Raw genomic sequence first — 51,417 nt, forward strand, 5'->3', positions numbered from 1 at the left:
ATCTACATTTCTGGCTTTGCACCAATAATATACTGTTCTATAATTAAAGCTCTATAATATACCTGGAAATCTGGAATGAAAGTTTCTCCAATAGTTTTTTTTTTTTTTTTTTTTTTTTTTGCTCAGGATTGCTTTGGCTACCCCGAGTCTTTACTGGTTCCATATGACTAGTTTTGTTGTTTTTTGTTTTCTATTTTTTTGGTGAAGACTGTTGTGAGTGTTTTGGTTGGGGTTACATTGTCTCTGTAAACTTGCTTTTGGTAAGACGGAAATCTTCACAATATTAATTTTACCAATTCATGAACAGTGGGAGATCTTTCCATCACTGTCATTTCTAGGAGACAATCTCACAGCAGACTTCCTGGTTCTCTGGCTCTTACGCTAACTTAGCCCACTCTCCTCTGAAGTTCCTTGAGTCCTAGGTGCAGAAGTTATGCTATAGATGTATCTGCTGGAGCTGTGATCCCTGTGGCCAGGTGATCTCTGCATTTTGATTGGTTGTGGTTTACTGTAATGATCTCTGATTGCTACAAGTTTCCTTGATGTGGGGTGAGAACCACACTTACCTGTGGGCATAAGGATAAGTTTTACAATGTGGTTAGGAATTATTCTGTTCTAGTAAAGTGACAGTAGTAACTTCTTCTCTATGATCCATGATCTCACTAGACCCAGGGAGTTGCTAGTAGTAGATATGACGTCCCTCTTGTTGCAAAATATTGTTAAGGGTCATGCAATTTGACAACTTTTAGAAAAAAAAATTAAAACAACGCACCTCCAAACCTTGGACTGCAGTTTTAAATTTACTATTCTGATGTCACACAGTGAAAATAATAGAATGTTGGGTATTCCAAAGTCTCCTGTCTCCAGGTCACATTGTGTTTACTCCATATAGATCACTGAGTTAAGCCAATAAAAATTGTTCAAGTATGTGACACTGCATGCCAAACAAAGGAAGATGCTCTATGAATTTTCTTCTTTTCCTTCCACAAAACTGATGACAACATAGTTGTGATGGTTTGTATATGCTTGGCCCAGGGATGACACTATTAGGAGGTGTGGCCTTGTTGGAGTAGGTGTGTCACTGTAGGCATGGTCTTAAGTCACCCTAGGGTCTTACCTCACCCTAGCTGCCTGGAAGCCAGTATCTGCTAGCAGCCTTCAGATAAAGATGTAGAATTCTCAGCTCTTCCTGCACCATGCCTGCCTGGATGCTGCCATGCTCTTTGATGATAATGGACTGAACCTCTGAACCTGTAAGTCAGCCCCAACTCAATGTTGTCTTTATAAGAGTTGCCTTGGTCATGGTGTCTGTTCACAGCAGTAAAACCCTAACTAAGACAATAACCTTGTTTGTTGAAAGTAGCATATATCATAATCATTTTGTGTGTGTCTATATTATGGCTCAACCTAACCTCGGTTCCCAAGAAAACATATTATCCAAAAGTAAACAAGAAACACAGTTTAAGCTCGAGATCTAGAAAGCTGATTTATATATCACAATCAGGGCATCGAAGGCAGCGATATAAGTATTGAAGATGTGACACAAAAGGAATACTTTCCCCCATGACCACTTGAGAGCAGACCAGCCTTGTCCTTCCAAGGCAAGGAAAGCCCTTGGATTCTCCAACCTGAGACTTTAGAATACCCTAGCTAAGTCATTCTTCTCCCACAGTGTGTTGAAATGCACCTCCCTGAGCGGGCTCAGCAGAGTAGCGTCTGCTTTGCTTGTTCACAGAGGAAAAAGTGAGCTAGTCATAAACTTGAAAGCATACACAGAGACTGAAATACATGGAGTCCAGCATTAGGAAGCAAATTAAGAACTTGGGGTATTAATTTTATTTTCTTTATACATTTTAAAACATGAGCTAGGGATATAGCACAGAGCTTGCCTAGTGTGAATGATCCCCAGTACCACATAAAGCCAGGCATGGTGCTTCCTGTAACCCTGACCCTCAGGAGGTAAAAGTTAGAAGGATCAGAAGTTCAAGGTCATCTTCAGTTGCCTAACTTTGAGGCCAGCTAGTCAAAAGCAAAACTAATTATTCCCCTTTTAAAGATGTGTGTGTGTGTGTGTGTGTGTGTGTGTGTGTGTGTGTGTGTGTGTTTGCAGACCCCAGAAGAGAGTGTCTGAACCTCTAGAACTGAAGTCACAGGCAGTTGTGAGCTGCCTAACATGGGGACTGGGAACTGGAGTCAGGTCCTCTAGAAGAGCAGCCAGCATGCTAACTGCTGAGCCATCTCACTCCCCCCAACTGTGACTAAGGTTCTAGCACATAGTTATAAATATCTCCCTTATTCTCAGGGTAGCAGCATGAGTGGACAGTACGGAGTACATCACTTCTGTCTCGTTGCTGTGATGCCAAGATGCCGAGACAATCAGTAAGTAACTCAGTGAGAACTACGCAGGTACTTGTATTGCAGGTACTTGTATCAGGATCTAAATCACCACCCAGATCTCAAGACATCATGTACAGGAAAGACCTTTTGTCTTGGGTTCTTTCTTTCCTCTGTCCTTTGTTTCCTTTCCTTCCCTTCCCCCTTAGCTCCCCTCTTTCATCTGCTCCTTCCCAATGATGCAATATTTTGCCCATATTTGCAAGTAAAATGATCTGGCATTAACTCAGCATTCAGCTAAGAAACACGATACTGTCAATACCTCTAAAGCCCAGAGACTGTATTTTATGGCCAACCTGTAACCACTCTCCTTGGACTTAATAGTCACCGGTCTTTCTTTCTTGTCACCGACACATCTGTATGAATAGATAGTGCTTTAGAGCTGGAGTTCATGTTAGTGGAACCTCTGCATTCTTTTTTTTAATTAAAAATTATTTATCTGGCAATTATCCACGTGGATGCGCAGATAGGTAGCCCGTCCCCTGAATCAGAGCACTCCGTCTCAGGACCTGCCATGCTTTCTTCACGTTTCTTACTGATGAGTATCTGCATTGTCTTCAGTTTTTGTGCTGCTAAAGCTGTATATGACTCCACCTGCACATAAGCAAAGAGTTTCTCCAAGATGTTCACATCACATGGCGTGAAATGGCTAACTCACAGAATGTATATACCTACAGCTTTACTAACACAAATTCGAGTCCAGATCTCCTTTCATATCTTGGTTTCTAAGCAGTCTGATTAGCAAAGGAATAAGCATTCTTTGAAGAAACATTTGATTATAGGGCCAGAAAAAAGAACACATATTGTGATGCCAAAAAAAAAAAAAGATCCAAGAAGGAAAAAACAAACAAAAGCACATGCCAATTTGGAGGAGCATGGCAAATGAAAAATGAGAATGTCAAAACATTCGGTCATAAACCATAAAATATAATAAATACCCAAACCTAGAAAAACCAGCAATGAAATATTGAATTATAATCAATAAAATAGAGTAATTTTCTATGGGTTATCTGATAAAAAAAAATTGATTAAAAAAAGTAATGGGCGTGGCCCGGGATGAAGCCAGTGAAGTGTTTGCTGTGATGCTGGATGACAAGGGAGGAGGAGAAACAAAGCTCACATTGTGTTAATGTAATTGTGACTATGTTTGCCAATTATGAAGAGAAAAACACTGCTTTCAAAGGAAAGAAACTGGGCAAAACCACTGCATCCTACTGACTAGAGAGGAGTACAATGACATCAGCATCACAAGCTGTGCTGTGACAGAGCGACAGAGCATGGACAAAATACCACTCCATAGCACTCGCAGCGAACATGCCTAGCTCCACTGACAAAAACATCAGACTTAAACCTGAGAGACAGCTGTCTGACAAATAGTGTACACAGTTCATGTATATCAAGATTGTGTGTGTGTGTGTGTGTGTGTGTGTGTGTGGGGTGACAAGAGGAACCAGTACAGACTGTAGGGGACCAAGAACAACAAACCAACGAAATGCCAATGAGATGCCTGATAAGGTCATGGAACACAAAGGAGCCTCAGTGGGAAGTCAGCAGGAAAACTTAGGTAAGGTCTCAGTGGGTGCTGAGTTCCTGGCTCTGGTATGGTTCTGTAAGATGTTAAGTTAGGAGAAGTTAGATGAGGAACACATGTAAGTTCTCTCATATTATGGCTATTTTCTGAGCAAATAAATTAAGTTCAAACCCCCCCATTGTTGTTGTTTTGTTTTTTTTTTCCTACTCCAAAGCTATAAAATGACTTCAAAGTCATGAGGGTAGTGATCAGAACACCAGCTTTACTCCTGATAGGACTGTCGGATTACGTAGCTCAAGGATGAGCACCGATAAGCAGCAGCTGCTTCTGCTTCTCCTCCTCCTCCTCCTCTTCTTCCTCCTCCTCCTCCTCCTCCTTCCCTTCCTCCTCTTCTCTGTCTTCTCCATATTATTTTTCTTATCCTTCTTTCTCCTTCTCCTTTTTCTTCTTTTCTTTCCTTTGTGGGATTGTTTGTTTGTTTGTTTGCGTTTGTTTTTTGAGACAAGATTTCTCTATATAGCCTTGGCTATCCTGGAACTAGCTCTGTAAACCAGGCTGGCCTTGAACTCACAGAGATCTGTCTGCCTCTGCCTCCTGACCAGCTTCCAAATACCACCCGGATCTTAGTGCACACAGCAGAGGAGGTGCACACCTGCAGGGGAGGAGCAGTACTGATAACACCCTTCATGAACACTCATTTCCAAAGGAGAGGCTAGACCGGATACACTTCGGCTTGCTCTTACTTTCCTAGGCATAGAGACAGAATGTGTTTAATTAAGTTACACTAATAGACTTCTTTCTATACAAAAGGAACCAGCAAGCACTGACCCTTACTTATAAAATCATTTGAGCCGGAGGAGTTTTCTCTCTTTATATTATTATGTTTTTAGGGACGATTTTATGCTATGGACTTGATTCCTTTATTGACGATAGAACTATTTATATCTCCTTCTTGAGTCAGTTTCAGTAAATCACTGTCAATTTGGCTCTCATTTAAGAAGAAAAAAAGGAAGAGAAAGAAGAAAAAGATGAACAGCAGGAACTGGTGAATGTTTGAGGCTCCAAGAGAAAGGGCACAGAAGGAGATACAGAAAGGAAGCCCAGATGGCGGCGACTTTTAATTCTAAAATAAATGCTGGCGAGGAGATACAAAGATTGATGCAAAGAAAAGGAGGTGGGGGAGAATTGCAGGTCAAGAAATACAACAAAAAGAAGTCTTGCCAGGAAAGAGAGTAGCCATCATTCTAAAAGCCTTTAACCAGTATCTGAAGGATCCTTGAGGGGTTCAATGAAGCCTGAGACCCCTGAGATTTAACACAGAACTGCAGACATGTCTGTTGTCTGGCAAAAATATGGCTGCCGCTAAATAATAAAATTCTGGAAAAGGCATCCTACAAGGAAGCAAACAATGCATAAGAAAGGACGCGTATCATTTAAATCGTTACATTGTACAGTGACTGCTGTAGCTGGGTGGAGAGTACATGGCTCTGAGGAGACTAGAAGACAGGCAGGGATGAAACAAAGAGAGTATAATCCCAGCACATAGGAGTCTGAGGCAGGAAGATTGCCATGAGGTCCAGGCAGCCTGGCCTACACTGAGACCTCGTAATCAAAGGAAAGGGAAAAGTAGGCAGACAAAAGAGAAAGAATAAAATGATAAAGGGGAGGATGACAAAGACTTCTGATTGTCCTGTACATGTTTGTGTTGCAGGTGTGGTGTATGTATGTGTTTGTTCATTTGTGAGCATGCTGATGGAGGCCAGAAATCTGGTGTTTCACTTGGTTTCTCTCTCTCATCATCCTCATCACCACCATCACCATCACCACCATCACCACCACCATCATCACCACCACCATCACCAGGTCTCTCACCATACCTGGAGCTCATTGGCTCAGCAAGGCTCTCTACTGTTGGATTCCAGAGATCTGTCTCACATAGTTCCCTAGCCCCGAGCTTACAGACACACATCACCACCCTTGGCCTTTGCATGGGTGTTGGAAATCCAAATTCTGGTTCTCAGCATGTACAGGAAGCACTTTACTGAGCTAGCCACCTTCCAAGGCCTTATATTTTATTTTAATGACAAAATCCCCAACCAATGCACACTGATGATATAAAAGGGACTTACTGTGTACCTAGATCCTCTGTTTGGCTTTGCCCATCATTTTAGGAGAAAATACTGATGGGTGTATCTTAAGCACCAGAAGGACTGACCAGGGTAGCTTTACATTTCAAAAATTGAAACCATGAATGAATACCCACTGCACTGGGGGGTAGGAATGTTATTTCTATTAATGGTAGAAAAGGTGTCCCTAAAATCAAGCTCTTCAATCTCAGGTCATGAGACAATGACATCACTTCTACCCAATGCCTACAACATGTCTTGCCAATGAAAATGGCCAGTTACTGTGTTTGTTATGAATGCAAGGAAGACCGAATCTAGTCTCCACCATACCTTACTGTCAAAAAAAGGTAACCTAACTCACAGACTTTCTAATTGAAAAGTTATGAAGCATAACAGAATATTAGGATGTGATAAATTTGAGTTTTGCATAATATTCTCTAGTCTTAGAAATATTACATAACTTTAAGATAATCAAAATGATAATTACGGATTACTCCAGCAAGTGGGTGAAGATACACATTTCAGTGGTTGGGGAGACAGCCCCATAGGTAAAGCAGCCGCCACAGCATAAGCTTGGGGATCTGAATTCAGTTCCCAGCAACCACACAGAGCTGGGTGTGGTGACAGACATCTGTAACCCTAGTACTCAGGCCTGGAACCAGGCGGCACCTGAGAGCAGGCCAATTCACCAGGGTAGCAGAAATAGTGAGCTCCGGGTTCTGTGAGAGACCCTGGCTGAAAAGATAAATTAAAAGATGGAGAAGTAATCGAGGAAGACATCTAGATGTCAACCTCTGCCTTATGCATGCATGCCTACACAGCAAGTGCAATCCCCACTATCACACACACACACACACACACACGCGCGCACACACACATGCACACATGCCCAAGTGTGTGACATCTTCCCAATAGAGGAAAAAAAAAACGGTATGTGCAAAGTACAGAGATATGATTATGTATCTAGGTAAGAAAAAGGGTGCTTGGCAGGGAAGGGAAGATAGCGGGATAACAGTTGCATTCTAAGGCAAGGACACCAGAAGTGACAGCTGCATTTGCTGCATTTTATGACACAGCAAATAGAACTCTGGTGGGCAGTGGATACAATTACTCTTCGGGCATCCCCAGGAGAGAGAGGGAATTAGCAAACATTTGATACCTATTATGTAGCAAATTCTGTAGATTTTTCTATTTTAACTTACCAACACACCAACGCTAGATATTATTCCTGCTTCACAAAAGAATCCTGAAGATTAGAGAGGTTAACCTAACTTGTTCTCAATCAGGCAAAGGCAAATATTTGTCCACATCTGCCTGTTCCTCCAAAGCCAGAGGTCACTAAAAGTTTTTGAAGATGTAAATTAGCCGTTTTCAGTACACAGTGGTAAAGTTTAACACAACATGAAGCCATCACAATAAGCCAACTTAGGAAGACTTCTGTTACCTATACTGTTCCTTAATGCCTGCGTGTGTGTTTTATCTCTGCATCTCTGCCTTTTGCTAGTTTTATATAAATGGAATGATAACATATATTGCCTCAAAGGCTCTTTATGGCACACAAGTAGTTTGAGGCCAGCCTGGTCTACAAAGTGAGTTCCAGGACAGCCGCCGGGGCTATACAGAGAAACCCTGTCTCGAAAAAACCAACACCCCCCTCAGTCCCCCCCCAAAGGAAATGCAAGCAGCAGTAAACATGATGTCCTATTTGTTTTTAAGAGGACTCAGAAACTCCGTATCTTATTTTATAAGCAACCAAAGGAACGAGTGTCTCTACTCATTTAATGTGCACATCTTAAACAGAAAACATGGTTCTCAAGAGCACGACAAGAGCATTTCTAGTCCCGCCAGGTCTGTTAAACCTTTAAAAACAGAAAGATGACAGATAACAAATTAAATGAAAGATTTCCCTTTGGTTAACTGATTGTAAGTTATAAGGAGGATTCGTAGAATGTCGGGGGCACTTCCTTGTGCATTAGCTGAGAGTGATTTACGTAGAGACGAGTAGGTAGTGACTTAATTTCTTCAAAACTTCAGAGACACTTGGTGCAGTTGACTAGTGATTTGCTGTGCTGACTGAATTCAGTAGGGTCCTCTACATTTCTGAAGGAGAAAGGTGAATTTAGAACGCATGCACATGGGAAGCATTTGCTGCAGTAGTTTGTTAGAATGCTCTATTCTTGCTGTGCTTAATACAATGAGTTTGGGGTAGAAAGCACAGGGCCTTTCCTACAAGCCCTGAACAGATTTCTCCATAGGAAAAAAATCCTCCAGATATTGCTACACTGGCCTTTGTATACTTGCTCAGTGTTCCAACACTCTTTTTAAGCAAACAAGTTAGGCCAGTGGCACCGTGGTTCCTTGCTTCAGCTGTCAGAGTGAACGTGGATCCCAACAGCCTGAGGTTTAGAACACTACCACCTTTCCTAGGGCCTTCTGGCTTTGGAGAGCTTTCCTTTGTTCCCACTTCAGAAGCAGCACGGGTCTCAAAGTAACTTTCTCCTTGCATTTACATGCTGTGGTTGCCAACACGTGTATCTTGTATCTGACACTTTACAGAGTGGGAGAATGGTAGGCATGCTCACCCAGAATAAAGAGATCAAACCTGGGATGTCAGTTTTGCTTGAGGTGACAAGCCTGGTGTTATGTACTCTTACTTTCTCTCCCTTAGCAACTTACTAACAAAACCTACTTCCCAGATTGATTTTGTAAGGACCTGGTGAGGGTGCAGCTGGAAGCTTGTGTTTTGACTGCCTCATGCTGGAATCACTGATCTGTAGGTAAAACAGGTTCTCCTCAGAATACAGTGACAGCACCTGGGGGTGGGGGTGGGGGTGGGGGTGGGGGTGGGGGTGGGGGTGGGGGTGGGGGTGGGGGTGGGGGTGGGGGTGGGGGTGGGGGCGTAAAACAGAAATAGCTCTCTGATCCAGTAGAGAAACTGTTTTAGAATAGTGCGACCTGGTACTGCAAATAACCTCCCAAATGCTTACACCCAAAGAAACAATATTTTATGTTAAAGTTATTTTTTTAATTAAAAAATTTTAAAACTTATTTCATGCATCTAAGTGTTCTGCCTGCATGCATGTCTGTGTCTGGTGCCCATGGAGGCCAAAAAAGCACATCAGATCCCCTGGAGTTAGAATTATGAAAAGCCTCTGTTTGGCTTTGCCCATCATTTCAGGAGAAAATACTGATGGGTGTATCTTAAGCACCAGAGGGACTGACCACAGTAGCTTTACATTTCAAAAACTGAAACCATGAAAAGCCGTGAGTTCCTATGTGGGGGCCGGGAATTGATCCCGGGTCCCTTTTGAGAACATGTGTTCTTAAATGCTCAGCCATCTCTCCAGCCCCTAAAAGAACTCGTTTAAGTTCAAGATGACTTTATCATAGACATTTGTTGCCCCTTGTGATTTTTTTTAAATGATATTCTACATGTGTCTTTAAAATGTTTATCTCACTGGGAAAATTTCAAGCCTCCAAGGCTTACATTTTCTTACCTGACTGACATCTACTGGCACGGCCCTTATTTTGACTCCATAATCACGTGCCTTCCTCTCCGAACATAGCCCCAAAACCTTATCTTCCAGGACCAGGCATTTACTGTCCTGGAAGGCCTCCAAGTGACACACTGCACTTATTTTTCTTAGAAGAAGGTGAGAAAATCAACCTTGTTGATTTGGCAATATATGTAAGAAATTGTACTGGGTCATTTACACTGGGACACTTTTAAAAAAACATTGATTTCTATTTTATGAATGTTTGCCTGCATGTTTGTGTACTGGGTAGCTGGTGCCTTCAGAGGTTCAAAGGGTGTCAGATTCCCCCTGGAACTGGAACTACAGCTGGTTGTGAGCTGCCTCGTGGTGCAGGGAACTCTACCAGAGTCTTCTTCGAGAGCCTTAACCACCGAGCCATCTCTCCAGTCCCCACATTGAGAATTTTTAAAGCTAGAATTTATTGAGTTTTTGCCATGCAGAGAAGATATTCTTTAAATAACATAATTTTGTGAGGTGGTTACAATTAATATGCCTCATTATATAATGAAATGAGAGATGTTAGACAGGCTGTCTCAGACAATAGAATAACAGTCCTAACGGGAAACCAGGCAGACTGGTTCTAGTGGAGTGCACACCAGGCAGAGTACACACACTACACGGCTGTACACCTTTGAATCTGCCGTCACTGCTCTTCTCTAGTGATCACTACCCGTTCCGGGTAACATACCTGCATTTGCCACTCATCCGGAGACAGGACTCTCTTATTCTAGGCTCTAAGCTTTTCTACGCAAATGGTCCCTTCGCTCACACATGCTTCTCTTTTTCTCAGCTGCAAAAGGAGGGAGCTGAAGGGGCAGAACTGGAGGTCAGGATGTATACAAAGCAAACCACCACCTCGATGAGAAACACACACACACACACACATGTTTCCATTCATACATGTGAGCTAAAGAAGTGACTGTCCTAGAAGTACGAGAGAAACTGGTCACCAAAGGCTTGTGAGGAGACGTAGGGGGTGGAAGGATTAAGAAACTGCTACCAAAATAGTTAAGACAGGATTAGTTCTCGTGTTTTACAGCATGGTAAGGTGACTGTACATGTTATACATTTAATAATGGAGCAGACTGAAGGAGTCCAAAAGACCCTAGTACAAAGAAATGACGTTTAGAAGGGCAGAAACGTTAATTACCGTTCTATCATGATACACTATATATATATATATATATATATATGTGTGTGTGTGTGTGTATATATATATATACATACATACATATACACATATATACATATATATCAAATTATTACCTGCTCATTATACATATACAATTAAGTAAATGGGAAAAGGTAAATATTAAAAAATAAATACAAAAGCTGGGTGTAATGCTTGCCAGTAATCCTGTAACTTTGGAGGCTAAGACAGAAGGATTTTGAGTTCAAGATCAGTTTGGGTTATATAGCAAATATTGACTCAAATAAAAAAAAACAAATAGAAATAAACAGAATTATTTCCTTTTTTCAGTTTTCTTTGCAGGTAACATTATGAGCACACATATACCACTTAGATGCAAATACATGGGCAATGGGTAACCACAGGAGAAAGGAAGGTCTATATGTGGAACAATGGGAAGTCACTCCTCTAAGCTGGTGGAAGGCAAGGAGGATAACTTGTGCCATATTCACAAAGGTTTCCTACTAGTACCAGCCTGGTTCCCTGGAAGAGTTAAAGGAAGTTCAGGGGGACTTCCCAGGAGGCTGCTGAGAAACTGGAGGCAGCATGTGATGGCAGACTAGGCTTGGGTACCGACTGTATATAGGAATGTACACACTCTTTAGTTTCAGGAAAGAGGAATCCTCACTCAGGTCAGTGGTGAAGGACAGACGTGGGCTTATTGCACTAGGTTAACTTGACTTTGAAAATGAAAGGAACTGGGGGAGACTACCAGCAGCAAACAGCCAGCTCATGATGCTGTGCCCTGATACTAAGATAAACAGACAGTCCTGTACATGGGATATGGACTAACTCTGTAATTTACTGGAGAAAGACAATGGTTCTGCTAAACTAGGTAAAGGTAGAACCATCTAAGTCAGTGGTAATGTTTTTATGCTTTGTGGACCAACTCAGCCCTGTTTGGAAAAGGCCATGGCCTCTGTACACATCGATGTGAAATTATTTTCACCAGTTAAGTATGCTACCATTAGATGTATTTTATTCAGGTTATTAATGGAACAATTCTCAAGGAACAACATGGGCAGATACTGACTTTTCAATATATGCAGACAATAAAGACAAAGACAATAAGGTTAAAATAATTTATTGTTTCATTTATTTGACTGAAAATGGGACTACATCAAAATTTGAAGTAATGAACCCAAAGAAACTTGTTTTCATAATACCTATATTATACCAGAATGGAATTCCTCATTTAAAAAATTTTAAATATTCATTCTTGTTATCTTTCCCTTTTTCTTTTCTTTTTGAGACAGGTGTCACTATATAGTCCTAGCATTCCTGGAAATCCTTATGAAGACCAGGCTGGCCTTGAACTCACAGAAATCTGCCTGCCTCTGCCTCCTGAGTGCTGGGATTAAAGGCATGGATCACCGTGTCTGGGTTTCTTATTGTTTTTTTAGTTATGTGTACAGATGTGTACATACAAGTGCAGGTGGCATGGAGTCCAGGAGAGGGCGCTTGACCTCCTGGAGCTGGAGCTATAGACATTGTGAGACATCAAATGTGGGTGCTAGGAACTGAACTCAGATCCTCTGCTAGGGGTACCATAGTATCATAACTGCTGGGTCATCTCTTCAGCCTTAGAATTAAATTCCTCATAGCTGGAATACATTGCTTGTGGGAGGTGGAGGCAGTTGGAAGAAGAGACGCTTTCCCCAGAACTATAAATTAGCAGCCTTGGGTTTTTGTCTCAACCCCCTATTGTTTGTGCAAGGAACCAGGTAGGGTTCTTTCTAAGGCCCAGTGAAGTAAGGCAGCAGCCTAATGTTTTTGAAGGTCATCTTTGCCTCAAATGGGTTTATGATAATCTTTGTGAGCACAAGTTCACTCTTTCAACCTTCTCAAGGCAAACAGCTCACAGACAGATCGGAACATGGGGTCCAGGATATGATATTGCTATCTAGATAAACATAAGAACAATCTTGCCATGCAACAGTGACTCCTGCCTTTGCTAACTTCGGTGAATACCTGTGTCGTAAAGACCAGGCTTGCTCCCAACACTCGCTTTCAAGTCCTACCTAAGAGCATCGCAGGTAAAGATGGTTTTGTTTGTTTGTTTGTTTGTTTGTTTTTCCGAGACAGGGTTTCTCTGTATAGTCCTGGCTGTCCTGGAACTCACTTTGTAGACCAGGCTGGCCTCGAACTCAGAAATCTGCCTGCCTCTGCCTCCCGAGTGCTGGGATTAAAGGCGTGCGCCACCACGCCCGGCTGATGTTTTTTTTTTAAATAACAATATACACACTAATGATCCTGGTGAATAATTCTAAAAGACAAGTATTGTTAAAGTTGTATATGCCAAGCTAGTTTTATTGAGTATTCCTAACAAGGTCAAACAAAGTAAATCAAGTGAGCAGGCACCCTCAGGTTCAGAGTACCCCCAAATGTCAAATGCTGTATGACTGTTAGGACTGGTTTTGAATGGCTGCCGTTACCCTTCCTGAGGAGAAAGCTTTGATACTACAGGGCAGCAGAAATGTTTTCTGGTCCATCTGCCCTCATGAAGAAAAGGAAGAACAGGTTGGCAGGTGTGTAAGATTAGGCAGATTCCTTCTCCAGCTGTTCTGACCTGAACTCTAGTGAAACCTTGTGCAACTTACTACGATCACTAGAGGTGGCCAATCACCTACTGGGAGTTGCCAGGCTTGGTATGTGTTCTCCTAAAAATGAATGTCTGTCGACATCACACTTTTTGGCCACGGTGGTGGTGGTGGTGGTGTGTGATGTGGTGTGTGGTGTGTGGTGGTGGTGGTGTGTGGTGTGGTGGTGGTGTGTGGTGGTGGTGTGTGGTGTGTGGTGTGTGGTGTGTGGTGTGTGGTGTGTGGTGGTGGTGTGTGATGTGTGGTGTGTGGTGGGGGTGTTTCCCTGAACCTGTAATATGGTTCTGGAGATTCCCAACTATGCAACCTCTTTGCTTCCATGACATTCCCTCCCTTCCCCTTAGTAACTTACACTTTTAGGATCAAGGTCTGCCTTCACCCTACACCTGCTTCCTTTCAGGGACTCCACTGGCTAAGACAAGTAGCCACACCTGAGCCATCCAGGAGGTAGAGTTCAACTCTGCTAAGCCACCATCACTACAGCCGACAGAACTCACTGTCCCTGAGAGATGCTCTCTGAGAAAGGGGCAGCTGCAACTATCATGAGCTAAAATGGATAAATGGGACATACAGCTTGCTACAAGCAGGCCATCGTGACACCAGTTCATGGTGCGTCAAGATTTTCATCGTAAATAACTGATCTGAGCACCCATTAGCTGGTTACAAACTTACTGGACTTGTTTATAGGATTAACTAGGTGAGTTCAGAAGACACTAAGTGGAACAGCTTTCAGAAATCAAGAAGGGGGATTTTCCCGTCTGCTCAGGCACACATAACATTTCTTATCTTTCTCATTCACGTTTTGACACACGTTTCAGACCTTGTGTGGTAGTTCAAGCCTGCTTAGTAGCTTCCAGCTCTGGTACCAGACCCGAGTGACAAGCTGGCATTTTCATAGGTTTAATTTCAGAAACTGGTTTCCCAAGTGGACCATTTTCTCCTTTTCTAACCTCATTCGCCAGATCTTGTACTTTTAGGATATCCTATTATTCGTTTCTCTTCTCTTCATAATGTTAGGAGAAAGTAAGAATGAGCGACTATCTGTAAATAGGACACTTTAAAGGTTTTCATTTTAATCTCTGTTTTCGACGCACAGGCGTGCCAAACAAGCTTCCGTGAGGATCTACGGGGTTCAGCCTAGGTAGGACCTGAAAATTTTCGTTAACTAGAAGAAATATCCCTTCGTCTGCCGGCCCGCTTTTCACAGCAGGTGTGTTTCAATTTCGAGAACTTCAAACAGTTCTCTGGACTGCAAAACTAGCAGCCCCCAAATATTGCCCTGGCGACGCTCAGGGGTTTGGGTCTCTACGGCTAAAGCCCGCCTGCCTATGTCCGAAACTACCATCTTATTGGTCTTTCCGTGCGTCTGTTTCCTCATTAAACCAATCATAGCTTCCCTTCTTACCCCAGGGAGTTGAGAAACCGGAAAGAACCTCCGGCTGGTCGCTGGCCAGAGGGCGGGGCCGTGAATGAGTGACAACTCTGTCTTCCAATACCCAGCGCCATCGGTTCTGACCATTTTGGCTTCTAGGCTACAAAAGAGCGTTGATGCCGGCTGTAGCAATGAATCCTCACTGGCGTTTGCAGCACGGTGTTACTGAGGACTGGCTGCTACTGGTGGTTTCCTTGCAGGTGAGTGGCTTCGTTGTAATTGTTACAGTTGTGAGGATTTCTTTTCTTTCATGAGTGGCTTGCTGTTCTATTGTGAGAAGGCCGGTTGCTATCCTGCCCGGCTTTAGTATCTGGTGGGAACCTGATAACCTGATGCCCGTTTTAAGCTAGATCCTCGCGGGTACCCTAGGTCTCAGCTGCCCCTTGCTCAGAGAGCATCTCTCAGGGACAGTGAGTTCTGTCGGCTGGAGTGATGGTGTGTGAACCCAGAGCTGTAGTGATGGTGGCTTAGCAAAGTTGAACTCTACCGCCTGGATGGCTCAGGTGTGGCTACTTGTCTTAGCCAGTGGATTCCCTGGAAGGAAGCAGGTGTAGGGCGAAGGCAGACCTTGATCCTAAAAGTGTAAGTTAAGGGGGAAAATATCATGGAAGGCAAAGAGGTTGTTGCATATTCAGGAATCTCAGGAACCATATTCCGGGTTCAGGGGAACACTACCCCCTCCCCAGCACAGACGCGTGCACGCGCACGCGCGACCACCACTATCATGGCCAAAAAGTGTCATTTCTTTTTGTGCTAAGGGGTAGGAGCAAGTATTTCACTACAGTAAGTCAAAAGAAATGCAAAATTGTAATGAAGTTTATTAGACTTTGCAGGATGGAACCCTCTCCCCCCCCCCCCCCCAAATTAGGAAGGGTTTAAAGCCTGTGAATGGGGGAAATGGTTCTAGAATATTAACTAACAGAATTCCGACGCCTTCGGGAGGAAATAAAAAGTAAATGGTTACATTTCAGCAGCAGGTACAAAAGTTTCTATAATAAAAGAAGTCGTGTTAGTTCGTCTGTAAAACTTAATTTTCACATTATTTAAAAAGAGTTGTTTATTTTATGTATATAAGTACATTGTAGCTGTATTCAGGCACACCAGAAGAGGGCATCTGATCACTTTACAGATGGTTGTGAGCCACAGTGTGGTTGCTGGGGATTGAACTCAGGACCGTCAGTGTTTCTAACCTCTGAGCCATCTCTCCAGCCCAATTTTCACATTTTTTTCAAGACTGTTTTATGTGTATGAATTTTTTGCCTGAATGTATGTATGTGTACTCTGTGTACGCCTAGTGTCCATGCCCCCCCCCCCCGGAACTGGAGCAGATGTCTATGAGCCCCCCTGCAGGTGCTAGGAAGGGAGCCCAGTTCCTCTGTAAGAGTAGCCAGCGCTCCTAACCACTGAGCCATCTCTCCAGCCCAGTTTCCACATCGTTTAAAAAGGCAGAAGTTACATTTCCAAGGTCCATACCTTTATTAAAGGCTACGTAAAATTAAAGATAATTAGACAATTTTTCACTATCATGTCTACAAGGAAAATCTCACTGTATTGACCTCTGTATGAAGTCTATAGCAAAAGTGTCTGGCTTCAAGGACATATTCTTTTGTGCCCATATTTAAACTGAACCAAACTAACCAGATCGTTGTAAAAAAATATTTTTTTAAAGGAGAGTATAGAAATCTAATATAGCCCCCCAAAATTGTCATCTTTAATCTCATTACTCAGAGGCAACTGTTAGTGTTTGGCTATTTTGTGTTCTCTTCCTCTTCACCTTTTATGGTTTGTGAGATTAATAGGGTTGTTTCACTTTATGAAGTGGTTGGTACATCTAACTTCATAATCCATGCATCTAACTCTGCATGCCTAGAGAACAGAGGACAACATGCTTGCACTGGTGGCTTCTCGGTTGTTCTTGGAATTGAAGCCAAGCGTGAGGCGATGTTTGGAGAAAGAGAGCGAAGGGATTGACATCTGGGCGTGGTGCCATGCTCCTGTAATCCCAGGATTTAGGAGATTGAGGCTAGAGGATTGCTGCAAGACCGTGGCCAGCCTGGGCCACATGGCAAGAGCCTGGATCCAAAGATATCAATAGCAAAACCCTTCCATTTAGAAAGACATGGCAATAAACTACTTTATAGAATGTGAATGTAACATCGACCTCTTTACTAATGCGTTTGGACTGCACACTCTAATAGTACTTGGTGTACTTCTAGGACTGCATAATTCATTCCGCCTTCCCCTTCTCGCACATTTGATTGCTGTTTGCTCTCTTCTGCTTAAGTCTCCTGTTTAACCTTTCCCTTCATGTTACTTTATTCCTCGATTTCATGTCTAGCCATACCATCAGCTCAGTAGAATTACTTTGACAGGCCTGTGGTCTGTACCAGTCTGCATGAGTGAACTAAAGCCCAGTCCTTCTGCCTCTCTGTTTGCTAGAGTACCTCACCACAATTCATTTTATATTTCCTAAGGGAGTAATGCTTTTGTTATAACTTAGTGTTCAAAGAGTTGAATGTATTCATTATCCAACCGTGAGTCAGCTGCTAAACAGTGCTCCAGCGCAGGCTTTTGTGAGCTTTTGGGATTTGATGGGCACAGTTTGTATTGACAAGCCTACCACCCTAGGGCAGTAACTGGGGAGAGGAAAGGAAGACTCTTGAGTGGGCGTTGCCGACACTGCTGATTGTAAGCAGGCTGTAGCAAGTACCTCGGCTCAGGCAAAGTCAAATCTCACCACTACACACGTGTAACTCTTTCATGTAAAGAGGGCTCTACCTGCTGTAATTTGCTGCCTTTGTAACCCTGTGTGTGTGTGTGTGTGTGTGTGTGTGTGTGTGTGNGNGNGAGAGAGAGAGAGAGAGAGAGAGAGAGAGAGAGAGAGAGAGAGAGATATGTAAGGGTAAAGGATGATGGTTTTAGTGAGAGATGCCTGTGAGTGGCAGAGTCTGCTGCAGAGGTGTTCTTAGCACTTCACACACAAGTGGGAAAGTTACCACATCCACTTTTAGGGAAGTAATAGTGGGATCTCAAGTGCTGCCAGGACTCAGTTTATGTTTAAACAGCCTGAGTCTGGGGAAGGTGTGTCTTGTTAAGATACTTGAAACCCTAAGGAATTAAATGCTGGGTTTCATTTGCCTCTTCCCTTTGTAATTGATGAGAGGCATCAGTAGTCTTTCTCCTTGTCCTCAAATACAGCCAGCTCATCTCATCTTCCGTAAGGCTAGCTGCCTCGTGCAGTGGGAAGTAATGGTTACTGAGAACTGTACAGTGAGGGTCTGTACCAAGGAAAATCTCAGAGTACTCTGAGGTGGGTTTTAAATGTTTAATCCTGAAGAGTAAGTTCTGGATTGGAGAGATTCTGGCCCCAAGTCCCTTATTTGATATTACTTGAAATATTATGGTTATTTTGAAAATGGGAGGAAGTAGAAGTTTGGGCTTCTCTTTACCCTGTGACTTCTCTGTCTCTTCCCGAGTCGTGATACTGTCTCTTCCCGATACGAGAGTCTTTACTTAACTTTCCAAACGCTGAGGGAGGGAGGGAGGGAGGAAGCAAAGTCCCATCGCTGTTAATTTGTAAACAGATGGAGGAAATAACATGCAAATGTGGGCCATGCTGCGGACCCATGGGCACTCGGTTGGTTTTATGTGCCTGTCACTCAACCTGTCAGCTCTTTCTGTTTCTGCTTTGTCAAAAGAATCGAAGTTTGAAGCACAGCTTCATGGTGGCATTTATAGGGAAAAAAAAAATCTTTGGTGTCATAATCTAGATGGAATTTCAACATATAGAATATATGGAATATAGAGATGAAATTTCAAGATATAATGAAAGGTCTTCGTTGTAACAGGCGAAAGGGCTTTGAATCACCTGATTTTTTTTTTTTTTTTTCCTGTACTGCTAAGACAACTGGTTAGGTCCTGCTCCTGAGCAAATCTACATTCATGTTTAGTGTACTGCAACTGATTTACAAAGAGGGTATGTCAAACGAGAGCGCACGTTTGTGGGAGGCTAACAAGTGAATCATTTCCCCATAGTTCTCCCCCACCCTCCCCAACCCCCACTCAAACCTGTTCCTAAATACTGAATTAAGCACAGACTGGGTACTCTGACTTCAGTGTGCTCAATGCTGACTTATGTGAGGAATAAAACAACTGTGAGTGGGATTCCATTCCCCAGGGCACTTTGCTGTTCTGGCCAAGGGTACAAACTGGTGGTTTTGCTTGTTTGTTTTGTTTTGTTTTGTTTTGTTTCATTTCCTTGAGACAAGGTCTCACTTCTAAGCTGGCTATTTTATAATGTTGGGAGCACATCCATGTATGGGGTCTAGCTAGGCAGGGATTTGCACACCAGAGCCTTCTGGATATATATATATATATTCCACAAGATATAAATGGATGTTTTTTTTTATTTTAAATTGTTGAAATTAGCCTACTGATAACAATATATCATGTGAAAATGATATGAGATTCTAATTTTGATGCCACCATCAAATTATATCACATTTACTCATGTGTTGCGTACAGATACTTGCAGCTACAGAGACAAAATTAGACGACTGTACATATTATGACAGAGATCATATAGTCTGCAAAGCTAAAAAAAATTGACTGCTTGGATTTTTACAGGGAATATTGCCAGCATCTTAAACTACAGTTTCTTTCTCACTTATTTTTTTTCCTTTCCAGCAGCTGTCTTCTTGGCCCAGGTTGTCATTGTATGTCACTAGGGTTTCCTGCAAACCCCCCCACAGCTAATATTTAGACTTCTCTGTGAGCATGAATGCTTCCTGGCCCTCAAATGTGTGCCATTAAACCTCTAATGATGTCTCAGTGTTTACACAAGAGTCGGCATTCTTTGGCACAAGGTCCTCCTTGAGCCTCTATTCAGTTTTATCTTTCTAGCCTTGTCTCCACCTACTTCCTGATTATACCCTATGACAGAGTGACCATGTAATTTTCCAAATGGGACACTTAGGTGTGAAAGGGGCCTTAGTCATAATTATGTTGGGGAAGGAAAAAAGCATAAAGCAATAGTGTTTTAGGCAAATCAGAGGGAATAGGCAGCTACTTCTAGTTCTCGCCATTTTGAATGGGCCTCCTGTTCTCTCTGCACCTGTCCCTGATTGTTACCTTAGGCCAGAAGTCCATTTCTCTTCTAATCAACCTAAATTTAAATATCTTTCCAAATCCACCCTCTGTAATGCTGTGTCCATGAAGGGAGAGATGCTTTCTCTTTCCTCTTCCTCTTTTTTTTTTTTAAGAATAAAGAACCTCTGCCAGTGTGACTTACTTTCCCTTGTTACTGACACAGTAGCAAGTGCACACAGCCAGCCTTCCTCACTGCCGCTCTGAAGGCACAGTCCACGCTGGAGCCTGTTTTCCTCACAGGCTGACCATTGTGCCCTGCCCAAGTGGCATTGCTGCACGTTTGGAAAAGTGAATCAATCGACTGTGCTGGGAAGGCTGGTGAGGGTTTGGCTTGCAGAATGTGAATCATTCCCTTTAATGTGTTGAAAGGAGTGAGAAAAAACAAATGAGGTTTCGAGGGAGGTTTGAGGCCAGAGCCTGGGGTTCCAGTGTGGCAGTGCAGCAGAGTGGTTCAGGGCATGGGTGTTCAGTTGGGGACAACTGAGACTGAATTGTACTTCTGCCACTTACAACCTGTGCTAATTTAAGCAAGTTGCTCCTTTCAGTTCTGCATCTGTAAAGTGGGCACAATGGGAGGTACCCCATGCACTCTGAATAAACTGCTGTGGTTAAGACCACCACCACCACCACCACCACAGATAGCTGGGGTGGGATCCAAGACCAGAGTGTAAAAGAAGGAAAGCTGGAGGAAATGCAGGACTGAACTCCTAGTGGATCCTCCCCTGAGGAAATGGTTGGCTTGAGAAGAGTCTGAGCAGCAGACTGGGGTGCCCTGAGAGAAGATGGTCTCCACATAGGCGTGAGTAATCATGGTCTATTGAGAAATCACTTCAGTAGAGTAGGCAAGGCACACGTTTGTAGATACCTTCATAGTCAGAGGATGAAGAAAACAATGTTTAGGACTAGGGGATGGCACAGTCCTGTGCAAATGTGAAAACCTGAGCTTGGATTCCCAGCATATCCATCCATCCATCTGTCTGTCCATCCATCCATCCAAGCTAGGCTTGGTGGTGCATGCCTATTATCCTAGCACTGGAGAGGCTGAGGCAGGGGGATCCCTGAGGCTTCCTGGACAGCTAGTCTTGTTCAATCTGTAAGATCCAGGTTTAATATGGAGTCACGTCTCATGATGAGGATGATGATGTAAAAAGCAATAGAGGAAAACACTTGGAAAACACCTCTGACCTGTGTACACACACACATATGTACACACATAAAGCATGCACACATGTGTTGTAGGATATTTGATTACACTGTGAACTTTGAGATTGTGTTATTTACTAGAAAGAAAGAAACAAACAAACCCAAAACCCAACTGTTTCTAGTTGTGGTGTGGCTCAGGCCTTAGCACACACCTTTAATCCCTCTGGGTGGAATACAGACAAGCCCTTAGTACACACGTTTAATCCCAAACCATAAAGGTAAGGTGTGCTTGTAGAAGGAAACACTCTAGTTTGGAAGTGAGTTCTAACTGAGTGGCAGACAAAGTGATGGATTAGAGGAAGATTTGACAGAATGAGTCAGAGCTAGGATCTGCCCAACTTCCACAAGAGAGAGGAAGTGGAAGCTGCTTAAGAGAGCAGTGCAGAGAGAGAGGGAGAGGGGAAGGAGGCAGGTTGAAGAGAGAACAAGCTAGACACATTAAGACAGAACGAGCCAGAGAATGAGAAGGAGCCAGAAGATCAGAACAGATGGCTAGAATTAGTTTGAGGCCAAGCAGAGGCTGAGAGAGAAAAGCCATATTGAATCAATCAGCTTGGAGCAGAGCTTAAGCCAGAACAGCTGAGTTGAATCAGCCTGCCAGAGTTCAGAAGTAGAAAGGGCAAGCTTATTCAGCAAGACTCAGAGGCTGAAAACATTCTAGGCCTAGATAAGACTGTACGAAGTCTAGAAGCTTCCAGGACAAGGACTCAGTTAGCAGACTGAGGCAGTAAGCCTCAAAGAGAACAATTGCTGCAGGAAAATAAAAATTACATCACACCTATGTCATACACACAGCTACCCATAGATTACAATAAGGAAATGTCTGGAAAGAAGGGAAAACAGTGGAGAGAAAGGAAAGGCGAGACGAGACGAGCTAGAGTCGGGGAGAACTATGTTGATTTAGAAAACTTTTCTTCAGGCAGACCATACTCTTAAAAGAAGCTGCAGCTGGAGAGATGGCTAAGCAATTAAGAGCTCTGGCTGCTCTTCCAGAGGACCTGGGATCAGTTCCCAGCATCCACATGGCAGCCCACAGCTGTGTCTAACTCCAGACCTGGGGATCTGACGCCCTCTTCTGGTCTCTGTGGGCACCAAGGCATACTGCATGTGGTGCAGAGGCAGACATTCAGGCAGAACACGTTAAATAAACTCATTAAATAAACAATGAAAGGAAGAAACTCTAGGAAATAATAATCCAATTAACCTATGCAGACTTTTTTGATCGTAAACTACTGATTGAAAAATCAGTGCCTAACTTTGGTGTCAGTAACTTGCTGAGAGATTAAAAACAGCAGCCACAAGAACCAGCTGCAGGCTGGTGGCTTTTCCCAAACAAAATGAAGTGAAAATGAAGCCTGAGGTTTTAAGGGAATGGATTCGAATTTGGGAGGGAAGGAACATGGTCTTAGTTACAAAAGTAGCTTTTCCATAGGCTGCAATGCCTGCTTGGCCTGACGAGGCTCATCTGCAGCAGTGACAAGCTAAGCTTCCCTCCGTATTCCTGCGTTTCAGTACACTTTCTGAAATGGCTGTGTAGACACATATACACACACACCGCCTTGTGCTGAGGAAGAAAGGACACAGGTTATAGAAAAGCTCCATCTCTTCCTAAGAGTTGCCTCCAATACTCACACAGCCCTCAGAAGTCAGCACTCTTGCCCTGCCTGTCGTCCAGTGGTCTCTCCTACACACATCAGTTTGAGTTTGCAGCCCCAGCTTTGAACTTGTCAAACTGACCAGCGTCTCATATCTGTTGCTAAACATTTGACAGGCCAGCTTCAACAGATGCTAAGAGGGGTCTTAAAGCTAACAAACTCAACAGTGCCTTTGCACATGTTCGCCAGCTGGTTAGATAGGAAATGAATTGTACCAAATAAGAGAATAGGAAGTTTCTTTTATCTGAGATGGATGCTCTAGTTTAGTACTGTGTCCTGTGTTCACCTCCTGTATGTCTGAAGGAAAAAGTGTATTTGCATAGGTTTGGGGCTGTAGTACTGTTCAGTGTATTTTCAGTAAAAAGAAAATCAGAATTTTTTTTTTTCAAAAACATGGAAGCAAGTTGTAGCAGATTAAGACACTGGGAAGCTTGGTGGTAGGTGTCTGAGTATTGGATCTTGGTGGTAGGTGTCTGAGTACTAGATCTTGGTGGTAGGTATCTGAGTACTGGATCTTGGTGGTAGGTGTCTGAGTACTGAGGCTTGGTGGTAGGTGTCTGAGTACTGGATCTTGGTGGTAGGTGTCTGAGTACTGGATCTTGGTGGTAGGTGTCTGAGTACTGAGGCTTGGTGGTAGGTGTCTGAGTACTGAGGCTTGGTGGTAGATGGCTGAGTACTGCTAATGCCATCGATACTTGTTTGGTTCCCTTGATTTATAACCAAGACTGAGAAGTGTTTTTGCTTATAGAATTTGTCCCCATGCCTATCTTCGTTTCCTCTTCAATGATGTGATAAAATGCTTAGATAAAAGCAAATTGAAGGAGAAAGGGTTTATTTAGCTCAGGATTCCAAATTACAGTTCATCACTTGAAGCAAATCAAGGCAGCAGGAATGTGAAGCAGCAGCCACTTCACATCCACAGTCAAGGGCAGAGAGCAGCGAGGCAATGCATCTGACCGGTGTGTGTTCTCCGTTTTCATATAGTCCTGGGTCTCAGGCAGGGAGTGCCCCCGCTGCACCACCACCCCCAATACACACACAGCTGCTGAGTCTTCCTAACCTCAGTTACACAGTCAAGGTCATCCCACAGGCATGCTCATCTCCTAAGTGACTCTGAATGTCAAGTTAACAGCTAATGCTAAGAAGATGCTGGTCTTCATTTGAAGGAAAATTTCTTCTCTGTTTAGCCTGGAGGCTTCTTACTTGGCATGCCAAATTAAAGGCTGAAGTAGAGGAACAGTTGATAGCATGCTTCTCATTTCTTACCCACAAAACAAAACACATGATTTGCAAGATTGCATATGGTTTTCAGTGGGCTTACAGCATCTCTTACTTGGCTGATAGAGACTTTTGAAAACAAGAACATAAAAATACCTTTCTTGGGGCTGGAGAGATGGTTCAGCAATTACGAGCCCCGGCTGCTCTTCCAGAGGACCTGGTTTCTATTCTTAGCACCAACATAGTGACTACCAACTGTCTGTAGCTCTAGGGATCTGTCACTTTCTTCTGGGCTTTAGTGGTACCAGCCAGAGCCATACACGCTGGGAAACATCCATACACAGCAAAAGGTCTAACTCTGTTCCATCCACATCCACATGAACTCATTGGCTGGTCTTTCCCAAGTGAAGCTGGGCCTTTATCAATGTGATTATTTCCTGGACATAGTCACGGGCAAAGCACTGCCCAGGTGACTTCCATCCCTTTCTCTCTTTGCCACCTCAGTGGCCCTAAGGCCAAGAGGACAGGTGTTGTGCTGTCACTCTGCAGTAGCCCAGCCATGGGAGGTGCTTCCTCCCAAGCCTTTGTTCTTCTCCACACTCGGTGCATCTCTGCTCCATATGCACCAAACGCCAAACCTGATGTTCAGCAAGAAAGAGAATGAATTCTAATCCTGGTAGCCTTCCAGCTGCTTACAAACCACCTCAGTCACCACTAGTTACTCCTGAAGCCTTATCTTATTGGAGTGTTTCCCCTTCAGACTCTCCAGGAATTGCTTAAAAAGAGTAGAATCCAGGTAGAGTCCACTGAACTCTGTCGCTGGTTGTTATATAACTGTGGGTGAATCACAGCTTAAGCAGGACAGAACATCTCCAGTTACTGGAAGTTGCCAAGAATGCAGAAGCCAGGCAGGCCCCAGTGTTCATATAATCTTTGCTCCCCAGTGTGGAAAAAAACCCTGGGGTGGAGATGGAGAGAGCCAGCCGAGCATCGCGTGTCAGTGGAGAAGCACTCTTCCAGAGGTGGACGGATGCAGCCGGCTTTCCCGGTTCTCCGGGGACAGACTAGGCAGGAGCTACAGCATAAGGGAGCTCGGACTTGTCTTAGAGTTGCTTGTCCAACTTTAGTAGATTCTCCTCACAGTAATGTGGCTGATGTTAGTAGAGTTTCTGCAGGACAGGGGAGGAGGTGGAGGAGGCAAGGCCCCTTATCAGTGTGGTTCCCTGCACTCGCAAGGACCTGTTTCTGTTAATCTGGTCCTGCAGGCAGCATTTCTCAGCTGTTTACAGTTGATAGCTTGTTTTGTACCCGGATTTATTCCTGCCAACAACAGGTGAAAATTTGCTTTCAGTGACTACTTCATTTCTTCTTGTTAAGGACACTTTATAGCATTTATAACTTTATTTGAATGCCGAACTATACCTTTTATATAGGGTATGAGTGTCTTCCCATACCCATGATCTGTGAGCCTGTAGCATCAGAGAGCTGGTTGCTGCCTGTCAGAAAGATGTTTGACATAGATGCAGTACTTCATTGAGTTAACATGTTTTATAATGTCCACAATGAGGTAAGGCTGGAAAGACACTGAAAACCCCAAGAGAGAAGGATGCTTTCATTGTAAAGTCAGCTGCTGGAAGCTGGGTGTTCCCAGCTACTCGTTTTGAGATCTAGAACGCACCCCATGTTGTCCTCTCCTTAATAAGCATAAACTGCTTACTTTGGGTAGAAACACACCATTAGAACGGAGTGTTGTCATTTTATGTCACGCAATTAACATGCTATCTAGCCATCAGAAAATTTAAGTCAATGAGGTTGTCTGTAATTATCTGAAGAGTGTTTCTGTGTGTGCCAAAGTGTATGATCACCAGTTCTGTTTGATGTCAAAACTGTTCAAAGGAATTCCAGTTTATCTTAGAAACTGGCTGTTGTATAATTGTTCTCCGTGACTAGGTAGTCATTTGAGGGAGGAATATAATATGTATTTTTTGTCTTCTCTTTCTAGATATACTGCTGTTCTTGAACATCATCCCATTGAGAACCCCAGGGTAGTTCAGCCACCAGCATGTCCAAGCACAGACTTATTATACTAAGACATGGAGAGGGCCAATGGAATAAGGAGAACCGATTCTGTAGTTGGGTGGACCAGAAGCTTAACAGCGACGGACTGGAGGAGGCTCGGAACTGTGGGAGGCAGCTCAAAGCTCTCAACTTCGAGTTTGATCTTGTCTTCACATCCATCCTTAACAGGTCCATTCACACAGCCTGGCTGATCCTGGAAGAGCTGGGGCAGGAGTGGGTGCCTGTGGAGAGCTCCTGGCGTCTGAATGAGCGTCACTATGGAGCCTTGATTGGCCTCAACAGGGAGAAAATGGCTTTGAATCATGGTGAAGAGCAGGTAAGGCTCTGGAGGAGGAGCTACAACGTGACCCCACCTCCTATAGAGGAGTCTCATCCCTACTTCCACGAGATCTACAGTGACCGGAGGTACAAAGTGTGCGATGTGCCCTTGGATCAACTGCCACGTTCAGAAAGCTTGAAGGATGTTCTGGAAAGACTTCTTCCCTACTGGAAGGAAAGGATTGCTCCGGAAATCTTAAAGGGCAAAAGCATTCTGATATCTGCTCACGGGAATAGCAGTCGAGCTCTCCTGAAACATCTGGAAGGTACCTGCTTTCTGTCCTGCTTCAGAGCTTGCTAAGAGTTGTGGTTGGGTCTTATTCTAGAAACTGAGCCACAGTGTGCTGCCCTGTAGCACCTCCTACCTCACGCCCCTTGTCACTTCATATTTAAGAAGCCATTGTTCTAGAAACCAGAACTCCTGTAGTTCTTGGTGCTCATTGTGGCTGAAGCTGAGGCTTTCAGACACATGCAGGGAGTTCAGTGTGACAGAGTGGTGGGGTTTTGGAGTTTCAGAATTGGGGAGGTACAGCTAAGACCTTGCATTTCTGAGCATTTACGGTGGTAACTGCTGCTCTGGGGGCTCTGCACTTTAAAGAGCTCTGATCTGAGGGGTCACCTGCCCTCTGCTGTAATGAGAAGAGGCTAAGAAAGGAAGCAATTTTACAAGTTTATTTTAGCCTTTTAAGGTAAATTATCTAGAATCCAGTTTCGTCTATTTTCTTCCCATGTCAAACAATTGTGGCTCTGTTTTCAGACGTGGATTTCCTGAGCAGTTCTTTAGTTGCAGATTTTCCAGACCAGGCTTAGTCACTGCTTATGAGAATGCTAGAGGGGAGGAAAATCAAACATGTGGCTTCTTTCAGAATCTCTGCTAAAGGAGAAGCCTAGGGGCTTCTGTTTGTTTCAGTCACTTGATGTTGAGTTCTAACACAAGGACTCTGGGCTCTCCGTTCTGGGGTGCTAGTGACTGAGGGTGACGTTCCTCACTCCTGCTCCCCCTTCTCTCACCCCCACGTCTGTCCTTTTGACTCTTGTACAACCATGTCTTCCTACAGAATAGGAAGGGCTGAAGCTCTGTGAGAAAAGCAGGGGTAGGTGGCTGACCACAGAGCGATGGGTCTCTGGGAGATGATGGCACTGTGAACATTTTACTGTATGGCTAGCTTGCTCTAATTGTTAGGGCATTATCTAGACTCGATTGATCACTTAGATACCTGACATCCACTAGTCATGCAGAGGTCTTGAAATCTACAAGCTTTATCAGCTATTACTGAGTTTATCGGATAACCATGGTGGTTATCCTTTTGTGTCTGTATATAACTTACTTATTCAAGAATATATAAGGTTCTATTCTTAATTATTCAGGAAAATCAAAATATGATTAAATTATATGTAACTGTATCATTAACAGACTATAATTATTTATTGTTCAAAGGAGTTGAGGGTCCTATTAGAAAAACAAATTGAAATCTAAATTTCAATGATTCTGGCAGAATTTATATTCTACGCAACCTCTTTTACAGAGATGGTACTTATATCATGTTTTAGCCAGGCTCCCTTCCCCAAAGAAAATACCACTCCTTCAGGGGGTTCCTTTTAGCTAGGTGAGTGAGCCCTAAAAAAAAAAAAAAAAAAAGAAGAGGAAGAAGTTTCCCTGCTGTTTAGTACTATCTACTCCTCACCCGTCTACACGGATGCGGCTCTTGAAGATGGTTCTGTATCCCTAGATGCCCACCCTGCCTCCCACCCCTAGCAGCACATGATGGTTTACTGTTTGTGAATGATCTTTGTAAGGGAGCTAGGAAAAGGGCCTCACCATTGGTGATGAAGGAGTCAATCACCGTGGTAGAGGTGAAGGGAAAATATCTGCTGGAGGTGAGGTTAGACATTGAAAAAAAAGTCGACATGCCAGGTGATGGTGGTGCATGCCTTTGATCCCAGCACTTGGGAGGCAGAGGCAAGCCAGCCTGGTCTACAGACAAGCTCCAGGACAGCCAGGGGCTATACAGAGAAACTTGTCTCAAAAACAAACAAAAAACAAAACAAAACCAAAAATCTTGTCTACAATTAAGGGAAAATTTTAATGTATTAATAATTAATTTTTAAAAAAAACTATCCAGTCAAGCAGTGTAATGTGCTCTGGACAAGAATGTGCAGCTTCCTAAAGGGGTCCAGTGCACTCCTCTCAAGACCAACTACCCCACCCCCACCCCACACTCACACTTGTGTTAGTGCCCTACTGTAGCTGTGAAGGGCCCAGAGCAGGACCCCTAAAACAACAGAAATTCACTTTATGAGGCTAGAAGTCGTAAGTTTGAAGGGATAGGCAGGGCTATCCTTATGTCCAGCTTCACAACTCTAGGTGCTGGCGATTGCTGGCAGTCTTTGGTATTTATTCCCTGGTATTTGGACATCATTCCTGTCCTCTTCCCATGTAACCTGTGGGGTTAGGGGTCCTTGTCCAAATTTCTTTGTGTTGTAGGAACATTCATATATACTACTGAGGTGGGGTCTGCCCACTGACATCATTTTAACTTGATTATTTCTTTTAAAGATTTGATTTTCAACTAAGGCCACATTCTGAGGTCCTAGAGGTTGAAGCTTCAATCTCTCTCCCTGTCTTTGTCCCCGCCCCTGCCCCTCTCCCTCTCCCCCCTCTCCAGGAACAGAGTTCAATCAACACCCAAGAGAAATGAAAATTTCCACATTAAAACTTGTTTACAAACTTTAATAACAGCAGATTCATAATAGCCAAAGAGTAGAACAACTTAAATGTCCAACTAACGAATGGGCAAATTCAGTGTTTTCTAGCCACAGAGGAGTAGGTTTTCTCAGCAGTGAAGAGGAATGAAGTACTATATGCACTGTACTGGATGAATGGTGAGGTCAATCCATTGTGGGAAAGCTAGGCACAAAGGATTCTTTATAAGATGTCCAGAGTAGAGGCTGGAGGGGTGACTTGGCAGTTAAGAGTACTTCCTGCTCTTCCAGAGGACCCGAGTTCATCTCCCAGCGCCTATGCAGCCTGTCATTCCAATTCTAAGGGATTGGATATGTCTCTTGGCATCTGAGGGCCCCCACACACATTCTTGCAGCCACACATGCATACACATAAATGAAGATGGATCTTAATGTCCAGAATAGGTGTAAATCTCAAGACAGAACTTAGAACACGTGCATACCGACAGGACTAGGGACGCCTGGAGTCTGCGAGGGCAGCGAGTGACTTGATTCTGAGTTGCTTCCGGGGTGACGAAACTGTTCTAAAATTGATTATAATGATGGTTGCACAACTCTGCACATGTCTGAAAAGCTATTGAAATGTACACCTTAAATGGATAGCTTATATGTGAATTATATTTTATTAATAATATAAAATTCAGTGAAATTAAAAATAAAAAGGGCATGTTGTTATAATGAAGAATGGCTCAGGGCAAGTATAGTGAAGTGATACTAACACAGATGTACATAGATAATGAATATATAATCAGAAAGGCAAAAGCTTAGCTTTGACTGCTGAGACAGAAAAGGACTTCCAGGGCTTTCTCAGAAAGGAGCAAACTTAGGCCACAGACTGCTTCCAGCACTCTGGAATGCCTTCCTAAATGTCGGCCACATAGGATTCAGTGAGTTTTCAGAGGCTAACAAAATTGAAATAATCTTATGACTTCAGTCATTATCACTGTAGATAACCTTAGGAAATGGTCTTATTTTGTGATTCTGAGCTAAGGCAGTGGAGTTGAAATGAGAAGAAAAGACTTCCTTAGGAAGTCTTGGGGTCAGGAGAAAGGCAAAGGGTAGAAGATGTCTGCAGGGAACGAGAGGCAGGTATAAAGGAGCTAGAGCGTAGAAATGGTGGGTGTGGTGCAAGGGAGAGGGAGATTTCCCATTAGGGGATGAATGCGCAGAAGCCAGAAGATGCAGGTAGACAGACATCAGTCTGTAACCAGGCAGCAGCATAGGAAAGTGTAAAGGGAGCTTTTGGCTTTGGCTCTTGCACATGCTCCCCCCACCCCCGCTTTTTTTCTTTTCTTTCTTTTTTTTTTTTTTTTTTTGCCTGGAGTTGCCCCTGTTGGAACCACTGTTAGATTCATGGAGTTCTTTGATGTTACCTTGCCTTGGTTGTGGGCTGCCTACCTAACATGAGGAAGTTATGTATGTGAAATAGGTTGGTTTATTTCATAAAGTACTTACATATTGTTTTGGGAATGCTCAACACACTTGTCTCCACTCGTCTGAAGCCCAGGTGTTGGCACAGCTTCTTAAGTGTGGGTCAGAAACCCATACGCCATTGAATCCTGACATAGGGCCCTGTAACAAGGTGAGGCTGTGGGAAGTCTGGGAACACGGAAAGGTTTCTGAGGGTACAACAATAACAAAATTAATTCCGATCCAAATGCATAACGGCTCTGGGGTGTAGCATTACCCAGCTTCATTGCAGCCTTGGTTTTGAACACACGAGGAAGAATTAATGGGTATCTTCCCAGAATCTGAAGAAATGGTGTCCTGAAGGATAGACAGTGTTTCTTCTATATCATCTCTATTAATTTGATGAGATTTCAGCATTTTAAAATTTGTTATAGACATACTCACTCACCAGCATAGGAGTACCACCCTTGGGCCTGTGGTCTTGTATGTGGAATCTTAAGAAGGTTAAGTTTATAGGGTTTTCTGTGCTATTTAATAAAATATTCCATTGACTTTAGAAGCTACCTTTTCTCCAAAAAAAAAAAAAAAAAAAAAAATTGAATGACTCTCTTCTACTTTGGTAGGGGGTGGGAGGGACACCTCAACACTCTCAGAGGAATCAGAGCTTACAATATGTATGTTTATTATGAAAATTTACCACATTGCTAGTGTACATTCTGTAGTTGTCTGCCTCACAAGACCCATTTCTGATGGATACAAATTATCTTGATGTAATTACTACCACCTTTTACTTCTAGAGTTACCACAGATCAGCCAGTAAATGACAAAGTCACTTTACTGTATGGATGTCTTTAGACTTAATGACTAACCAGAATTCATTAAAATTAACAGTCTTTGCAATGCATACTTCCTGTATTCACAAAAGTTGCCAAACTTACATTGATTTAAAAAAAAAAAAAAAAGGTAAAAAATGCTTGTTGTAGATGCATCTGATTCCAACTCATGCTTTCTACAGGAATACATATTTATATAAAAGTGTCCCCCATAAAATAGAGGCTTTTAAGGACCTGGGGAACTTTCCCTTGTATTCTCCTTAAACCACACATTACCAATTATAAAACTACTTTAACTGTTTAAGAACTAACTCAGAGGTGGGGATAGTGGTGACGCCAGTTAAGGAATTATAATATTGTTCTTTAATATGCTCACAGCATTCACCTGCCCTCTGCTGCCCACAGGGGCAGCATCTGTGTACGTCAGCTGTGCAAGTGTTGACTTTAGGATGCTTTTTAAACTTCTCGTGTATTTGGTGCTGCGGCCTTACTGCAGTCAGATCCTGGCTGTGCTTAGAAGACAGGACCCAGGGTGGTGTAAAAAAATCCAAGAAGGCCTCCGATGGCTTGGCCACCATGACCACAGCCTTCAGTCAGAATTGTCAACTCTGCCCCAAGTCCAATTGACTCAGCTTCTAAGCAGGATTGCAAGCAGGATTTTTTTCATTTTAAGTTTTCCCCTGAAGAATGGCTCTTTTCCTGCTTATTCTTTATTCAGAACATTACAGTGTAAGCAGCGGAGTCAAGAGCATCCCTAGCAGGTCGACCATTTTTTAAAAAGGTAATTTAATACAAGGAAATGAGTCTTTAATTATTACCACCACTGTAACACTGTGGCCCGTGAATGGCACTCCCTGGGGGAAATGAGTCTTTGGTTATTGCCGCCATTGTAACACTGCGGCCTGTGAGTGGCACTCCCTGGCACAGCTGTACAAAGAGGCTGTTTTTGGAGCTCATGCTTCCTGCCAAGCATAGTCCTAGACATTTTACACAGATATCTTGTTTCACGTAGAAACCTGAATGTGGCTTTTAGCTCTCTGGAAAGCAGTAGCTCAATATTGGGTTTTACTCTGTTGTTTACTGTCTCCAAATCCTATTTCTTTATTTCATGGGATCAGTCACTGATCAGGAGGCTTGACGAGCTGCTTTAATTAAAACAAGCAAGCTTTTTCACACCCCAGTACCGTGGATGAATCCGTCACAACATGCTAGGTGAAGAAACCTCAGCAGAGAATGCTGCATACCGCTTCGGCCCACGCATGTGGCACGTGGGAGGGAACCGAGCTACAAGGACCAAGCAGAGCCGAGTGGCAGAGGCAGGCTGCATGTCTGCAAGGCGACTCGGGGTCAGGGGAGGCCAGGTTCTTGGGTATCGTCACTGCAGGTGCCTACACCTTTATAGGCAAAACTTAACGGAGCTGGCTGGCAGGCGCTTTAGTGTTAATGTGGTGAAAATGGTGCCTCAGAAGAGACCTGCTTCATTCAGTGTAGTCAGTAAGTGAAGTGCCCTTAATCAGGACCTTAGTTTGTGTTCCACAGAGTGTTCGTCTGAGTGGGATTCAATCCCAGGACCCCTATTTGCCACCATATTCTATAGCCATGCGCTTCCATCTGCTCCCTCCACATACACACAGTGGAATTAGATGAACACACCTCCCTGTGTCTTGAAAACTCGAGTGGGCATTGTTACGGCTTTTTCAGTCTTCTGGAGCTGTGTGGTGCCGACTCTCTTCAGTGTCTAAGCCATCAGCAGCCCAGGGCCACCCTCCAAAGTCCTTCTTCATGAGATGTTACACAGAAGATGCTGGAGGAGTTTGTGTGTATTTTTAGTTTTATGGTGCTGGGGATTGACCCAAGAAGCTCACACCTTCCAGACCAGTGCCCTGTCACCAAGCTGCACCCTAGCCCAACCATGTATTTTGTTAGCCTTGCCAGTGTTACTTATACAGGTTGTGAAGCCTTCTAATGGCTTTTCAATCCTAGACTGATGACCTCTTATTTGTCACTATATTCTATAGCCTTATGCTTTCATCTGCTCTTTCCACTTGTACACACACACACACACACACACCCATACACACACCCATACCCATCTCTGTGCTTCTAACATCATCTAGTAAGTCTAGAAGTAGGTTATGAACCTCTTGGAGTCAACGTGTGTGAGCAATACAGTTGAAGACAATGTTACTGGTTAGAAGTTAGCTAACATTCTTACCCGAGGATCACCACTTTAGAAGCCTTGTGACAGCATCTCTGACAGGCTCCCTGTCTGCTGAGCCTGGTCTGTAACCTGCCTAGTAACTTATTTATATTATGTTTGCAATCTTGAGATCGATTTACATTTAATCTGAGAATGCTTAATACTTTCAGAAGACAAACAAGGCATGGGATACTATACAGTAAGAAAATCCCCCCAGGGACTCCTTCACTGGTTTTTAGAACCATAAATAATTGCCTACAATTTTGTCAGTAAGTCCAGGTTAAAGCAGATCTCGCCCCTGACAGGCTCATTGTGCTTCTCATAACGCTGCAAGAGAACTTTGAATGCCCGAGGGAGAGCTAAAAGCAACCTGTTGTGCACAGTTCCAGACAGGCGTGTGTTTCTGTTTCTTGTGGTTGGCATAGTCGCTTCCTGTTTGTTTCCTGCCGGTCCACACGGAAGGAAAAGCGGAGTACCTAACTGAGTGTTGGATGTGGTCTGCACCTTGCCAGAGGAAGTAGGTTGTTTAGTCTGGGTTTAGCACAGGATCAGGCAGATGCAAGACAGGGATAAAGAGTGGCGGCAAGAAATTTGTGTAAGACTTGGACTCTGTCCCTGGAGAAGTGTACACAGCTGCACTCACAGCAAGTCAGACACAAGGTGACGTGAAATGAGAGAAATGAGAGGAAAGGTCAGCTAGAGCTGGCTGCCAGTGGCGGCTGAGGTGTTTGTCACCTTTGGCATTTAGTAGGATATTTTCAGAATCATGGAGTTCAAGCCCTCTTTCCTGAGAGACAAATAATCGCTTAGTGGTGGAGCTGAGCAAGCCTACAAAATCTATAGTAGCCTTTATTCTTAAATAGCGTAAGATTTTAACTGTAATTTAACTAAATAAATTAAATTATAATTATTTGAATACATTATTTAAATTATAAATGATTCAAGTGAATAAATTTGGTAAATTATAGTGAATGAAAGGTTAACTAAAACTGAATGGTAAATACATACCTCTCTCGCTTAATTTTAAAGCAGCAGCTATTACCCTGCCATCAGGTTTCAGTATTTAATACCCTGCTTTCTTTGGTTTCCCCAGGCTATCTTTTATTTATTTATTTTTTTAATTTTTAATATTTTTATTACATATTTTCCTCAATTACATTTCCAATGCTATCCCAAAAGTCCCCCATAGCGCCCCCCACTTCCCTACCCACCCATTCCCATTCTTTTGGCCCTGGCATTCCCCTATATTGGGGCATATAAAGTTTGCAAGTCCAATGGACCTCTCTTTCCAGTGATGGCCAACTAGGCCATCTTTCGATACATATGCAGCTAGAGACAAGAGCTCCGGGGTTCTGGTTAGTACATCATGTTGTTCCAATAATAGGGTTGCAGATCCCTTTAGCTCCTTGGGTACTTTCTCTAGCTTCTCCATTGGGAGCCCTGTGATACATCCAATAGCTGACTGTGAACATCCACTCCTGTGTTTGCTAGGCCCCGGCATCGTCTCACAAGAGACAGCTATATTTGGGTCCTTTCAGCAAAATCTTGCTAGTGTATGCAATGGTGTCAGCGTTTAGAAGCTGATTATGGGATGGATCCCTGGATACGGCACTGCCGTATCCAGGCTATCTTTTAATTGTATGTATGTGAAACTAAAAATTTAAAAACCTAAAATTAAATTTACTTGTATGGTCACCTGTAATGGACAGTCTCTTCTTTCAGCCCTTACTGATAATAGAAGAATACACAGAGTTCTTGTCCCATAGGTCCAGTGGGGACAAAGAGGGGTGGGTGGGGGTCTCACAGTTGGCTGCTACCAGGTTCACTGAAGCTGGGTGGTGTTTTTGCTTTTTTGTTTTTAATCCCAAAATATGGGCTTTCCTTTCGTCCTGTAGCAACTCCTCCTGTGTCCCTGAGTGCTTCTTTTCCCCATTTCCTGCTGCTAAAAGATTTGTAGGCAGTGTAGAGAAAAGCCAAAGAACACACAGAACACATTTGTGCTGTTTGCTTGATTAGCACTAGGTATAAACAACTCTTTTGTTCCAGGCTAAGAACTGTTTAAATGCACCTCCCACACCTCTTTTCTTGCTCAGTTCATAATGAGAAAAGTCTTTAATCAAGGCTTCAACAATCAAGACTAGACGTGAAAGCCAAGAAAGTTAGAATTCACTCAGTTCAACTGTATGCCCTGGGCCCGGTGATTCAAGTCCTGCTTTTGGCCCAGGGGCTAGAGTACACATGAATGAGTGAGACACACAAGGTCCTGCCTACGATGGATCTTATGTGTCCCTTCTGATCTTTCAGAAATGTCACCCAAAATGCACATCTGACATGACCTTCCTTGGAGTGCTCTCATGCAAAAGCCTGTTGCTGTGGAATCGTTAGCCTTTATTCCTTATAACCTGCAGTCACTTGTAAAGAGTGCATTCTTGGTAGATCCGGTGGTGACATGCCTAATGTATTTGACGGACCATATATCTCCATATTTTGTGCCTCCTAGCAGGCAACCTTCGAAAGCGCTGCTCACAGATGCACAGATACTGATTATATTCTTGTAAGGATGGTGAGGCACAGCCTGGAGAGCTGGAGTCACAGAGCAGAGTTCTCATTCTGGCAGAAGCCAGGATTTGTTCAAGTGCTTCTCCCAGAGGTGTTGGGTGGGGCATTGTGGTTGAAGTACAGTGTCCTGTGTTCTAGTTTGTTACCATGACTTAGAAGGAGTGCAGCAGGTACAAATTGACTTTCTTTCTTTCTTTCTTTCTTTCTTTCTTTCTTTCTTTCTTTCTTTCTTTCTTTCTTTCTTTCTTTCTTTCTTTCTTTTTGGTTTTTCGAGGCAGGGTTTCTCTGTGTAGCCCTGGCTGTCCTGGAACTCACTTTGTAGACCAGGCTGGCCTCAAACTCAGAAATCCACCTGCCTCTGCCTCCTGAGTGCTGGGATTAAAGGCATGTGCCACCACGCCCGGCCTGCAAATTGACTTTCTGAAGCTACTCCTGCATGTAGAAAATAAGTTATTTAAGTTTCCCATTTGGTGTATGAATTTACTCGCATGGTTTTCTCCTAAACTTTCATTCTTTCTTATTTGAAGTGCTTCCATCATTTCCAGTGGTTGCAGTGGATTTTGAGAAGCTCCTGCATAGAGACTGGAGAATTAAAGATGCTCTAGGTATTACGGTGCTTGCCTGTGGTAGGCTCGGCCCTCCAGAGGCTGGGGTAGAAAATTTCCAGTTCAAGGCAAGCCGTGCCACATAGTTAAACGCTGAAGACACCAGGTGTAAAGTGAAGAGACGGCTTCAGAGGGACTGTGATGGAAAGAAGAACCTGGTGCCAAAAAGGCGCTCTTGGACTCGGTTAAACGTGAACTGGAGACTGGGGTGGTGGTCTGCTAGAATGTGTGAAGCCCTGCCTTTTGATCAACAGCACCGCATAAAACTGGGTGTGGTGGTGCAGGCGTCCGGGGGTGGAAAGAGGAGAATCGGAGATTCTGTGTCATCCTCAGCTACGAAGTGAGGCTAAGGTTAACCTGGGCTACATGAGACCTAGTGATTTAAATAAATAAACAAATCAATAAATCAATAAATCAAAAGCTGAGCTGGTTCCCAGGCAGGAGGTGTGATACCTGACTACACATTTTTGCTTCTGTTTGGTGGCCCAGTGGATGGATTTTTAAGAGTATAATGCATAGCATCTTTTGCTGGTTTGGTTTGGGGCAGTGCAGCAGGGAAGTTCTGTTTACTTAGCTTTCCTAGGATGAAGCATTTAGTATATGCCAACTTTTAGTAACAAGCAATGGCTTCCCTGTGGTTTTCTTAATTTGCTATTTTAAAATGTCAGCTGCTTAGGTCTCATTGACTGATTAGTAACCAGTCTAAGCATTTTAAGAATTTGTAAGTAATTAGTTTACTCTGTGAATAGCTTGAGGCATTATTAAAATAGAATGTTAGCTTCATTGGAAACTTTTTTTTTTTTTAAGTTCTCTTTCTGTTAGTGGCATGCTATAGTCTGGAGGCCTTTGTTTAGTGGACTCACACAGGGATGAGTCATTAAATAAAAGCAAGCCTTGGGCAAGGACTTGGCCTGCTGGCTCCTGTTGCATCGACTCAGCCAAACCACTGAGTCCCCTGCGATGCACCCCAGCTTCCCGATGCAAACCTAGAACCTGTTTCTGAGATCACACAGATGACCTCTAGACCCTGCCGTCTGCTTCCTGGGCTTAGCTGTCTTAAGCTCAGGCAGACTTGCTCCTCCCTGTTTCCTGTGAGAACATTGGGCCTGATGTCCAGTTAGCACCCAGCCATTCTCTTTCACCTTCAGTGTTTAGAAACAGCAGTAGACGATGCAGAAGACCAGGGTTTAAGTACTGAGTGTAAGGACAGTTCAGTTTTTATAGACTTAAAAGCCTTGAGACTTGAACAGGCCTTTTGGATCTGCTTAGTATTTTTGTTAAGAGCTGTAGTGAGCTAAAATCCACATGTAACTACTGCCCCTGAGAGTGGTTTTTAGTGTGTAGTTAGTTGTCCTTAAGTAACTGTAGAAGATGGTTCCAGACATCCCTGCAGTTAACAAAAATCTGTAGGTCGATGTTCAAGTCCCGGTGTGAAGCAGATGGTGTCTGTACATAGCTGATGCACGTTGCCTCCTACTCCTCTGATTGTCTGTGGCCTCGAACTGTGGGAATCGGTGCTCTACTCTGATGCAGGGAGGATGGCAGCAGCTCAGTTATGTTCAAGATTGCTCAGAAAACTAGAAGAAAGGATTAAGAATGTCTTTATTGTAAGAAATAATGATAAAATATGTAAGGTATACTTAGCTTGATTCAAATGTAGATAGATTCTTCTAATTTTTTCCCAAAGGAAACTGCTCCTCCAGTGGCAGTGTTTGGTTCTCCCAGCCCTGGGCAGCTGCTAATCCACTTGAGTCACTATGGGCTTCTCTGCTCTGAACATTTTCTGTTGATGGATTCATACAATAAGCAGTCTTTCGTGACTGGCCTTTTAAAAGCCACTTACTTATTGTTGGGAACAGAACCCAAGGCCTTGTGGGCTTTATGCAAGCACTACTGAAAGCTATATTCCAGCACTTAAAAACAAAACTTACTACAGTGTTTTCCATATTAATAACATATACCAGTGTTTCATCCCTGTTCAAATAATATCCCATCGTCCTGCCCAATCACATTCATCTGCTCACTAGTTGGCAGGCATCTCAGTGCTTCTGTATTTTGGCTATTATCTGTAATGCTGCTGTGGAGATTTATATATTACTTTTGATATGGACATATGTTCTATTTCTCTTAGACATATGCCTGAGGTATTTTCAGACTGTTTCCCCAAGAAGCTATAGCCTTCTGACCTCCTGATTTCATCCTGTATTATACTTATAATTTCCCTACATCCTTGATAATGCTTGTTGATAACCTGCCTTTTTGCTGTGTTCACCTCACTGACACGAACGGGCATCATCTTGTGGGCTGGAACTGCATCTCCGGAAAGGCCAGGGCTGCTGGTCGTCCTTGCCAGTGCTTTCTGGTTTATCCTTGGAGAAATGTCTGCTCGGATCTTTTGCCTGTTATTTCACTGCCACTCATCTTTTCGTGTCTCCTTTTATCTTTCTCATGAAGATCTTATTTCTAAAAGCTACATTCTTGGTAGTGTTGGGGATGGAATCCCGGGTCCTGTGCATCCGAGGCGAGCACTGTCCCTGGGCTTCAGTCCCAGTCCACGTGTGTACTGAGGGAATTCTGAGGTGTTGGATCCCCTCAGGCTGGAGTTTCAGGTGGTCATGAACTGCCAAGTGAGTATTGGGAACTGAACTTGGAAGAGCAGTAAGTGCTCATAGCCACTGAGCCAGCTCCCCGACACTGTCTTAATTTTGAGGCATAGCAGTTCTTTGTGTAGTCTTAATACACGTCCCTATGATTTTATAAAAATAAACAAAATTATCCTACTCTCTGCAGTGTCTTTTCATCTTCTCAACGGTGCCCTTTGAACCTGAAAATTGTATACACAGATTTCATTTTTCTTCTCTTCTGTTGCTGTGCTTTCGTGTTGTCTAAGAAGCCATTGCCCTAATTCAAGGACTTTGCTCCTCCCTATGTGCCTGTGTGTGCATGTGTGTGCGTGTCCTGTTGAGAAGGTTACCCCTCTTGCTCTTACTTGCCTCAATACACGTGTTGGAAATTAGTTGATTGAAACTGTGAAGGCTGATTTTGCTCTCACTTCTCACCTGCTGATCTGTTGTCAGTCCTTACTGTGAGAGCCGTGTAGCATCTGCGAGGACGGCACTCTCCGCAGTCTAGAGCTCCATAGGAAATTTTGAGAGCTGACACGGTGCATTCTTGTCTATTAAGGATTAAATAGAGTGATTTTGGTACTAAAGGACACTATCCTCTCTCTTCACTTTCCTGAGTGCTTCGGATCTCTGTGAGGTTTGAGGTTGTATCAACTTTTATAAAAAGAGCTGAAGTTTTGTTAGGGATTATGTTGGGCCTATACATTAACCTAGAAAAAATTGACATCTTGTGTGTGTGTGTGTGTGTGTGTGTGTGTGTGTGTGTAAAAGCCAGAGGTCAACTCGTGGTGTCTTCCTCTTTTGCTCCCTACCTTATTTTTCGATGCAGTGTCTCTCACTGCACTTGGAACTGGACAGTTTGAGGCAGCCAGTCAGTGACCTTGGGGATCAGCTCGTCCGCATCCCTCCAGCACCGAGGTCACAGACACATCCTGCCATCTGCAGCATTTTCACTGGGTGTCGGGGATTCAAACTCAGGTGGTCTTGCTTACATGGGAAGCACTTTACAGACTGAGCCACAATCTTAATATTAAGTCTTCTAGTCATACATGTCGGATTTCTTTGAATCGAGATAGTTCAAATCCTATGCCCTTACATTGTTTCCTTTCTTGGCTAAAATTCATTCTGATTCTGAGACTACTGTGACTAGGATTGTGTGAGTCATTTCACTCTCCTGTTGGTGTTTGTACTGATGGTGGGGCCTGAGAGTGACCTCACTTGCTTACACTAGAGTTGTCCCTGCTCCGTGTTCCTGTGTGGAGGGTGGTGCTGGTCTTGTCATCTGCAGATAGTTCTATTTCTTGTCTACTCTAGGTGGCTGTTAGTTCACTTTCTTACTTATTGCCCTAGCTAAGTTTTCCAGTGCAAGGCTGGTTAGACATGCAATGCTTAGTCTTCCTAGAGGTCCTGTGTTCTAGAACTTAAGGAGGGTCACTAGCTGCAGACCTTGTCTGCAGCAGCCTGTGAGGTGCTGATAGATATCCACACAGTCCTATGTCTCCTGTCAGACTTTAGTCATGCATAGACCTTTTCACTAGCTGTCAACTTATGAATGGGTTTATGTAGAGGAGATATATATGGATCAGATAAATCTGTAAATCGTTCCTTTCAGTTCAGTGTGCAGTGTGCTTGCTGATTAGAAACATAAAGAATGGGCCTTGCCTTGCAGCTGAGTAGAAACATCCCTCAGTGTCCCCATGTTGCCCATGCCTCTAAGGCAGGGGCTGTCAACCTTCCTAATGCTGTGACCCCCTTAAGACAGTTCCTCATGCTGTGGTGACCCCCAACCATAAAATTATTTTTACTGCTGCTTCATAACTGTAATTTTGTTACAGTTACGAATTGTAAATATCGGATATGCAGGATATCTGATACATGATCTCCAAAGGGGTCATGGCCCCCCAGGTTGAGAACTACTCTTCGCTTTTCTTGTCTATTAAGAATTAAATAGAGTGATTTTGGTGCTGAAAGGGACTGTCCTCGCTCCTTTTATAATAAAGTTGTTCTCTATGGGTAAAAGCCTGCCAAGAGAATACTGTTTGCGTGAAAGGCCTTTGGTTACCGAGGATTTGAGTGAGTTGGGATCCAGGGCCTCCAGAGCTTTCCCTGGACTTGGGAGTGAGTCAGGCCAGTGGATTCCAAGCCCTCAGTGGTCCTCTGGCTCTGCTCCACATGCTGTGGGGCCAGCTATCCTGCCCTCCTCCAGGGGAGGCATGTGGTAGCTGCCGCAAAGCCAGCTAGCTAGCTTTCTCACTGATGGAATCAGAAGGCTCTTAGAATCTAAGGCTGTCATGTCTGCTGAACATCCAGTGCCTGGGCCGAGTGCCTTTATCCTTGCCAGCTTCGGACTGTGGTGGCAATCTTGGGTGACATTACTGTGTGAGGCAGGGGCTCCATGCGGCTCAGCAGTGGGTTGGCTATGTTCTGTTTGGAAACTGTCTAGAAGAGGATTCACAGGTGGGAAAGGAACAACGCGCTGCATTGTTTCTTGTATCACTCTCACCTAAGCCATGTCTTCTCCCCACAGCCCTTTCATAGTGCAAGGTCAGAGAGAGATTATGAATGAGTGGATATGAATATCCGATTATGAATGCTTAGCTGAGATACGGGAATGTTGGAGGCTCAGGAAGGCCCCTTCCCTAAAATCCATTGCATAGCATGTTGAGGCTCTGGGGCAGTATGCTTAGAAGAAACCCAGTTTTCTAAATTTAGGAACCCCTCTGTTCCATAGCTGTGCATATGTGGGTAGTTTGTACATAGACATCAATAGTAGCTCTTTTGGCCTAAGACATGAAATTAGAATAAAGAGCTATTTCATCAATAAGGACCCAGGGCAATGATTCCAAGATTCTCAGCTGGTGCACACAGTTTTGACTAGTGACTAATTAGAACAGCAAGGCATATTTATAACTAACCGGTAATTGTTTATTCTGCCACCGCCAAGTGAAGGTAAACGCTTACCCCCTGCTCAGAACTGCACCTAGCTCCTTGCCATTAGTGCAGAGGAGAGCCCAATGGTTAGAGTCTACAAGTCTGGAAAAGTGTGGCATGTCTTCTTACAGTAGACGATGCGAACACTTTCAGTTGCCTTTCAATGTGCTGGTCTCTGGCTCTCTTTCTCCGTGTGTTTTGAACTCAGATTTTCGTAGGCATAGGTATCCAGACTTGAATCCAGGCCCTGTCATACTCTGTGAAATCTTAAGTTCTTTGTGTCATACCTCATTACTTGGGGAAGGTGATAGCTTATCTCCCCATAGGGTGGTAGTAGCGAATACATGCGTTATTTACACAGAACGTATTAAGTGCCTAGAGGAGTACTATCCTGTAGAGTGTTGCCAGGATTTTAGCTGTTTAAGTTAAAAGCAGTTGTAAAAATAAAATTTTACAACCACAGCCACTACTGCCATCCCTACTCCTGTAGTCAAAGATGGATTATCTGTAATTATCTTATATTAAAAAGTTTTACATGTGATCTTCTTTCCCTCCCCCCCCCCCACACCTTCCTCTGGTGATGTTAAGGGCAGTAGGAGAAAGAGGCCTTGTTTATAGGCATCCTATAAAGTTTTTTCCTGAGACCCCTGAGCTGTGCTTCCTCCAAACCCAATAAGTATTGAAAAATTAACCACATTCTAATCAAGTGAATTAGTTAGATTCAGTGCTTAATGAAAAGCCCTCATTTTAAGACTAGCATTCAGAAGACAGTTGTCTGTTTTCTTTTCTTCGGTTTGGATAAGAAACAGCCAGGAACAGGTCGCCTCCGAAGGAACGTTCAATTCCAAGACCTAGCACTCTGTCTAATCTCTCTCTTCTGTTATGTGTCTGTGTTCTGGAACTATAGGTGTGGCCCCCCCTGGTTTTGGATTCACGGTTGATATGGGATACGTTCAATGTGTGGTCCGACAGTTACACAGACCATCCTGCCAAGTTTGTCTAACACCTCGTTTCTTCTCTCCTGCGAGACAGGTATCTCAGATGAGGATATTATCAACATCACCCTGCCCACTGGAGTTCCGATTCTGCTGGAGTTGGATGAGAACCTGCGTGCTGTTGGGCCTCACCAGTTCCTGGGCAACCAGGAGGCCATCCAGGCAGCCATTAAGAAAGTGGATGACCAAGGGAAAGTGAAACAAGGCAAAGAATAAAGTGTGGCCAGGAACGAGTTTGGGGTGGCATGCAGAGTATTCCGAGCGGGCTTCTCCCCCTCCTCCGACGGGCCCCCTCTCCCCAAGTCTAGGCTGTGTGGTAGAGTTTGTGTAGATAACTAGGTAATTTATCATGGCCCAGACGTGGCCTTCAAATGCTGAAGAGCTTTGTCTGAAGCCTGAATTAACTTTTCTGCTCCTCCCGTTTGAATTAACTTTGCAAAGTAGTAGCCAGCGGGGGATTTGACCAAGGTGGTTTTGTGTTTTGGAGACAGGAGAGTAACAAGTGGAGATGAAATTGTTTATCACTTAACAAGTCATTGCATTGCAGAGTCACCAGTGACAGGTGCTATTCCAGTGAGCAGGGTCACCATATTATTCAATAATACTTCCCGAGAAGACTACTAGGTAGCCCTTGGGCAGTTTAGATCAGAGGCGCATCGAATGGCTGAGTCACAGGCGGGTCCGAGGAAGGCATCTGAGCGCCACAGTAGCACAAGGCCCTTTGATTTCTAGCCCAGTGCCATCCTGTCTGCCGTCAGTAGAAGAAACCAACTTCAGCCAGTTAGAAGGACAAGGATATGCACAGTGATAGCAGTTTATATTCTTCTGTTTCACTTTTAACTTTTGAACTTTAATCTTTGGGGAATTCACAGTTTAAAATAAAGCTTTGTGACTGCAGACAACACGCGCAAGGTGCCTCGGGTTTGTGATGAATTTCTGACGGGCCTCTGAGCTTGTCTTGGCCGCCGTCTCCTGTAGCACTCCAAGGGTTACATTAGTTGAGCACAACCCACCCCTGAAGTGAAGGCTGGCTCGGGGGAAGTTGACCGTGGTGCGTGTGATTTTATTCACCTGAGCAGGATGACAGCCTGTGAGAGCTTCTGCTGTATATCTGCTGTTCCTCCGCTAGGTACAAAAGATTACGGTCCGTATCCTAGTTTAGGTGGGCTGTGAGCAGAAGTGAAGTGTGTTCAGGTGCTGTGTGACAGCCACCGTTTCTTTAGGCTGTTGCCTTCCTGAAAGCAAGTCCTGGATATTCCAGTGACAGTCATGCACACATTTTGCAGACATAGTACTTACGATAGATGTTACCATCTTTTCATGCTTTTTTTCCAGGAGTGGATTAACTTACTTGTATCCATTTTATAATAAAATGGGCCTTTGGTGGAAACCAGTTCTAAGTCATTGCTGCGGCTTGGTATCCAGCCTGGTTTTTTGTTTTTTAAATCTGGTTTTTGAGACAGGGTTTCTCTGTGTAGCCCTGGCTGTCCTGGAACTCACTTTGTAGATCAGGCTGGCCTTGAACTCAGAAATCCACCTTCCTCTGCCTCTCGAGTGCTGGGATTAAAGGCGTGCGCCACCATGCCCGCCTGGTTTTGGTTTTTGATTCAGCATTTTTAGGGACTGGCAGAAAAGATGGCTACGGAGATAAAGAAAGCATTTGGAATCTGAGAGACGTCTCTAGGCGATTTTGCCAGTGCTTTCTGATATTTACTGGGTTTTGCCATTTGACCGACATATTTGTGAGCAGAAGGAATATTTATGGAGGGAAATTTACATAAACCAACTGTTAACAGCTGCAGCGCTCCAGCCTCCCGACCAGCCAGTGAAGCAGTTCTCTTTGCCTTGGTAACACGGATCTGGGATTTCTGGAAGTGGGTCTGACCTGCATCCTAATCTCGGCCTCTCTCTGAAACTGGGACAGACATGAGCAGTTTTTTTCTTCTAAAGCAAAGGACGACAGCCTCGCTATAAATGTCCCTGGAGTAAGTCACTGTGGGTTCCCTGGGGCCAGCTTGACAGGTCTCCTTTGCTCTGTTCAGTGTGCTAAGATGAGGCAGAAGCCAAGGCAACATTACCTTCAGTGTGTCAGCTGAGTGGAGCATCCCATGACACTGCAGACATGTCTTTTCAAGAGAGTTCTGTTCCAGAAATTGAATGTTTTAGCACTGAGAGTAATGTTGCCATTGAGATGACGACGCCCCCTCCAATAGGATGCTTTCTGGTGTGCAAGAAAACCAGCGTGATCTATTCCCAAGGCGCGAGTCTTGCCTCCCGTCAGCCAGCTGTTTCTCATCTTAGGCGCTTGCCCACTCTTGTTGAAATGCAGGGTCTTCCTTCCTGTTGGCCCGTTGTTTATTCTAGCAGAGGTTTCCGATCAAGCAGCCACCTTCCCCATGGGCACTTGGTGGTACTGTGCAGTTATAGGTCTGTATTTTCTTAGCCCCTTCCTGACGTTGATGAAATGAACTCGAGGAAAGCAGCCTTCCAAAGACAAAAGACTTCTCATCCACACTGTCAGTTTTAGCCATTTTTATTCAGTGGCAACACATAAGAATCTTCATAAAGTTCAGCTCCCCATAGGAAAAAGGGTTCCCTTCTCTCAGAACCACCCCGCCATTTCTTCAACACGGCTGGTCCTGGTCATATTTTCTGATTTTATCTTTTGTATGATTGGCTTGATACGAATTTTGGGCTCACTTATTTAGTGCATTGTTGCAATAAACTGCCTTGTCTCCCAGGAGATCTAGTTGTGGCCACTGAATCCAAGGCAAATATGGAACATAAAAAAAATAAGATGAGTTTAATTATCCAATTTTTAATGGCAAATTATTTGACAGAATTAAAGGTTGAACTGAAGTGATTCTATTACTGATAATTGTATTTATCCAGGAGTGTTGTGGTTGAATGAAACTTAACCCCCAATTTCCCATGTTGATGCTTTTGGAGGTGGGGCCATTAGGTAATTAGGATTAAATGAAGTCATGGGGCTGGAGCCTGATGGTGGCATTAATGCTTTATCTTAAGAGAAGCCTGAAGTAGTGTTGTGGCTCCAGTTTGGCATGACTGCTCTGCCGTCACCAGCTAGGCCCACACCAGCTCCTAGCTTTTGGCCCATCTAGCCTCCAGGACCATGAACTAAATTAGCCTCTCTTTGTAGGCAGTAAACATAGTAACAGAAATGAAGAAGGCAAGGTGGGGTAGCTCTTTAGTTTTTAAGACCTTAGAACCATTAAGTTGAACCCAATGTGTTATGTTACTTTGACAAGTTTCTGTGTGTCTGTGTGTCCGTCTTCAGGAAGGATCTCTCGCTGGTTTGGAGCTTAAGAAGTTCTCGAGGTTGGCTGCCCAGTCCCTCACCTCCCCAGGACTGGGATAACAAATGTGTGCCTCCATACCCAGCTGCTGCTCCTCCCTCCTCCCTCCTCCTTCCTTCCTTCTTCATGGGTTCTGTGGGTCAGACTCACCGCTTGTGGTATCTCCCAAGTTCCTACCTTGACAAAGTTTTAAAAGCAGACGAGAGAGCAGCAGCACTGCTGTGTACACACAGTAAAACCACAACCTAATCTCTTATCTGAGTTAGGGCTGTTTATTGTAAATTGCCAGTACACTGAAAATCCAAACAAACGGCAAGGATGATACACTTGAAAAAGACAAAGAGCTTGGCCTTCTCAGGTAAAGTGAAAGTTGCTGGTGTCCGTTCCTTCCTGGTGCTCCATAGAACCCAAAAGCAACTCTGCCAAGGGATTGCAACTCAGGCTTGGACCTGTGTATGGTCTGTATTATTTCTGGCTGCTGTCGAGAGGCCTTTCGGCCTGTTAGGTGTGGTTTCTAGAGGACCACGTGAGTCCCTCCAACATGAAATGTGTTCAGAGATAATGTGGCAGTGACGCCTCGTAGCTTGCTGTGTGTGATTTGTGTGGAACTTTGTGATTACCCCCCAGATGGCATTGTAGAGATTACCATCCCTGCAATGACTTTTTAGTACTGAAGGTGAATAAATTTACCAATATTATAAATCTCACGACATCATGGAAGAAGAGAGACATGAGACAGAAGGCGGCAAAGATGGCCCCTTTGCTACTGTTTTGAACTGGAGGCATTTGTTTGGACATGGGTATGTATTTTAATGTGTATATTCCCTGTTGCTACCAGCCCTGCCAACTTGGATCCTCTGAAAGGGCCAGGCAGCCATAACCCACTAATCCTTAGCATACCCGAGGCCCTTTGATCTTCGTTCCTAAGTCCCTTTTACACACAACTGGGAGTGTTTAGGGTAATGGTTCCAGATCTGAAACAGACGGGGGACAAGGGAAGCCCGAAGCATCTCCACCAGCAGAAAAGAGAGGTTCCCTGAGACTGGTGGGACAGGAAAGTTGGCCTGAAGGTACAAATTTGGAACAGTTTAAGAAAATTAATTTTAAAAACAATGCTGATAGTGGGTTATAGGACATTTTAAGAATAACCAGTGACACCCTAGATTTTAAAGAGAGGAACAGAATGCTACAAGTTTCTAAAATGTAAAAATAATTGCGAGGAGGAAACACTTGATACATACAGCTTTGTGTTGAGTTCAGTCCTGAAATTTGCTTTATTGTATGAAGTGGGCAGATGAAGGCAGCTGGGTTCTTTCTCTTTTGTCTCGAACCCAGTCCTCGGTAGATAACGGAGATAGAAAACCTCTTAACCTTTATATTAATTATACACTCAGGCTGGTGAGATAGCTCTGACAGGGAAGGTGCTTACTGCTAAGTCTGGAGGCATGGTGGGCAGAGAGAACCAACTCCCCAAACACACATGCTAAAAAATATAACAATAGCTGCATTGTCTTGTCACGTTTTTTTGCCTTTGAAACTACGGCTATGTAGTAGACCAAACTAGCTTATCTGCTGATGTAACTCATCAGAAATATGATAATGACTAACATCTTTTAGTTGACTAATAATGAAATTTCTTTTCTGATGCAAATATTTTTATTTGTATTTTGTCTTCATAGTATCTTGAAGTGACAGGACTTCTTAATGCTACTTTGTGGCACCTAAATTCTATTTAATCTGAGCTCCCTACATCAGGCACCTCTCAGATGTTCCTTCTGTCACTCAGCTCAGTGTCCTAGTCAGCTTGAATCTAGGTGACTAGAAAACAGCCATCATTCCTGCTGCCAAGACCTCTGAGCATCAGTGGCCTGAAGTGGAGGCACTTCATTGCCTGCGACAGAAGCCAAGTGTGTTCTGCCAGATGCTGTGTGTTCATGTGTGCCAAGGCCTTCTCATAGCCAGAAAACACTTTTTTTTTTTTTTGTAGTCAATAATTGCCTCTGCTCTTACAGTCTTTCTATCTCCTCTTTTGTGATTTCTAACCCTTGAGAGGAAGGGAAGACCTCACATGCCTAACTGTAGTACACAGAGCAGTCAAGCTATTTCAGATCTGGAAGTTTCATTCCCACTGGCTTAGCTTTCATAGTGATAGAAGGCCCTATGCTCACTATGGGGGTGAGAAAAAAAAATAACAGTTTTACCCAGCTGTGAACCCTGAAAGCTACAGCAACATTTTGCCTGGCAAAATATGCCCACTGGAGCAACCCTGGTACAAGTGTTATAAAGGTAACCAACCACTTTCTGACTGGATGCCAGGCCCACTCTAGAATATGTAACTCATGCCTGGCACCATTGACTGAGCCAAGAACCCATGGCTGGGTAGATCATGGGTTCTGAGGAGAACATACCCACAAATAGTATGTCAAGTATTCATAGTTTTAACTCACCCCCAATGTTTAGTACTTAACTCTGTGCGCATAGGTTGATGATCAGCCCTCATCAAATAAGCTTCATTTTGCAACAGATGCCCACAGTTAGTCAATGTACAGAATGAGAGACTGAGAAGTACTCAACATTTTTATTACATTTATACAGGGATACATGCGTGCCACGGTGCATGTAACATTGGGGACTGGGCTCTCTCCTTTTATCGTGTGAGTCCCAAGAATCAAGCTGGGGTTATCAGGCTTCAAACAGGCCACTGGGCTTGGTGGCAGATACCTTCACCTGCTGAGATATCATGAAGACCTCAATGCATTCATCTATTTAGATCAGAATCCTCACAATTCATTTACTTCCCCAAAGCCCCATCTTTTTAAAAAAAACCTTGATTTCCTTTTTATTTCTTATCTTTTAATTAATTTAAATAATTTAGGATATACAGATATAATTTGTTGAGTTTGTTTACTGTGGCCTGCATGTACCTGATTTCAGGCTGACCACTTGGTGTATAACCAATTAGAGGACCTATTTTCCCTTGGCAGTGATCAGTTACCTGGGGTTCTTAGTCTTGGGTTGGGGCCCCATCAGATTTCCCACATTGTTAGCATAATCATTGGTATTGTCATTATTCACCAAAGCCCTATCATAGCAAAGGTAAGTTGGGGCAGGGGGCATTTCACATCCAAACTGTAACATCTAAGCACTCTCACTTTGAAAACTGGAGTTTATGAAAATGAATTCATTTTCTTGAGATAGGACGTCGGTGTACATCCAAAGTACCAAAGAACCAGCCCCCGAAAGAAGGAGCCATTCACGAGCAACCCTGCTGATGCTTAGCCAGGATTCTAAATGGCTACACTCCTCAAGAAGAAGCCACCACAGCCGAAGAAGCTGCTGCCCAATTAAGTTTCTATGAATGGAGTAGTAGAGTCCGCCACTCAATTGAGAAGGGAACATCTGCCCAGGTGCCTCACTTGGCACCTCCTTGAAGGGAATCTCCACTGGAGGCCTTATTGAACTAGGTGGGCTGTCAGATGAAGCTAGAATTTTTATCAGTCAATCTACTATTTCACACTGATAAGATTAAGAAGCAGCTGAGATTGGACCTTGGCAAATATCAGCAGTGCACTAGAGGGGGGAAGCTAACACAAGTTCTGTACTCACAATCGAGGCCATTGATCTGTCCTGACAGACTGTGCCCAGAGCTCCCCCGGCAGCCTCTAGCTATAGGCTCACTACTTGCTGTCTGTCTCTGAAGAATCCTGGATCCTGACTCTGATAGCAGAGCCTATGTACAGCATGAAGAGGGTTGGTTCATTTTTATTTCTGCACACGGACACTGGGGGTCAGTATTTATTCACAAATGCATCTATATTTGCCTCTAACCCTACCTTGAGCAATCTGCTATAACTGGTCATGTGCTACAGGGAGGCCTGGAATTCCTCTGTGTGATTTCTTCCTGTGGTCATGTAGCTGGAGAGCTCTGCCTACATAACCATCTACATAAATAGAAGCACTGGATCCCCAAGGGACTTTACCCTGGGAAAGAGGCGATTTTAAATCTAATATATAAACTAATATCAAGTCCTTCCTGGTTTCTGGAGACTTGTCTGCCATCATTGGCCATATCAGGGTGTTCAGCCAGCCTCTTGGTCACCACCCCTGTCTTCTCTTGATTAATTGTGGTGTCATCTCTACTCACAATTTTATTCCTTCTCCATATCTATTGCTGCTCTGAGATAAAGCCCTCATCTCCCCCAGAGGTCCTTCAGCTTCTCTCGCCTCAACTTCTTTTACTCTGCTCCAGACAGGTGTCAGGGTGACATTTCCCAAGTCTTGCTCCACAGAGGCTCATGCAGACTCCCAGAAGGGTTAGTATCCTTCCAGGCTCTCCTCTCCATCACTCACCTCTCCCTGTCTCATTTGCTGCCTCCTGTCTGCTCATCCTTCAGGACTGATTAGGCAAAAACCCAAACAATTTCCCATTTGTAATGAGGATAAACAGACCAAATGATGTGGGTGAGAAACTTTTGTAAATGCAAAATATTGATGCATAGTAATTATTTTAAATTTTGCTAGGAATCTTGCGTTATACAAGAAAGCATTATCCCTTTAAAACTCTAAAAAGTTAGGCAGCCCTGTGGTTCACTCTCAGAGGCTCACTCGTTTGCTTGCTTGTCTCTTTGGCTGGCTGGCAAGGGAAGCGAATGAATTCATGTCTGGATACAAAAGTTGCTCGCGTGTGTACACAGAGAGAGAGAGGGAGAGGGAGAGGGAGAGGGAGAGAGAGCCCTTAGAATGAATTCCCAGGGTTAAAAAAAAAAAAAAAA

The 51,417-nt window shown here is 43.7% G+C and overlaps 1 protein-coding gene across 1 annotated transcript; it reads left to right on the forward strand.

Annotated features, from left to right (window-relative positions):
- Positions 1 to 14,865: 14,865 nt before the first annotated feature.
- Positions 14,866 to 44,235, forward strand: Bpgm (bisphosphoglycerate mutase). The gene is made up of 3 exons (XM_021164846.2): positions 14,866 to 15,008; positions 26,035 to 26,695; positions 43,366 to 44,235. The coding sequence occupies exons 2-3, from the start codon at positions 26,095 to 26,097 to the stop codon at positions 43,542 to 43,544; spliced, it is 780 nt and encodes a 259-aa protein (XP_021020505.1). The 5' UTR covers positions 14,866 to 15,008; positions 26,035 to 26,094; the 3' UTR covers positions 43,545 to 44,235.
- Positions 44,236 to 51,417: the final 7,182 nt, after the last annotated feature.

The sequence above is a fragment of the Mus caroli genome, chromosome 6 (genome assembly GCF_900094665.2).
Source record: "Mus caroli chromosome 6, CAROLI_EIJ_v1.1, whole genome shotgun sequence".
NCBI lineage: Eukaryota > Metazoa > Chordata > Mammalia > Rodentia > Muridae > Mus > Mus caroli.

What these genes read in the sequence shown, in the direction of transcription:
- Bpgm (XM_021164846.2), top strand. Translation starts at nt 26,095, where the DNA reads ATGTCCAAGCACAGACTTATTATACTAAGACATGGAGAGGGCCAATGG. An exon ending in TCTCCTGAAACATCTGGAAG is followed by an intron (nt 26,696 to 43,365) that starts GTACCTGCTTTC and finishes CCTGCGAGACAG; the next exon opens with GTATCTCAGATGAGGATATT.